The sequence below is a fragment of the Triturus cristatus genome, chromosome 6, assembly GCF_964204655.1.
Source record: "Triturus cristatus chromosome 6, aTriCri1.1, whole genome shotgun sequence".
Taxonomy (NCBI): Eukaryota; Metazoa; Chordata; class Amphibia; order Caudata; family Salamandridae; genus Triturus; species Triturus cristatus.
The window spans coordinates 131,542,161-131,614,249 of record NC_140589.1 but is presented as its reverse complement, the minus strand read 5'-3'; the positions used below and the strand labels follow the sequence as shown (position 1 = coordinate 131,614,249).

Genomic DNA, 72,089 nt, shown 5'->3' with positions numbered 1-72,089 from the left:
TCATCAGTTGGGTATCGTCAGCATACGTGACGATATCCACCCCGAAAGCTAGGGGTTTCATATAGAGGTTGAACAAGGTAGGGCTCAAGTTGGGTGGAGAAACGGCACAGACTCCCTGTGCCTGACCGAGTGTCAGACCAGCCCGCTCAGCCAATTCAGGCGCTTCTCTCATGTTTGGGATAGCATGTGAGCAGCATCGGAATTGGATGGGGGAGTCTGGGAGACTGCTCTATGTGCTGCGTGTCAGAGGATCACCGAGGCAGACGGCAGTGTCAGGTAAGTTGCTTTTATTTAATTTGGATTATTCCCCCGTCTCCCAAATTTATATGGCAACAGCAGCCACTTTATACTTTCCTTTCTCTTACTGAAGAGTGGAAGTGTTTTGTAAAGTGCAGAAGGTGACAATCTTGCTGGTGTGAAAGGAAAGGCAATCCATTTGCTTCTGGTTTTGGTATACAACAGACAAAAGAACAACAGTTGTTCCTCCTTTTCTTCTATGCAAGTACAGAAGAAGCAATAAGGATGTCCAGGCTTGGCGGATACCCTGTCCTGTAGTTCCCACTAATACATGTGACCACCATGTTTGTTGACAACAAAAACTTTGGGTGAGATGCCTAGACTGATTCCAAGCACCCTCGCAGGATATGTTGGCCTAGAGACCAGGGGCCATATGTATCAAACAAAATTGCAACCGCAAACTCCGAAATTCGCAGAATTTCGGCGTTTGCAATCGCAATTTAGCTAAGTGGGATGTATTAAGGTAAAACTGCCTCGCAAAATAGGGAATCGCTAAATTTGCGATTCCTTATTTTGCGATTCATTTAAGGAATCACAAATTTTGCGATTCCTTAAATGCAATGTAAGAGGCACAGACAAAGTGCAATTTGGGCTAAAGGAATCGCAAATTACCACCAACTTCAAGTTGGTGGTAATTTGCGATTTCTCTGAAAAATTAACTTTTTGCATTTTTCAAAGTGCCATGTGACGCACATACATGCCCTCAGGGAATGTATGTGTGCCACATGTCCACACATGCACATTTCAGGGATGCAACAGGGTGTCCTTTTGACACCCTGGCACCCTTGAAATTGCATTCTCAATTTGCGATTCTCTAATTGAGAATCGCAAATTGAGAATGTCTTTCCATTCATTCCTATGGGCCTCTAGGCCCATAGGAATGAATGGGGAGGTATTCCTTAATTGCGAATCGCAATTTACAATTCGCAATTAAGGAATATGTAGGATTCACAAAATTATTTGCAAATCCTACATACATAGCATTTTGCGATTCTCAAATAGCGATTCCCAAAAAATCGTTATTTGAGAATTCCAAAACCAAACTTTCATACATATGGCCCCAGCTAGCTCACAGTGCTACCATAAGCCCCCTAACCCTACCAGGGAGCAAATGGTTCCTGGCAACCACTAGACATGACAAACCTGACCCCTCAAGGATCATGGTAACTGATCAGAACCTCTGGCTCAGTCACTCGTGCTTAATTGTTAATTGTTCTCAGAGAAATCTACCGAGAATACACAGTGGGACGTTTTCAATATATTATAGAGCCAGCATTGTTCTTGTATTAAATACATGTGCTGCGATATTCAGTAGCTAGAATCAGATGAAAGTGATCACAAGCATCAAAACAGTAAATAGTAGATATAGTTCAACCATGGTGCTAAAACAGTGTATATATGCAGGCATATATGACAAGGTGGTAATCAGGCGTACTCCTACTATGCAAACTCTACTCTATGTGTACCTAGAGTGTGTGTAGGTGTGAAGCCAAGACTCTCTCAAGGGACGATCCAACTCCATTACCTGGTGGGAGAGAATTAGAACCCCTCACTGAGATGTCAGACCGCTGCGTGGTGAAGTCTCAGCATGCAGGAACCCTAGGTGTCAGCTGAAGTGCCACCTCTGCTAATCCTATTAGGGATGCTGATTATTTAAAATAAAAAGTATCCTTGCGATGTACGTATACATTAGAAATGTTATGGATGTGAAGATAGCCTTGTCGCCCCGTGGATGGAGATAGGACGACATTTGTACATTTGTGAGTAAAGGCTTTGTACTTGGTGTTCGAGTCATTGTGATAATTGTATGTGAAGCTTGATGTATAAGCAGAAGTAGTTTCAGGGAAACGAATTCTACATTGTCACGCACTCGAATATGTGCAAAAGGTCACAGCAGTAATGCTATTGTGCAAAATAGGGCAATGTAAGAAATGAGCAGTCTCACTACATGGGCCTAACCTGGGCACATAACAGCCAATGAAGAGGTATAACCTGCTTTTGGAAGGGTTCCATATCTAAACTGCAGAAACAGTGAGCGGCACCCACCAGGTGGATGTATTTTAAAAATTCCTCTGGATTAGGGGTGGATTTGTGCAATAAAATATGTCTGGTGAAGCTGTCTGCAAAATTATGCTACTCATTGTAAGTAGAGCAAGACCACTGACTCATTGTCAGAGAAATTGCTCTCCCTCCCTCGCAGCTCCACCATTAAGTGAGGCCTTCCCCTGAGCCCCTGCACTCTCGAGTGTTGGTGTTCAAGGACCTCCTCAACCCGCAAGTTTCACATGCGCCTCATCCCTGGTGGTCCAGTGAACCTCTGTCTCTATTCTCTCGCTCCGCTTTTTCTCTCCTTTCACTCGTTTTTTTCCCTCACTTCTTTCTCCTCCCTTCACTCTTCTTCTGGGTCTTTCCTCCATATTCTGTTGTTTTCCCCTCATTTCAAGCTCCCCCCTTCACTCTACTACTGTGTCTTTCCTCCATTTCTCACTCGTTTTTTACTAGGGGTGGGCGGAATATGCGAAAATCAATTTTGCAAATTATCGCGAAAATGTTAAAAATCTCCACAAACACGCGGAAATATCGCAAAGATGTGGAAGTTTTTTTCCCGCCCGTTCGCGGTATTTTCTGCGTGGTCGCGGCTCGCCAACTTACCCATGCGGTTGCTCGCGGGCGCGGCCATCTTGTTTTCACTTGTCTCGCAGTGCATGATCGCGAGAAGAAAGACGTGATCGCGCGACGAATGATGTTACTGCGGGCGCGAACTGTCGCGAGACAGCGCAAATGGCTACCAACAATCCAACATCTCGTGGAGAACGCGACCGGATCGGGAAAACTTGTCGGCGAACGCGAGGATTCAGGTAAGGCGATCGCGCGCACGCGAGTATGTATTATTTTACAGCGCGAGCAAGGAAAAAATTTCCGGTAAAATGCGGATTGTAAATTTTGACATTTTCGCGCTCTCCGCAGAACACGAAAATGTCAAATTATCGCAATTTCCGCGAGCGGAACGGATTTTTAGCCCAGACCTATTTTTTACCCTCATCTCAATCTCTCCCTTTCACTCTCCTTCCGTGTCCTCTGTGTCTTTCCTCCACTCTTTCTGGCACTTTTGTGCTTATTTGCGCTTTTCTCTCTCTTTTTGTCTTTTTCCTTTTGCCTTTTTCAGCCCATTTTTCCCCAACGCTGCTGCCCCCACAGCCCCTCCCCCCAGCACGAACAGTGCGACCGGCCCAATCCAGCTCCCCTCCCACCTCCCTGCTGTCCAGCCCTCCCGACCCATACTTAATGGCGGCCGCTGCGGGGACAGGCGAGCAAGACCACTGACTCATTGTCAGTGAAATTGCTCTCCCTCCCTTGCAGCTCCACCATTAAGTGAGGCCTTCCCCCGAGCCCCTGGTCTGCACTCTCGCGTGTTGGTGTTTGAGGCCCTCCTCCACCCGCAGGTTTCACCTGTGCCTCATTCCTGGTGGTCCAGTGGACCTCTGTCTCCATTCTCTTGATCCGCTTTTTCTCTCCTTTTTCACTCATTTTTTTCCCTCACTTCTATCTCCCCCCTTCACTCTCCTTCTGGGTCTTTCCTCCATTTTTCACTCGTTTTTTTACCCTCATCTCAATCTCCCCCTTTCACTCTCCTTCTGTGTCCTCTGTGTCTTTCCTCCACTCTTTGTTGCACTTTTGCTGCCTTATTTGCACTTTTCTCTCTCTTTTTGCCTATTTCCTTTTGCCTTTTTCAGCCTGTTTTTCCCCACCGCTGCTGCCCCCACAGTCCTTCCCCCCCAGCATGACCAGTGTGACCGGCCCAATCCTGCTCCCCTCCCCACTCCCGCCTCCCAGCTGTCCAGCCCTCCCCGACCACTACTTAATGGTGGCGCGCTAAAGGCAAGCCCATCTGCAACTGTCCGCGACCCGACTGCGACCAGAGCCAGGAACCCTGGATCTCTGCACCGCCAACACTACGACCCAGCGGCACTCCACGCTCTCAACCCAGGCCGCAACAACAACTGCAAGCTAGCATCACCAGCCGACACCCACGGACCCTTCAGCTGTCACCGCTGCCGGCACACCAGCAGCACCGCCAAGACCACAGACCCAGCGCAACCCGCCCGCAAGAACACAACCAAACCGAAGACCCTGCAATGCATCCTCCTCAATGTCCGATTCCTCCACAAACACGCTACCAAAATCTGGGACCTCCTCGACAGCACCACCCCGGATGTAGCATTCTTTACCTGGACCAACACTACCTCGGGACCGGTCATCGCCATCACCATTCCCCAAGAATATAAGATCTCCAGGAAGGACCTCCCCACCTGCCCGGGACGAGGAATCGCCATTGTCCACAAATCCACCCTCCGCCTGAGCACACTGCCCGACGAGCCCACAGAGCTGATGGAACACCTTCACTTCAAGATACTGGCCAGCCCTACCTCCACCCTATGAGGAACTCTCATCTACTGACCCCCTGGACCCCGCAGACTTTTCTCCTACTCCATCACAAACATAATTTCCCCGCATGCCATCACATGCAACAACTACACCCTACTGGGAGACCTCAACTTCCACCTCGACAACCAACTGGACCCCAGCACCACATCCGTCCTGGACAACCTCCACAACATTGGACTCCGCCAGATCGTGACCGAACTCACGCACTCAGCAGGACACACCCTCGACCCCCGCTTCACAACAGGAAACTCCATCACCTTGAGGCCCACCACTGACCTCTCATGGACTGACCATCGATGCGTCCACTTCACCTTCAGAACACCCACCATCCACAGGCACCATCACCTGCTCCCACGAAGAAACTAGACTAGAATCATTGACGACCAGCTAACTTCGTCACTCAGCAACTCCACCCCAACCATCGCAGAAAATGACGGCCCCAACACGGCAGCCCGAACTCTGCACAGGTGGATTTCCGACAGTGCCGACACCATAGCCCCCCTCAAGAAAAGCAACAACACCCACGCCAAGAAAGCTAGATGGTTCACCACCGAACTTTGAGAGTCCAGACGCACTTGCCGCCGCCTCCAAAAGGCCTGGAGGAACACCAGATCCACAGAAACTTCAGAGCTGTCACCAACGCCCACCACCAACTCCTCAGAAAAACGAGGAAAAAAGCGATTGAAGACAGAATCTCCACTCAAGCACACAACAGCAAAGAACTCTTCAACATCTTCAAGGAGTTCGCCCAACCTACCAGTGAGTCCACCGACATCCCTCCCTCACAAGACCTCTGAGACAAACTCAGCACCTTTTTCCACCACAAAATCAAGAGCATCTACGACAACTTCCACAAAGACAACCAACACACTGAACTCTCACCAAGCACCCCTTGAAGCCAGCGATCGACAACTGGACAGCCCTCACCACGGAAGACACACTGAAGACGATGAAGTCAATCCACTCCGGGGCCCACATGGACCCCTGCCCCCACCACCTTTTCAACAGAGCCACCGACACCATCGCACCCATGCTCTGCCACACCATCAACAGCTCCCTGGCAACCGCCTCGTTCCCCGACGACTGGAAACACGCTGAGATCAACCCCCTCCTGAAGAAACCCGCGGCGGACCCCCACAGACCTCAATAACTACAGACCCATCTCCCTGCTCCCATTCCCAGCTAAAGTCATCGAGAAAGTCATCAACAGCCAACTCACCACATTCATCGAAGAGCCAACATCCCCGACTCCTCCCAATACAGCTTAGGAAAAAAACACAGTACAGAAACCGCCCTCCTCACCGCAACAGACGACATCCGCACTTTGACAAAGGAGAAACAGCAGCCCTCATCCTCCTCGACCTCTCAGTGGCGTTCGACACAGACTCTTACCGCACCCTAATACGCAGACTAAACGACGCAGGGATCCAAGACAAGGCCCTCGACTGGATCCGCTCCTTCCTCTCCGGCAGAACGCAGCGGGTCAGACTCCCCCCTTTGCTCTCGGACCCTAAACTTACCACATACAGAGTCCCACAGGGGTCCTCCCTCAGCCCTACGCTCTTCAACGTCTACATGGCTCCGCTCGCCCCCATCGTCAGTACCTACGGACTCAACATTGTGTCATACGCAGACACCCAACTCATCCTCTCCTTATACAACAAACCCAACACCGCCAGACACAACTTTCAAGAAGGCATGGAAGCCATCGCCAAATGGATGAAAAACAGCTGTCTACAACTAAACACCAACAAAACGGAAGTACTCATCATGGGCCCAAACCCGATGCCTGGAATGACACCTGGTGGCCCCCCACCCTCAGAAGCCCGCCCACCCCCACGGACCACGCACGCAACCGGGGAATCATCCTGGACTCAGAGCTCAAAATGGACCGCCAGATCAACTCTGCCTCATCCTCCTGCTTCCACAACCTCTGCCTCCTACATAAGACCTTCAAATGGATCCCCCTCGAACACAGAAAGACCATCACTCACGCCCTGGTCACCAGCAGGCTCGACTACGGTAACGCACTCTATGCCCGAATAAACAAAAACCTCACCACAAGCTACAGAACATCCAAAACGCCGCCGCAAGACTGGTCCTCAACCTGCCAAGACACTGCCATATCTCCCAGCACCTGCGCACACTCCACTGGCTCCCCATCGAAGCTAGAGTCACCTTCAAGATGCTAACCCACGCTCACAAGGCCCTCCGCGACACCGGACTAGCATACCTGAATAGCCGACTCAAATTCCACGCACTCCAAAGGACCCTACGATCAGTCCAGCTCTCCTACGCATGGTCCCTTGCACCAGAAAGACTAGATCAGGAGGCCGTTTCTTCTCCTTATGCGCAGCCAGAGCCTGGAACGACCTTCCGCTCCACCTCAGACAGACAACATCTCTCCCCATCTTCGCAAGAAACCTCAAAACATGGCTCTTCGACAGACCTCCTCCTTGATGAACTGCAACCTGCGACGCCCCCACTCCCCAGCGCCTTGAGACCCTTACGGGTGAGTAGTCGTGCTTAACAAACAAACACCCTAAACACCTAGAAGCGTTCTCAAGGAACCGCAATTTTACCATTGTGGCAGTGTTAGCATGAATGGATGGCTTTAGAATGTAATTTTCTTCTAACACACAACAACATTTAAATACCTTTAAATGAATTGTACAACTACTTCAAAATAAAAAAACAATCAAGAAAGGACAAATAAAGTTGTTTTTTTTCTAATTCAGAGGTGTGATGGAAAGAAAGATTTTAATAGGATCAAACTTTATGTCTGTGCACATGTTTGTGGTCATTTCAACAGAAAATGTGCTGTGTGTGAACGATAATGGGCCACCAGACCATGCTTTAGTGATATATTTGTGACAGTGTACTCCTAAATACAACTCCAGCTACATTCTACACACTTACACCTCTGCTGCTGAATGGGCATGACTCTTTGCAAAAGGGGTGGGCGCAATTTTTCATTCCACCGGCAGAATTGACAGGATTTTGGCAACTCAGTGTTACTTTTGTAACATAAATTTCGGCCCAAATTCCACCAATTGCTGCATGCCAGATGTTTTTCTCGCACGCACGCCAAAATGGTAAATTGACATGGGAAAGCCATATTTGGCATCCCCTAGCATGATTTTTGGTGGTTAAAAGGACGTCCTTCAATATTTTTCCAACGTAGGCGGATGCAGGTGGTCGTAATCATTCTCGGTCAGAAGGCTGCCTCTTGAGTAGAAAATATACTCGAGTGGCAGCAAAATCAACTCGAATAGCTGCGCCCTCTGGTGTGCCATGTCCACAGATTATTCAGCACCTAATGAACTCTTGGTGCTAAATCACAATGGAAGCAGTGCGACATGCCTATTTGAGTTTTATTCCACGAGTTCCGCTTACCCCTAGTTTGAAACACTTGTTCCTTGTGTAATGCTTGGATATTTCAGAATCCCTTTGAGTTAGATAATGTGACATTGAGGACAGCTCCCCAGTCTGAAAATTGTACCAGCAACACTGTCTACTAGAGCAACATGAGTTTTTATAGCACTGGGAGCTAGCTATAAGCTATGTCTGATTCCCTCAGCTGAAGAAATCAGATTCTGAGCAGCAGAATCCATTGAAGCACCTGCTGGGGCACTGCGAAGGCCACATTGTGCATGCGCCTATACTGAGCAGTGTTCATGCTCACTTTTTTAAAGGCAGAGTACACCATTCAGCCCAGGCTGCCTGCCGCAAGCAGATATCAAAGAAACATTTATGTCCATGAAGCTGTATGGCTTCTAAATACAAGAGAGTTATGCACAATTCTTTCTTATTAAAGCCATAGGTAGGAATACATATCCTGTGCTTAATGCAGCACACAGAGAAGTTGCAAAAGGGCATTTAAAAAAATTTATCCATTGGCTTTTTGATGGCGCTGCCTCCTATTCACGCCGCCCTTGTAAATAAGAGGCAGCGTCAGAAGCAATGGGTGTTGCTGTGGAACTCCCACAGCAACACCCATTGGCCTCCCCTTTCACGCTAAGCAGAGTGTGAAAGGGTGCCTTATTTACAAAGCAGCATTAAGCCACGTTAAGATGACGTTTCCGTGGCGATAGGGGTATAAATGCCTCAAAGTGTCATTCACATATTGGTTTAGCCTTTCAAAGCAACATACATAGAAATTAGCAGCGGATCAGCCCTCTTGCCTTTAACTCTGTTGCCAATATTTGGCTCTGCCTAGCAGGCAACTGCTGGTCTTTAGGCTTACAAGTAGTCTGAGTCACAGTGTTTTGCTTGCTTACTCTGTGTTACTCTGCATCTAGAGGTATCCAATCTGTGGAGACTTTTTTATCCCCCAGCAGCTCACATGCAACTATAGAATACTGCTAATTGAGTGATGAGAGTACAAGCAGTTTCACTGCCACTGCTAATGGACCTCTCCTTTCTTATGAAGAGTACCAGACATCGCTGCTAGAAGCTTTAGACCATGGCACCATAATGAAATGGCATTCTGCATACTTTATCATTTCCTACTGTTCCAAGATGTTCAAAGCATTACTTTTCACTTTTGATATTGAAGCACAAACCTTCCACATTTAGTTGGTATTTTTTTGTTACTCTTTTCTTTTTTTCTTTCTTTCTTTCTTGAGTGCAGGGTAAGTGGTCTGCATGTTTGAGTACAAATTAAGGCATATGCCTGTGTAAATGCAGCATTAAGGGTGTGCCTATGTGAGTACATCAGTGCATGATTTGTCTTTGTGTACATGCACTTTACTAGGGTCAAACCTAATTGCTTTGTAATAGTTTGTAAGATAATGGCTTTGACTTGCACACATGCAGTGCAGAAGTGGAAATAGAATAGTGTGCGTATAAGAATGATAGTGAGTGTTGATATGGAAATTAGACTAGCCGCAAACTCTACCAGGAAAAATGTCAATACAGTTAAAGACTTGTCCAAATGGAACAATATTAACATCTTTACTCCTGATGAATCCTTTTGCAATCAGCTGGCTGATTTTTTCCAACTTAATTTCAATTACATTTTTCAAGCATTCACCTCGAATCTACCAGCTATTGACGAAGGTCCAAATCAGGAAGAGGTCCCTAACTCAGGTTTGGCTTTTGAGCCTTGTGAAACACCCAACTTTGAAAGGTTCTCAACCCTTGCATGGGAAAAAACAATCAGTCTCTTAAGCTCTATCAAATCCGGGGCCCCTTCGGACTTCTGTCCACCAGTGGTCATGAATCTGGCAGCTAGTATGGTGGCCGTGCCACTCATGGTTCTACTAAATGAGATACGTAGCACTGGGCAATACCCAACCATTTGGAAAAGGGCCTCGATTCTACCTTTGATAAAAAAAAACCTCCCTCGATCCCAAGCAGGTGGACAACTATAGACCCATTTCTCATATTCCGTTTCCTGCCAAAATTTTCGAGAAGGCAATGAATAAAGACATTTTAAACTTCTTGGACACCAATCAGCCGCTCAACTCCTCCCAGTATGATTTTAGAGCTAACCATTGTACCGAGTCAGCATTGGTGGCTGCATCAGAAGAGATGAAAGGAGTGATGGATAAGGGCTGCATAGCTGCACTAATCTTAATGGATCTCTCTGCCTCCTTTGATATGGTTCACCACAAACTTCTTGTTAAGCGACTTCAGTCACTAGGCTTCAGAAACACTGCATTAAAAATGCTGAGTTTGTTCCTTGACAATAGACAACAGTGGGTAAAGATGGGAGAAGCAAGGTCGCAACCCTTCTCCCTCACTTGTGGGGTACCGCAGGGCTCTGCACTTAGTCCCACCTTATTTAATGTGTATGTCACCCCCTTGGTCGAATTGATATACAGTTGTGGGATGGCTGTATTTTCCTATGCAGATGACACACAGATAATGGTATCTATCTCAACACAGGTGGAAAAAGATGCAAATAATTTCTGTAGACGCATGTCACAGGTTGCAGATTGGATGTAGAGAAATTGTCTCAAACTGAACTCGGACAAAACCGAGGTTCTGCTTTTTGGTAAAGAAATCACATTCTGGGATGCATCCTGGTGGCCTTTGGAGCTGGGTTCACTACCAAAACCAAAACCAGTACAAAAGGCAAAAAACCTGGGGGTTATTTATGACACCAAACTGTGTTTCTCCACCCAAATCAACGCTGTAGCCTCGGCAGGTTTTTATACGCTGAGGGTTCTTAAGAAAATTATTTCGTACATCCCATTTGAGCTTCAGAAAACCGTGATGATGGCCATCATCTTCTCAAAGTTAGACTACTGCAATGCCCTCTGCTTGGGTGCCACTAAATACGTGATAAAGAAACTTCAGTCCTTACAAAATGTGGCAGCTAGAACGCTGTTGAAGGTCCCCAAGTTTAAACCCATTTCTCATTTAATGCATGACTTTCACTGGTTGCCGGTGGCGAAGAGGATTTCTTTTAAGGCTCTGTGTATAATACACAAGGCTCTTTATAGAGCCAGCCCGTCCTTCTTTCAGGATCGGTTCTCCTGTTACACTCCCAGCAGACACCTCTGATCGTGCTCCACTCGAATGGTTGCGGTCCCAAGAGTCAGCAAAGCGAAATGGGGTGGTAGGACGATTCAGTTCTGTGGTGGGAAGTTATGGAATTCCCTGCCCATTGCACTAGGCTCCAAACCGAACTTGCAGCAATTCAGGAGACAGCTGAAGATCTGGTCGTTTGTACAATGGGTAACTGAGCTATGCCAAATGTACCCCCCCTGGCCAGATGGCCATTCTTGTTAAGAACCTGGTTTGGATCTCCCCAGCACTAAGACACCTTCGGGTATTGCATGCAATACAAAACTATTTCATTCATTCATTCAAGATGCATATTATGTTGAAAGGTTCAAGAGTGTCGGGGCAGCTGACACACTGACATGCCATCTTAGTGAGAGTGCCCAGTTACTTTGCTTGCAATAGGGCCAATGACAAACTAGATATGCCACTGAAGCAGTGGTGTAGGAGAATGATATTTGTAAATGCCCTGAATGTTTTCAAAAGCAGTGCAAGATAACAACTACTTTATCCGTAACCTAATGATGAAATAGACATTGCTCACCTTTTTGTACCTCATTTTCCTGGTGGCCTTACTCAATACAAACGCCTTGATAAATAGCTAAGTGTGACTTGAATAAGAAGATGCACCTTGTGGTACCTCAGTAATGGTTTCTATTTTTGTAGACATTCTTTAGATTTTCACAATTATGTAGATACATAAACATATTGGGGCAGGTGTACTAATTTACTAGCCACAAAAAGCAGTCATAGATTTTGCATTAACTTCTTGTTAACACTATTCTGTTTTACGAATCGACCTATGTACTAATAATGACAAATCGTATGAGGTCTCAAAATGAACTACCTAATTAACATTAATTAAGCAGGTCGCAATTTGTGACCACCTGTGATTTGAAACAATCATAGGAATGGTGGCCTGCAAGATAGACAGCAGACCACATTCACCTGTGATTGCATTAAAAGAGCTTTCTTTTGTGAAGCAACCTGCTTTCAAAAATAAAAAAAGTTTCTGATTTTGAAAATCTTCCGTGAGAGCAGGCAGTGGTCCCCTGGAATACTGCCTACTCCCCCTGAAGCTGCCACCTTGATTACCAAAGGCAAGGGTTCAAAGGGGGAACGCTTCCCCCGTTTGCAAATCATTTACCACTGAATTGTGGGAGTCGGTAAATGATCTCTGGTTTTATCCCTAGAATTACGGTCATGAATCATTGATACATAGGTTACTGAATCACAATTTGGAAGGAAGACCCTTAACATGCTTCTTCCGAATTGCAATTTGGACATGATTTCTTAACCAACTTTGTGATCTAGAATGACTTTTTGGAGTTAGAGAATGGGGTTAATACATTTGAAAAGGGTTTGTGTGATTGCAAACACTGTATTTTACTGAATCAGAGGGTTTGCAACCACAAAAACTCCTTGCACACATGGGCCTTGATTCCTTGTTTCAGAACATAACGGATTGAGAAAATAAATGCATTAATCCATATAAAGGACAGAGGTAGCAGCTTAACCACACACATTGGCCCTCGTTACAAGCGAACTATTAACCACTGCTCACACCAGTAGTAGTATTTATCTCCCCCCCATCAGAATTATGTGATATGCATCAACATGAAAAGATCTATTAGCTTTCATTCAGAGATTTTGGCTGCAAGAAGCTAAAATCTCTGGATGAAAGCCCTGGCCAAATGAAGAACTACCAGTCAAGTCAGAGTCAGGAAATGCAGATTCCCAACGTAACTCCTTATTTCTCAGTGGACCCTTAGGATCTACCTCGTAACGAGCTGCTTTTTTTCCCATCTCCCTGCATTGGTAACTCGAGGGGTAGGAAAAGTCAAGCCCATTTCTGGGACACCCATCTTGAGGACCTTGGGGTCTGATATGCAAAGGCTACATTCATAAAAAGTGGTAGCAAATTGCTCACTGAACCTTTTGTGAGTATAATTTGATTTTGTAAACAGACCTATGTATTAGTTGGTTGACTGACAAAATACTGAAAAACAGGAGTCGTGGAATGACCTGCCTAATTAATATTCATTAGACAGGTCACAATTTGTTGTCCCCTGTTATTGCTGCGGTGGAGAATCTGTCCTGCTCTCAGGTGCATTCGAGAGAAGGCAAAATCAGTGCTGCGTCTGTAATGGCAGCTGTAGCATAGGGCAAGACAACATCATGATTGGGTTAATGATTATCACCTCAGTTAGTAAGGGTCTCTTTGCACACCCCTGATGGTTGCCTCACTCTCTATTTCCACTGTCTATGTATTTCTGTGCTGATGCCAATCAACAGAGTTATTCAGTGAGCAGCCATCTTCTCTGCAGCCAAGTTCCATGCCTCAGTAATGCTTTTAAATAACATACTGTCACTGATAATTGTGCCACCAGTCTTCCCTATGCATCTATAGAATGCAAATGAAAGCCCTGCTCTGCTCTCCAAAGCAGTGTAAGCTAGTTTGTTAGACATGCACTAGATTTCTTGACATAAGCTACAAATTAGGCATTCATTCGAGGATTAGAATCTGTGACTTAGTGGTAATTATTGCAGAAGAATGCATAACCACAATATTAGAGAAGTGGTTGCCATGGGCAACAGCAGTAGCAGCTGCTTTCATGATTATGAGGATGAAATATGTGATTTGTTTCTTAACACATGTAAGAATGCGCGTGTCACCACTGTACAGTTAAAGAATAGTTTCTTGGTATGAAACTGCCAGCATATGTCCAATTAAAAAAGAGTCCATTGTTCATTAAAATGAGCAGTACAAAGTATGAAAGAATAAATGTGCCTCATGAGCAAGAGCCAGACTGTCCAACCTTTCTCTGACTTCTATACTAACATCCACTGTACATTCAAACTATGCACAAGCTCTGAGTAGAGCAGTAGAGGACAGACAGAGCACCAAAAAATAAGCCTCCTGAAATGTCTTTTTGTATATGGGGCTTGATTTATAAAGGGCTTCTGCACTCGTGGAAGAGGCTCGCAGTTGTGGGTTAGTCTTGGGCGGAATCTCGGCAGTGAAAATTCTGTTTGCGGAGATTACACCCCCAGTGCGGAGGCTCCCCCACAACTGTGGGGCCTCCACAATGAGTGCAGATGCCCTTTGTGACCCAGGTACATGGAGTTTAGATTAGTTGAGTTTTTGTGTCGCCAATCATCATGTTTGTGCTTCCACAAGACATACTAATAGCCAGATGTAAATACAATTGGTCGTAAAATACTGACGGCAGTTTGAGACCAGTGACACAATTTGCTAACTGACCTTTGCACCAATAGGTCGGTTTGTAAATTACTGCTTCATAGTGAGTCGCAATTCCACTTACCTTATGAATATTAATACGATAGGTCGCACGTTGTGACCCTTTATGAATAGTAACAGGGATGGTGGTATGCTGGAATGAGCAGACCTGTGATTGCTTTTTTTTAAAGCATTTTTTTTAAATGTAGCCTATTTCCACTAATGGAAGTGGGACCGAGTTTAAGATAATATAGTTAAAAATACAACTAGAGGGGGAATGTTAATATTGATAAAATCAATGCAAATGTTTATAATGATACACTCGCATATACAAGCGAAAACCACATCACTATTATCAAATTCGCCCGTCATGAACTCTCCATCAACCCTGACTCAGAAATACGTAGTCAGGCAGGCTCTGCAACCTAGGCTTGACGGTACTGATTGACAGATCACTGGCGGGGTGGCACGCAGCCCTCAGACAAACACGTAAACAGGAAACTAAGGTCAATACCCCAGATAAGCACAGTGACACCACAATAGTCTAGGGAGATTGGCCCCAATAGAGCACCCATGGCCAGTGGGGTGCCTGCATTCCCAAAACATCATAAAGTCAGATGCCACACGGAGTTAGGAATACATAGCCAATCAGGACACAGCACACACAGTACCTGCATTGATCACGCTCTCCTCATGATGGACATCTGGACATATCACACAATGGCCCCCATTGTGTCCAAGCAAAGTCGAGGCCCACCTACATTTGTTATTGGGGCCTTATTTATGACTCCACAGACAAGGCCCGTATTCTTTTACCAAAAAAGGATCGTCAGAAGTACTTTATGGCTCCTAAAAAATCTTTAATGACTCGTTCAGATTGATTGTACTTTGAGACAGTCATCGGACCTGGTTCTGTAACTGTGCTTCCCAGTGAAGTGTTTAATTTAACCAACTGTTTCTGTTTTGCCAAATGCCTCTGGTCTTTTGTGTTTTTTGTGGTAAATTCGTATTTGACCAACAGCTTAAGAAAAAACATTTCTCTCTTTTGTGTGCTTAAGAGGACGTATCCAATCACAAACATGAAACGCTTACTGACGCCAACTTTCCTCCTGCTAAAGGGCTATAATAGTCGAGCACATCCTTAGCACATCCAGAAATACCAAGCAACAAAGGCCTGACATCGGCAGGGTGGGTGGGAATTATGATTGGGTCGAGGACAATTAGGACTAAGAGTAATGAGGATTACCGGTAAGTAATCAGGGTATTACTGCTATGTTTCGTGTCCTTGACCAAGTCATAACAAAAATGAGGTATACCAAAGCATCACACCAAGAAGGCCTTTGCGATACCGAACTCGGAAATAAATCACAGCACCGATTATAAGCATACCTCAGTGAATTTAATGCTATAGCTGAACAGAAACTTCACACAGGAGCAACAGTGCACAATTCAAATGACAATGTCTAATAAATGTGTGTTCAGAAGCCCAAGTCCCAGCCTGACAGATTTCGTGCAAGGGCACTCCATTAAAAACGGCCTGCAGGGCTGACACACCTCTAGTGGACCTCGCTTGAACATTGGAAGGACAAGGCAAGTCAGAGCCCTGATATGCCAAAGAGATGGTGTCCCTTATCCAATGACCCAGTGTCATCTTAGACACTGTTTTCCCATGCCCTGCAAAACCAAAATTCACAGTCAGATTTTGGAAAAAAAAGCAGATCAATATACACAGACAATGCACGCTTAACAACCAGAGTATGTAACATCTGTTCCTCAGAAGAAGAGGGAGAAGGACAGAGAGAAGGCAACACCAGTTCCTGAGAATGTGAAACTCAGAATACATTTTTGGAAGAAAACCATCTTCCACTCTTCACACCACAGTATCGTCCATAAATCACAAATAAGGAGGGGACTGTGGTTAGAAAAGTACATGGTCTGACAGTGGGAGATGATAAAGAAAAACTGAGATATAACCTGGGAACAATCAGGCCAGCATTTGATGCAAAATAAATTGAATCCCTAAATGCCCTTATACCTGCCCACTGGCTCTTTAAGGAAGAAAGTGCATAACCTTTCTCAAAGCCATCCAGAAAAAATGAAGGAGAGAAGAAACTGTACAAGAAGTAGGAGAAATATCATGCAATGAACACCATGTGTCGAAGTTGGCCGAGTGTTTAGACAGCATAGAATTCCTAAGAGAGCCCTGTATTTAAGATGCAGGTCCGGTCATTTTTACTCAGCAGAATAGCAGTCCTTCTTGAAGAATAGCACAGAGTCTTCCACACGTCCAGATGTGTACTAAAGAGTTGGGTCTGAGAGTCCCTTACTAATATCTGGTGCCCACTCTTAAGTAGGAGTAGGTTCTGTAGGGTCCCAACCCCAGAGACGCTTGGAATTTCTTGCTTCCCTTCCCTGACTTCAGCTTGTCTGGGGACACAAAAGACGAGTTTCAAACCCTTTTTGAGTGTGCTCAGGCAGAGGCCTTGTGATGTGCAGGTGTGGTAGGTGACAGCTCAGCCCCCTCATCAAGTCAGAGATGGCTCATCCTGCCAACGTCTATTCTCCCATTGTCTCACTATCTCGGAGCAATTCACAAAGACCAACTGTCAGCTACATCTTGTCATGTGACCCAGGATACAAGGTGCAAGCTGCAAATGGCTGGGACTGGAAAATCACAAAAAACACATATAATCCGGGGCCTATTATGCTAGCAAGGTGTACCACAAGTGAGCAACAGATGTCACAAAATAAGTGTCAACAAAAAAGTGCTGAGAGATGTGAAGGGATAACAGATAGAATGATCCTTCCTAGTAATTGGATACCCATCATTCACCAAAGTGATCATTATCATCATCTGTGTTACCAACACCCCAACCCACACAGCCGCAGACCTCACTGCACATTATAACACAACAATGGCTAAAGTGTTAGATCAAGTTGCTCCACTCAAACTAAAACAACCGAGATCCATCAAATCTAACTCTTGGTTCAACAAGGATCTCAATAATGAAAGACGACAACCCAGGCAGGCAGAAAGGTCTTGGAGACAAAACCCCTTGACTATACACCTCGATCTACTTAGAGCCGCTCGGGGGTCATATAAAAAGCACATCTTCAGGGTAAAAAGCATCCTTTTTTCACAGTCAGCTTGACCAAACTAAGAATAGACCCAGGGAACTGTTCAACGTTGTTAAAAGACAAACTAACAGCACACCTTTTCAGGACTTAATAGCCACCAATGAACGCTGTGAAGAAATCACCTGTTTCTTCACAGAAAAGATCACAAAAATTGAACAAACCTTCCTCAAAAGCCTGAACCTACTTCCCCCCCAATCCTGCCCCTCCATGCTCGACTCTGACCAAGCTGAACCAATTCATGCCATGGATAACCCGACACCCACCCATACGAAAAATGATGCCAACTGTTCGAAATTCAAAACCATGTCCGAAATAGAAGTCTTCAACATAATTGCAAGCCTGAAGCCCACTTCCCACACCACTGACCCCCTCCCTTCTACAATAGTACAAAATCTCAACCACATCATCGCCCCCTTCTGGACAAAAATCATTAACTCCTCTCTCACCTCCGGCTATGTACCTGACTCCTCCAAACTGGACAAGTTACACCTATTCTAAAAAAAAAAGGGCTGACCCTAACGATCTAAACAACCTCAGACCTATCTCTAATCTACCGTTCCAAGCTAAAACCCTAGAGAAATGCATCAACCAACAACTCAACAAACATATTGACGATTTCAACCTCCTTGATTCCTTTCAATTGGGGTTTAGAAAGGGTTGTAGCACTGAAACAGCCTTGCTCAACATCTCCGATGATATCCACAGAGCCTTAGATGAAGGTGAAGCTTATCTTCTCATCCTTATTGACCTATCGGCGGAATTCGACACAATAAACCATACAGCATTACTTGAGACTCTAAAAAGATGCTCTGGCACTAATGGTACAGTACTGAAATGGTTCACTTCCTACCTTCAACACAGATCACAGCAAATTAAAATTAACTCATGCCTCTCTAAGCCTTCACGAGTCACTCTTGGTGTCCCCCAAGGCTCAATGCTCACCCCGACTCTCTTCAATCTCTTCATGGAACCAATCACAAGCACACTAAAGCAAACTGGAGTTAAATATCACCTATATGCAGATGACACACAACTCTACTACAAAATAAAATCTCCAAGTGACATTCGACACCTCAATGACACTCTAAGCAAGATACAATCATGGTTTCGCTCAAACCACCTAAAACTGAACCCTGACAAAACTGAATTAATATTATTCGCACCGAAAAATAGCCACCTACCAATACAAGATTGGCTCAAGAACCTGGATGTTCCCTCATCCTCTCTGATTCCGTAAAATCACTAGGCATTACCCTGAACCAGAACTTGTCAATGAAAGATCACGTCAAACAATCTGCTAAAGGTGCACTGTACTCCCTAAAACACCTAGAGAAAATTAAGCCTTTCATCCCCCAAGATGATTCCAAGGCAATAGTTCAATTCCTAGTCCTCTCTAGACTGGACTATGGGAACGCTACCCTAACAGGGACACCGAAGTCCCATTTAGCCCCACTACGGTCAGTCCTCAACATGGCAGCCTGACTCGTCACAGGCATGAAATGGTTTGAACACATCACACCAACTCTTAAATCACTCAGCTGGCTTTTAATTGAAGGTAGATGTATCTACAAGTCGGCATGTATCATGCGCAAAACCCTTCACACTCATCTCCACAACTACCTAAATAGCAGACTCATGAAAGCAGGACGAGCCAGAACTCTGAGAAGCTCTAACTCACTTCTTCTCATCCCTCCGAAATTGAAAAAGAAATCCACCCAGTCCGGATCCTTTTCAGGTAATGTACCCAGGCTGTGGAATGCTCTCCCTATTAAACTCAGATGCAACCCCTCCTTTTCCTGCTTCAAAAGAGACCTGAAACTCCATCTCCTCAGCAAATACTTTACTGACATCGCCAACTGAACCAGACTCTGACAACCGAGTTGACTATCCTTACTACCTTGACCTTCAAGGATTGGTGGTTTGTCCGACAGTATCACCTACCTAAGCCACCTCTTGACTCACCCCTCTAATGTATTGTCTCAAAATGTTTATTTTGTTATGCATATCTCATCTTGTATCCTTATACCATGTTTTCCACTACTCTATTCATTCATGTTGTAACACGCTCTGATACCCACGGGTCTAGCCAGCACTATATAAAACTTCTAAAATAAATAAAAATAAAAATGATTACAAGTAAATGTATTATTCTAACAATCAAAGAAACTGATCAACCAATTAACAATTAAAAATAAACACATTAAAATATTTAGTCAATTAATTCGTTTGTAGAATTTGTAATCAATTAAAAATTAGAATGCATAAAAAGTTATTTATAACAAAAACAATAATTTACATGTTTAAATATTTACCTTTCAAAGCCTTAAAAGTCCAACACCCGCTACCAATTTAATAAATATTAATTATATACAAGAAAATAATTCATATAAAAACTTACAGACTACATTAAAACGAATTAAGCACAAATATTATCATAATACCAATAACTTATAATATTAAAATAGCCCGTATTTATCATATTAAAATGATATTGTAAACAACTGTTTTCAACAAAATTATATTATATATTACTGTATTTAGAAAAATAAAATGAAATACTTAAGAAAAAGACATTCTTATCATCAGTGCTTTAAATGGGAACAAATTAGTGCAGGTACTCATCAAATTGAGCGAGGGGGCGGGGCAAGGGGCGGAGCTAAGGGTGGGGTATGATTATATCAAGACACTACCGCCATCTGTCAAGCAATCATTTTGCCCTTGAATAACACTTACCAATAGTCTTAAATTTCCTGCATGTGCAAATTACCTCTGCACATGTAAGCGTGGCATACGTAGACAATTAATAACCTGTCTCCTACTATGCCCCTTTCAAATGTGTAAGCCGCCCATTGCATTTTAAGGGACATGTTAGTTACAGCAGGTTGAGCACACACCAAAACACATGATAAATGCATGAACATAAAGTGGTTAACTCCTTACAAAAAAATTTAATGAAGGCCAAATAATGTGCTATACTTTAGTTTCTGCGTTTTTTTAAATATTTGCAGCTTCAGTTCTTATTTGCTTTATTAGGTACAGCATTGATACATTCTCTTGCCCATGAGCACGCGCTCACACACAGGCACAAGACCAAGTAGATACACACACACAAATCATTCCTCACATTTTCTTTAAATACCTTCACATACTATCCCGATGCTCTCTCTGTCGCTTCCGCTCTCACACACATAAGCAGACATTCACTGGCATAAAAGGCTCGCAACAGAATTAAAAACGCTGTTTGTAATTCCTACCTCCCACGGCTTTATTCTTTCAGACTCCCAGCCAGTTGCCTGGCCTTTCAGTGCCTGCACAATTTCACACCTATGATTTGCAGTGCAGGGTCTGATCGGACCCTGTCACTCACAGCGTGATACTGAGCTTGCTCCCCTGCGACACTAACAAAATGTAAATGAGCTGCTGCTGAATGATTCAGCAGCGGCTCGGCACAGGGCTACAGTGGTGCTTTGACTGAAAGTGTCGTTCAGACAGCCTCATCCTTAGCAGCACAAGTACAACTGAGCCTGAGTACCGGTACGGTCCTTGGCAATGAAAAAGTGCCGGTACTCAGGAGGTTAAAAATAAAAAGTGCCGGTACTCAGTACCGGTGAGTACCGGCCCATTTAAAGCACTGCTTATCATCCATAATCTTTCCCACAAAATTTTTGACTTCACAATATTTTGACCCATTATATAATGCATGAGGCAAGATGGCATCCGCAAGCTCGGACGTGTGAGCTGGCTGCTCCTGGGAGCTCACACTCGCACTCGCAAATAACTGAAATGCGGCATTGGCGATAGTAAAGCTACACACCACCGGGGCTGTAACCTGGCGGCTGTATCCTGATGGTGTTTCTGTCTGAATACTGGTCTGCGGTGATATAAGCAAACCGACACTGCTACTGGAGGGTTTCACTGAGCCGGTGCTGGGTTCCTTGTTTGACGTTAAGACCCTACAGAGGCCGGAGAGGGGAGGATCTCTTAGCGGTGACGATGCCTCCCAAGACTGCGAGAGGGAGGGCTCGCGCTCAGACGGATTCAACGGGGGATGGAACTGGAGCCGGGGGGCTCAAGCCTCTGGTCAGCACCCCCACCCGCTGTAAAAACGCCAAAGCCGATTTAGCCACTAAGCGGCAAAAGGCAGTGGAAAATGTGGGTAAGCAAACTATCCCCGCTCTGTTTATTGCGGGTAAAGATAAAGGGAAAGGCATGTCAGAAAAACAACTGGGGGTCGATAAAGACACGATCCTCAATGGAAATGGAGATGCCAGTGCTATTGATGCTAATGATGGACTCTTATCGCTATCGCTATCTGCACTTATCACTGAGGGTGTTTTGGGGCCAGGTGGTACACAGGATACACAGGTCATACAGGTCACTCCACGCTGTCCCTCCATTTCTGAGAACACTCTGACATTGACCCCCTGGGGTCAAGCTCTATTTTAAAGTCGCCAATGGCTGTTATCCAAGGGCAGCGGGATTTAGGAGGGAAGGAAGATATGTTAAGCTCCAAATCCCAATTGAAGGAGATAGAGTCTGGGGATTATTTGTTCTCTTTATCAGCAGTGGGGGCAACGCTAACGATGGTATGACTCTACAATGGGACTATTCGCGCCCAGGGGTTATTGGCACTGAGAAGGCGTACAGTGATGGTTGTGATAAAGAAAGTACACCTACACCATCTGAAGATATATCGCTAGCCCTGATTTACCAATCTATTACGTCTCATAGAGAGGAGACCCGGGGTGGAGAGCCAGAGAGTACAGAATTCTTGCCGGAAGCTAAAGAACTCAGTGCGACGCATAGCCAAAACTTGTAGTGAGTTTACATCTAGGTTTAATGAAGCGGAAGCACGCATTTCTTGTCTTGAAGATGAACTGGTAGCACAGAAAGCACTGACTGAGTCTCTGGGATCCATGAAAGATGACACACAATGGAAAATTGCGGACTTCGGAAATCGCTCCCGCAGGAATAATCTTAGAGTTTTGCAGATTCCTGAAGGCCGGGAAGGACAGGATTGACTTGTTTAAAGAGGCCTTCCCTGAGTTGACTAAATGGGATTGGCAGAGAGAAATTGAAAGAGCGCATCACTTTCCGTTTGTCCTTCGTCCCATAGCTGGTCAAACCCTAGACAGACCTAGAGCATTTTTGATATCTTTTAATAGCTTTTTGGCTAGAGAACATTTATATCAGTTGGCTCAACCGGATAAAAAGAGGGCTGGAAAAGATTTTGAGTTCTTTGTGAGACCTGATTACTCTCACTATACGGTTGAAAAGCGTTGGCAGCTACGTCAGCTTATCCCTACATTCCAGGCCAAAGAGGCTCAAGTGTTTTTGTTAAATCCAGCCAAGCTCAAAGTTGTTCATAAGGATCACACTCATTTCTTCACGGCAAAAGAGTATTTACAGTCTTTTTGAAAGTGGGTTTCTCTGCTTCAGGGTTTTCTTTTTAGATGTATTTACTGTTTGGGACATGGCCAACCTATTTTGCTTTTGGACTTTAGATGGACTATTTTTCTCGTTTCCTAATACATGTGGGACTTTTGCTTATAGTATAAATTGAATTTGAGTACAGATGTAATGTATAGAGACCCAGTTTATTGTTCTATTGATGGTTTCGTCAAATGGGATAAGGGTTTTTTCCTGCGAGGTGAGCACCGGGGGGACGGGAGCTTGTCATCACAAGGATCATGGGTCCGGAAGCCTCTTTGAAGGGTGGGGGTAAGTGGTGTAGGGTGGGTTCGGGGGGTTGGTGCTAGGCAAGGGTGGTCGGCGAGGGTCAGGGGCATTGGAAGGGGTAACATTGGAAAAATAATCTGCAGTATCGCTAAACTTATGATTTTCATTGATTTAATGCTTTTCTTTAGGTGTATGAGTAAGGGCTCATTCCCCTTTTTCTCTAATGGTTAATACCGGACTTCGAATTTGTTCTCTAAATGTAAGTGTAGGGGTGCAAAGTTTACATTGTGTACTGTCTCCGATTCCAATTTTGACGAGGCCATGGTCTTGGAGCAACTGAATTTAGAACTTGCACTCTGGCCTACTCCTCTGGTATTATGTGGGGATTTTAACATTAGTTTGACCAATAAGGAACTGCAGCCTGGTGTGCAAGGGTATAAAGGCAGGAAATCCAGGGTGTTCAAGGCATTGTATCACTTATTGATGGATCATGGTCTGGTGGATGCTTGGGACTTTCTTATGGGGTATGTGGCTGGCTTCACGTTTTATTCCCATCCCCATCAGAAGCTAGTACGCCTTGACTATTTTTTTATATCTCCTGCATTATTTACTGGAGCAGAGATACGTGTATTTCCGAGAGTAACCTCTGATCATGCACCAGTCGTCTTGGAGATTCCCTCATTGGGTTTAGTTAGAACCCTAAGAGTTTTCTTTTGATAGGACGCTCTTGCTCAACAATGCTTTTAAGGACTATATGAAGATCTGGATTAAGGATTTATTTCAAAATAATCGGCATTCCACTTTGGTAGGGGTTCTTTGGTATACTTTTAAAGCCTGCTTTAGAGGGGAGGTCCTGAGCTATGGATTGTATCAGCAAAAGACAGCAAAATTAGAAATACAGGAATTGTATACTAAACTGAAAATAGCGGAAGAAAGGCTTGCTCAGGGGATATCGCTCAACAATAAAATTTCTGATTTACAAACCAATGCAGCTAGGTGTCGGGCTAATATCAATCTTTTTTGGGATAAGAAAAACGCCCTAAAATATGTCGTTTATGAAAAGGAATGTCATGAGTATGGGGAGGCGGTTGGTCGTTGTCTAGCTCAAAGGATACGCTCGAAGGAGGCGTCACATAGAATAGCCAGTCTAAAAAACGCATCAGGAATTACAGTTCACGATCCCCAAGAGATCCTTAGTATTTTTCATAAGTTTTACACAGATTTATATACAGCACAGAAGCCGGGGGATCAGTCGAATAATTTTTGGTTACAACATGTTTTGGAGCAGGTAGAGATGTTGGACAGCCCTATAACAATGGAGGAGATAGAGACGGCTATTAACACCATCGCGATCGGTAAAGCGACAGGGCCAGACACACTTCCCGCTGAGGTCTATAGGGCTTTGTTTCAGGATATTAAAACTGACATGTTGGCTACCTTTCAAGGAGCACAGAAGGGAGGGGCACCACAATCTTGGGATGAAACCAGCATTGTCGTATTCAGGAAGAAAGGAAAGTCAGCAGACCTGCCAGGTTCTTACCGTCCAATCTCGCTTGTCAACTGTGACGGAAAAATGTACGCTAAGATTCTGGTCAATTGATTGGCTAAGGTCATCTCTTCCCTGGTCTCTCTACAACAACATGGTTTTATTCCCGGCAGAGGGACTGTGTGTCATATTAGCAGAGTTGTGACTCTATTTGATATTGCTCAAGTGGAATCAGATTTGGGGTTGATTCTACACAATGCCGAAAAGGCATTCGATCGTGTCGCCTGGGACTTTCTTTGGGCAACATTGTATCGGATGGGGTTTGGTCAGGGGTTTATCCAGGCTAAACGACATAGCCATCGTTACATCAGACCCTGTCACGGCTATACCTGAGGTGGAACATCTGGCATATGAGTTTGGAGGTATCTCTGGCTATAAGTTGAATATTTCGAAAACTCAGATTCTGTGTAGAAACAACATTATGGCTAACGACTCCAGAGTGGTAAGGGAAGCTACGTATCTAGGGATTATGATTCGTGCATGTTTGAAAGACTTGGTCGAGGTCAACTCGGGAGCTATTATTGGTAGTGTAAAACAATCTTTAGAGAGATGGGTGTATCTACATCTTTTGTTGGTTGGTAGAGCTAACATCCTCAAAATTAATATACTCCCCAGGGTGTTTTTTTTTTTAGATTAGTCCCTCTGGAAGTATCTTGCGGTCAATTATAACACTTACAGGCGGTGTGTTCTAAATTTCTCTGGGCTCCAAGAAAACCACGGAGAGCTTCACGATTTATGACCCTCCCAAGAGAGAAGGGTGGGTGGTCGGTCCTCGATTTTACATTTTACTACTATGCCTGTTTTATATCTAATATGCGGATTTTATTAACAGGAGAAGAGCTGAGCAATGTTGCAGAGGCCTGCTCAATATATCAGATGGTGCTGGGAGCAGAGGTTACAAACCGTTTGTTCAAAATGTTAGATGGTAGCTACTACAAAAGAACGTGCTTTAAAATATTAGGGGCCGCTGTTAAGGTATGGAAACCTATTCGTAAAAATTTTCGGGTTGGGTGTTAACTTTTTACACACCTCCTAATGCCGCCAGGATACTTCCGACAATTTTTTCAGATTATGTGGTAGCCATCTGGAGAACTAAAGGCATCTTACAAATTGGTGACTTTTATGAGGCAGGGGGGCCTTTTCTTCCTTTTCGCACTTAGCGACTAAATACCATTTACCAAAGAATCAGTTTTTTTAATTTTTACAGATTTGGGATTTCCTTGGCAAAAAGACCACTGTATTGACACCGCACAAATTTATAGAGGCTATCAGGCAGCAGGAAAAAATAGGGGTTCTATATGAAATTCTTGTAACTTCTAGGACTGATGATCTGGAGAAATATAACCTTAAGTGGGCCAATTGCTTGTGAATACAGACGGTCTCTTTGGAGAAGGCGATAGCCATTGCGGTTGAAGTTTTCTTATCTGCAAATCTTAAGGCTCAACACTATAAAACCATGTTTAATCTTTACCACACCCCAGCGAAGATGTTGAAATGGGGGGGTGGGTAGGAACGATTGTAAATGTTTTCAGCGTTGTGCTGATACAGCTGATAGTCTCCATATATTTTATTTTTGTACTAAAATGGCTCCATATATAGATCATATTGAGAAGTTCTTGACAGAGATTACCAGTGTGGCTATTAAAATTTCGGCCTCTATGATGCTACTTGGGATTGGTGAAGATTTGGAGCAAGGGAGCCCTATGTTTAAGTATCAGTACTTGCTCAGTCATAGCCCGGCTATGCGTAGCTTCTTCATGGCTGCAGCCTGAAGCACCATCTTTTGAAATGAGGCATGCCCAGTTTTATGGCATATGTAATTTAGAGTTTAGTTTTAATTTAGTTTAAGGCCCTAGGAACATTTCTGATCACATGAATATGTGAATGTGATGTTGGTATACTTATGTATATTTAATTGCTATATTTGTTTTGTTGTCCAAAGTGTATGTACTTAGTGATGTCCTTTTTTCTTTTTGTTCGATACGGTGGATAATAAAAGGAATAAATAAATAAATAAATAATTCATATAAAAACTTACACACTACATTAAAAGGAATTAAGCACACATATTATCATAATACCAATAACTTATAATACTAAAATAGCTCGTATTTATCATATTAAAATAATTATTTTCAACAAAATTATATTATATACTACTGTATTTAGAAAAACAAAATTAAATACTTAAGAAAAATACATTCTTGTCATCCATAATCTTTACCACAAAATTTTTGACATCACAATATTTTTGACCCATCATATTTTTTACTGAATATTTTGTCAGAATAATGGCCATCTGGTTTTCAGAAATTTCTGGGATTGGTAGGTTTCCCTTTGTTGCCAGCTGACCTTGGGCCAAAATTAAGCAGCTTCCCACTTGGACAGAATGATTGACATTCAATGGAAATTATTGATCTTTCCACTTTGCAATTTGGGACCATTAGAGTTCACAGGCCCACACTAGTTGGGTATTGTCTTTATTGGAAGAAGTGTGAAAACACTTGATGGTAGGACTTTTGTTGCTCTTACAGATCCTTGAACTTTCCCTCTCATAAATATGTGGAAAATCCGCTCTGGTTTTGACCTGAAGGTTGATGTTTGTAGGGAATTCTTAGTAAGAAAATGTATAGTAATCCGCATGAAAACATACCACTCTAGGCCCCTGTGTGTCTAGATTTCAGAAATGTCTGGAGTTGATAGGTTTCTTTGAGCACCAGCCAACCATGGTCTCAAATTCTGCAACTGCATACATCATCAGAATGTCTGAAAAAAAAGAATCTCTAAGTTCCCATGTTGCATGATATTGGAGATAACAGTAAATACAGACTCTGTTCCTAAACCAAGATTCTTGGGCACATTTGAAAGTGCATAGCTTTCATTCTTACCCCTATTATATTAAGATAATGTTGGGAAACCTTAAGTCCAACTAACATTTAATGCAAAATAGCAAGCAATATTGCAAAACAATTAAAGACAATTGTCATTTCAACTGACCAGGGCTCTCACTAGAAAAAGGTCAGATAGACTATAATGCTAAAATTGATGAATAGTGGCTGCACAATGAAAAATCTTTATGAACTGCAGTACTATTGAGGCTATGAATGTCACATGTTTTAGACAACCAACAAACATCATATATCCCTGTGACTGGCAGAGTCTGAAGTATGGTATGAAATACTACTTTTGTTGCTTGGCCATCAGAGTAAAATAATTATAGATAAAAGCATTATCATCTATTTCTCTCTGCTTACCTTTGTTAGTTTTTCATCTCAACATTTATTTTCTCTGTAAAAATTATGATCTATTCAGAATATTTTCTACTTTTGAGTAATGTATAGCTTTGTGGGTTCCCTCATTGCTTTAACTCATCTTAGCATTACTCACAATCTGCAAGTGTGTGAAAAATGCAAACATTTGAAATATTGACTAACACCTGAAAACGGCAAAAATTATAGTGAGATAAATTATTGTTTTAACAACTATGCCTGTTCATGAAAGCTGGGGAGAGGACGATGTTAGCACAGTAAAACATTGCTGTTGCCCTGATTAGGAAAAAACACTTTTCTCCCCATTCTTATAAAAAAGCCCACATACTAGCCTACCTGCGTGTGTAGTGTCCCGAGTCAGTGCTGACTCAGGACTACACACAAGGGTGCACTTGCACGCTTCCATGCTTATCAAGGCCTTTGCCCACACATTTCTCCTCCTTCTATTGGTTTTGTGTGCCGCGCTGGTTTCTCATAAGATTGTTACTCGCACAGCCACAAGACGGTCCTTTATACGTATTTCTTCATATGCTTCTGTCTACGTTACGTCCTGGCTAGATATTTTATAGGTTACCATACAGCTCTTGATGACTGCCAGCAACACTTGGGGGCAGATTTACAAACCCTGTACGCCACATTTGCGCCGCCGTTGCGTCACTTTTGTGACGCAGCGGCGGCGCAAAGCCAGCACCATGCTGCGGGGTATTTACAACGTGACGCATCTAGGGAGATGCATCACGTTTTAAAGCCCTGCGCCACATGTGGGCGTTCCAGCGCGGGGGAGGGCGTTCTGGCGCAGGAATGCCTCCTAAAAGTGGCTGAGTCACTCAGTCACTTTAACGGTCATGCTGCGTCAAAACCCTGCGCCTGCTTGAAGCAGGCGTAAGGATTGACGCAGCATGTTAGGCAGAGGGGCACAACGAGCCTTGTTGGAGCTGCATCGCACTTGCGACGCTACTCCAGCAATGCGTCAATTTTACGGCAGCAGATGCGTCACGCATCTGTCTATTTTTGCCCCATGGTGCACCGCATTCTAAATGCGGCACATCCATGGTGGCGCAAGAGGTGTCTGCCGTGACGCAAAATAACTGGCGCATCCCTGCTGATATGCGCCAGTTATTGTAAATCTGCCCCTTGGTGTATAAACTGTTTGGAAGAAAAGACGTACTACGGTGAGGGAATACCTTGCCGCGATGCCATTGAGAACATTGGCACTTTTCATTCAATTCACCCTTGAAAAAGTCTCTGTGATGAAACACGTGTCGGCTGCCTGTTTGCATTGGTTATTACTTCTCTGATGAAAGAAATGTGAATAACGCTGGGAAGAATAAATACAACCAACACAACTTTGAACTTTGTATTACTTTATTACTGGTCACACATCACAACCATTGGACTGCTATGTGTGCTTCAGTACTTTTGTCCTCATTAGTTTGCCGGTCTGGGGGCCTTTCCAGTTCTGGCTATCTCAACCTAGGTGGTGGGGTGTTTGTATTCTGAGAGCACCAACCTCGTTCATGTGTTATGGTTTTATGTAACTATTTCCCCAATCGTATGGCTTAGGATGTGCGAATATTGTGTCATAGCCACTGCTGCTTTGTGTACTACTCATTCTAAAACCTGCTTGGGGTTGGGAGTTGCTTGTTGATGGCCTTCTCCATCACATTGGCTGGGTAGGGAAGCAGGCACTTTGGATTGTAGTTGCACAGTTGGTTCAGTTCAGCGGATGGCTTTTTGAGGAGGACGTTGACTTGCAAACACTTGCCTGAAAAATTAATAACCTGATTTAGAAGTGAGTTCTACTTTACCGCCTTGTGAAAAGCAGTGGTAAAACTATTTACTCAACAGGGCATATTATCAAGATCGGCGTTAAAATTATCACCGCTCCTGCCGCTAAAGCGGCTATAATGATGTTGATAATATGCCCTTGAGAATTCCAATAGAAGCCCAGGTTCTGTCTGCTGCTAATCCGGCAATAATTTTAACGCCGTTCTTATGCCCCAGAATGTGTAATATGCCCCAGAATGTTTAATTTCAAGCAGACTATTATCTGGTATGAGAATGGCCACTGCCGGGATGGTTGTTAGTGTTGTAAAAGCAACGTCATGTTCAGTTTGATTTGCGGTCTTTCGTCTCATTTTAGAGTTGATCTAGCAATAGCATCATCGCCTTCCCCTGCGACGTCACATGAACATCATGGTTTCCTTTATCATGGCCAATGCATCAGTTATAGGATTGGCTTGGGTATTTTAGATCTCAGCGTGGTTCATGTTTCTTCTCTAGCCTAGCTTAGTTAAGTTATAGTCTTAAACCTCAGTTTCATATCGTATTGTAGCCCACTGATGAGAAACAAGCAGGCCCTTAAATGCCTCTCAAGGCCCATTGATGACAGGATACATCTGCTTAGGGTATGGCGGAGGCAGATGCGCTCGCATGTTATTGCAGCACCCCCGATTTCCGGTCCCTGAGCAAAGTGCAAAAATATTCTGGCACGGATGAACGATAGACACCAAAAATGTCCTTGGTGTGCAATTTTTATCAATTTATTTCAAGTTGAAAAATCACAGAAATACTAAGATATTTCACAAAGCTGCACAGTCAATGATACGTATATGTTCTTTTACAAAACTGCATTGAATTCTTTGATGTAATGCACTCTTGAAAACTAGCGCTTAACGTTTGTTGTTGCAAACAATTGAAACTATGTTGCTTATTTTTACTTTATCAAATAATGGGTTATTTTTTGCATATGCGTGTACTTTGTGAGATTGTGATTGCTGCCTATAAACTTCTGCAAGCTTTTTTCTTTAACAGACTTCTGTATTTCCGTGCAGAGCTTCCATCCCTTTCCATAAAGCCACAACAGATGGTATCTCTTAAATTTCCAGCACTGTAAATCTGTGAGATGCACTCCTCTGCCCTTAGGAAAGCCATCCTCTTTACGCTTGCCCAGTTTCAGCGAGAGGAAATATGCTTTAGTACACAGTGTACCGCGTGAAGTGCGCACTGTAAAAGTATGGGCTTAATTTTGTCTGCGTGCTTGAGTGCACCTTGCCAGGAGGAGGCAGCAGGCTTCAAATCTCGGGATTTATTTTGTCTACTTAGTGAAAACAGCAGGTCTAATTCTGCACCTCTGAGTAAGAAACATCACTCTCTCGCTTTCTGTTCCCATTTCAGGTTACCTTCTGCGTCCAGCTCCCCCGCTTGTGTGTCTGTATATATCACATTACATAAAGAGACAAGAACATCCCTAGCTGCTCCACGTGGCACATGAGCATTTGGTAGCAACATCCTCGGAGGGTTGGTTTTAGGAAAGTTGCTCTAAATGTTTATAACCCCATTAAATAGCAGATAAAGAATGCATAGAGGGAAATAATTCAAAGTATAATTCCTTGCATTGAAACAGTAGCTGAACATATGCTATATTTACAACAGCATACAATGTGCCCGTAAAAAAACGGTAGTTCCAAATCAACTGATTACAAAAGCGAAGTTTACTCATATTAAAGATGATGCTAATAGCAAATGTTCTTCCACATCATTAGAGAAATAAGAACTAATGGCTAATGCCTATAGCCGTAAGATAGATTCTGCCTTTGGTAATTTCATTAATAGTGTCATTTGAGAAGTCAACAGAGCTTTGATCAATAATGTCATGTAACATGTCATCAGTGATGTCATATATGTGGTCATAAAAAGTGCATGATGGGGGACAGTTATGGTTCATTTACCCAACTTTGAGACGTGATCCTTGCTGTGTACCCCGAGTAGGCCCGATTAATGGGGAGAAGGAGGCGTTGATTTTGAGTTTACCAGTGGACTCCTGGAAATTGGCACAAACAAAAGCTTTCATCTTGGGCTCTAAGCAGATCTTATCCAGAACCCTAAAAAGATAACTCCAATTCACCCTGTCAAACACTTTCTCAGCGTTGAGCAAGAGGAGGGCCATTGGCTTGCTGTTGCCGTTAAGCCACGGCCAATCATGTATTATCGTTGCCTTCTATCAAATTGAAAGGTCCAGGGTTGCCCCTGCCTGGAGGAAAGTCTGGCTTGTGTGTCAAAGGCGTAAGCTGAAAAGGATGGGTCGGAAATGCCCTACGCTGTCGCACCTCCCCCCCAATAAGCCAGCATGGCGGACGTCAAAGGTAGCAGTTGGGAAAGCCTTTGTCCGAGCCGATAATAGCAGCCATAAGAGCCCAGACAGGGGTAAGGAGGAGAAGGCCTGCTCCACCTGGAGCCAGGACTTACGGTAGGGGTCATGATTGCAGTCAAGGGAGGGATGAAGTTGTGCAGCTAAAATGTAGATGAGGCATATGGGAACCCCAACCCGCCCTCAGCTACAGATCTGCATAGAGATGCCTTTGCTACTCTCGGAGCCTTACTTCCCAACACAAAATCGAGCATTTCCACCCAACTCTTCAGATAGGGGGGATTAAATTCTTTTGAAGGCTGTTAAGCCTGCCCACTCAAGAGATCTTCAGCTTTCCACAGTGGTGTAGATCCTTGAAGAGGGAAGTGAGGAGGAGGGAATGTTTCTAGTGTGTATGTTTCATGTGTGAGGTGGGAGTTGAATCCCCAAATAAGTACTGGCCGATGATTCCCACAGGAAACTGCTGTCCTGAACAGAGTTATTGAGGCTATGAAAGGAGTCTGCCACTCCCATACCCTGTCATTTTGAGAAGTTCATTTTGAATCCTGATGCCTAGGAGAAGGATCTAGCTCCCCCATTAGTGCCGGAATGAAGGGGTCATGGTCAATAATGAAGCATGATGTAGTCAGCAAAAAGAGCTAGCTTATGCTCCCTGCCATTGACTGTCATGCCACACATTGCGGGGTTGATTGGATTTTAGCACTAAAGGCTCCATCATGAGGGCAAAAATCAGGGGTGACATAGGGCATCCTTGCCATGTGCCCAGAGCAAGCACGATTAGAGGGAAGAAAAAGGCATTTAATTTGAGTTTACCAGTGGACTCCTGGAAATTGGAAGAAATAGAAGCATTCATCTTGGGCCTTAAGCAGGTCTTATCCAGAATCCTAGAAAGATTACTCCGATTGACCCTGTCAAATGCCTTCTCAGCATCGTGAGAGAGGAGGGCCACCACCAATCGTGTATTATCGTTTGCCTGTTAGTTTTGGATGAAGCCAGATTAGGTGGGTATGATAAGTGAAGGCCATCCATAATGTAGGTGGGCCACGAGGGTGGAGGCAAACAGTTTAACGTCGCAGTTTATTAAAGCTATGGGTCTGTAAGAGGAGCATTGAGTGATGAGTTTGACTGGCTTTAAGAGGAGGATAATATGGGATTCCACATGGTATAGTTAACCACTCCGAAGACCAAAGAGGAGTTAAATGCCTTCACCAAGGCATCAATCAAAAGAAAGGAGTAAACTTTATAAAATGTGACTGTATAGCCATCAGGTCCAGAAGTCTTGTACGCAGGAAGATTACTAATTACCACCAGGACCTTGTCTGAGGTAATATCCTCTTCAAGGAGACGCATTTCTTCAGCCCCATTGAGGGGTGTTTGTTTCAAGATAGTCTTCCTGATGTTGAGCATCAAGACACTAGGCCTGACAAAGGTTGGAATATTAGCGATGGAAGACTCCGATAATATCATCTTTCTCCTGTAGGAAAGGCCTTGGAATGGATCATCTCGTTCCTCGCCGGCAGAACCCAGAGAGTCCGCCTTCCCCCGTTCCGGTCCGTGGCCACCGAAGTCATCTGCGGCGTCCCGCAAGGATCCTCGCTCAGCCCCACCCTCTTCAACGTCTACATGAGCCCCCTCGCAGCCATTGCACGCCAACACAACCTCAACATCATCTCCTATGCCGACGACACCCAGCTGATCCTCTCCCTCACCAACAACCCCGCCACAGCCACAGCCAACCGCCAGGAAGGAATGAAAGACGTCGCGGAATGGATGAAGCTCAGCCGACTGAAACTGAACTCAGATAAGACGGAAGTCCTCATCCTGGGAACATCCCCCTCCGCCTGGGACGACTCCTGGTGGCCCCCTGCACTGTGCTCCGCTCCAAAGCCAACGGGCCATGCTCGCAACCTGGGCTTCATCCTTGACTCCTCCCTCACGATGACCAAGCAAGTCAACGCCGTCTCGTCATCCTGCTTCAACACCCTGTGCATGCTCCGAAAGATCTTCCGGTGGATCCCCACCGACACCAGGAAGACAGGCCCTCGTCACCAGCCGACTGGACTACGGACTACCCTCTACGCTGGAACCACAGCCAAACTACAGAAAAGACTCCAGCGCATACAGAACGCCTCTGCACGACTTATCCTGGACACCCCCCGCTTCAGCCACATCTCCCCCCAGCTGAGAGACCTGCACTGGCTCCCCATCAGCAAGAGGATCACGTTCAGACTCCTCACCCATGCACACAAGGCTCTCTACGACATGGGACCCACATACTTCAACAACCGCCTCACATTCTACACACCCACCCGCCACCTCCACTCCGCCAGCCTCGCCCTCGCCACCATCCCGCGCATCCGCAAGACCACCGCCGGAGAAAGATCCTTCTCCTACCTGGCGGCCAAGACATGGAACTCCCTCCCCACCCACCTGCGACTGACCCAGAACCATCTCTCCTTCAGGAAACAGCTCAAGACCTGGCTCTTCGAGCAGTAGCGGATCCCCCTCCCCCCAGCGCCTTGAGACCCTACGGGTGAGTAGCGCGCTTTACAAATTCATTAATTGATTGATTGATTGTTGGAGATAGCCCTCACCATTCTCTATCTCCCTGATGTGATTGTGTGTGGAGTGGATACACAACTCGTGTGCTAAGAGCCTGTATGCTTTGTCCCCCTTCTCACAGTAGGTTTGATTGATGTAGAGCAGCTTCTTGGCTTCTGTTTTCATCAGTATTTGTTTGAGTTTACCCCTAAGTAGACATATGTCCCTCAGGGTTCTGTGGAAACCTACCTCCCTGTGCCTCGCCTCTGCCTGCTGATTCTGTGTCTCTAGTTCCTGTTGCTAGAGTTTAGCTGTACGTTCAAATGTCGCCATGTGGCAGATAAGTTCTCCCCAGACGACCACTTTTGTAGCGTACCATAGGGTCTCTCGAGAGACCTCACCAGTGTTGGACTCAAGGTCTGGGAAATTGCCGCTGTGGGATAATAGAGCTTAATGTCAACCCTACTGGAGCCTGATCTGAAATGACCCGTACATCAATGTTAATGTCAATTAGTCTGAGAAGCAGAGACCGAGAGACTAAAAGTAGTAGAGTCTGGAGTATGTCTTATGGACGTTGGAGCAAAACATATAGTCCCACTCTTGGGAGGATGGTGTCACCAGGCATCTATAAGGGTCAGGTCTAGGATCCCCTGAGCCAAGAATCTGGGCATGCGAGGTTCATCTTGTCTGGGATAAAAGAGGTCAAGTCGGGGGTCCAGCGAGACATTAAAGTCACCCAATATCATCTCCCCATGCTGAAAGTGAGAAAGCCTCAGAAAGAGGTCAACATAAAACTCTTCTCTCTTCTTATTATAGGGACCATTAACTGAGAGTACAGTCAACTGGGTAGAATCAAACATACCATGCAGTCCTATTTGTCTCCCTTTCTTGATCCATGAAAGTAGTATCTAATTTGAAGGAGAGGTCTTGACGGAGGAGGATTGCCACTCCGAAATTTGAGAGTGTAGCATGAGCAAAATTGGGTGGGGTACCAGTAAAAATGAATACGTTTGGCACTGACTCAGAAGAGACACGTCTCCTGCAGGAGCACCACGTCCACCTCCTCATGGTGTAGCCAGTTTGGCAGTTATTTGTGTTTGAGCAGGGTATTCAGGCCTTGAAAATTAAGGGAAATGATGTGGAGTAGTCATGCGAAATTAAGTTTTTGAATCCCCAAAATGTGGGGAATGGGACGACCAGGGTCTAAGCTCCCATTCAATGAAACAATATATGATGCACCTGTCTGTCACTAACAACAACAAATTAAACAAAGGTGGTAGGCCAGGCAGCTGGAAATCAACCCAACCACTGGCCATCAGCCATCAAAACAAAGCAACAAAAACTGTGTAGTGAGAAAGAGCAGTGAAAGCATTTTTCAAAAGACCAGAACTCAGTCTATCAAGGAAGGGCAAGCTCTTGGGTACACCCATGAAGCTTCCCCTTTGTACTCACAGTCTGATTCGTGAAGAGAAATCAGTGTTTGTCAGGTGAGAGAAAGAAGAAGAAAAGAAATAAAAGAAACCTGCAGATAGACTAGGTATGAGAGAAAAATAGCATATTCTTGGACTTGCGAACTCTAGGCGGTAAAGTCACGGCGGGGTGTCATCACCTGCAAAAATCGCCAGCTACCCCCCATCCACCTTGGCAATGTCTCCTGACACATGAGGATGGTTTGCGTTTGGGGGGGGAGCAGACCAAGGGCCTCTTGGGTCTCCTGAGGTGTACAGACAGCAATCCTTTTGTCTAGGTGAGAGAAGTTAACACTGAGTGGGAAGTCCCAGCATTATGGAACCTTGCTTTGCTGTAGATGGAGAGTAATGTTCTTAAAGCCTTTCTGATGGGCTAGTGTGTGGAAAGAAATGTCTTGATACAAGAAAACAGATTCCCACAGAAGACAATCGGTTCTTGCTTGCGACCGGCATGTAGAATCTATGCCTTCTGATGGAAATATTACACTATAGTTAGAGTGTACAGCACTGGATTCTTCTGCTGTTGAAAAGCAGAGAACACCCTTTGGGTGCGATCAAGTAATACTGGCAAATCGTTGGGCAGCTGGAAAAAGTTAGCAAAGATAGCTTGAACATGGGCCGCCAGGTCTGCTGGCTGAATGGTAGATGCACAGCCTCTGATACGGATGTTGTTATGCCTCAAGTGATCATCAAGTTCATCGATTTTATCATGAAGCGCCATTTGTCCCCATTCCTGTTTCTTGAAGTGGCTGTTCCATCAACATTGTCAAGACCACGGCCATCCACGGTCACCTACATTGTCATGAGATGAGCCTCAGATTGATGGAGGGACTGGTCGAAATAGTTATAGTTCTTATAGAGTCTGTGCCCGTTCCCTACCCAGCGGAGGACAGGGGTCCACCTCTGCTAGGTGAGGATAGCCTGGTTTTTGGAGCATGTCTCTTATCGAGGAAGAGAAAGAGGCTTAACCCTATCTATCGCCATTATAGTGGGTAGGCAGGGAGAGAATATCCCCAACAGGCCACATATGCAGGGGTGTCCGACCACTGAAATCTTTAGCAAAGGGGCTTGCCTGAACCTCTGGTTGGCACGCAGGCATCAAGAGCCACTCATTGGTACTCCATATGCAACACACCCAGGGGACAGGAGACAGAAAATGGGGACAGCCAGTGAGCCCATTCAGAAGGGCTCCGTATCTGTAGGTCGATCTCTACACCACTGGCCAAGGCTCTAGCCCACGACAGCCCTCAAATGGATTCCGGGTCTGGCCTTCGCACTGCACCCACCTTCGCCTCTCCAGGCGCCAAGTCAGTCAATGTCACCGCTGCTCTTGGGGACAAAGGCTGAGTCAGCGCGGCAGGCCATCGCTTCTCCAGATCAGGCCCCACGACACCAGGTTAGTTACGGCTCACATTACACTTCAAACACATCATCAATGTAGCTGCCATACCCCTTGTGTCACCAAATCATCGGGTGGCAGGCCGATCAGGCTGCACCTCCTATTCGGTTCGCATGTCTCTGGGCCACACCTCGGCCTGCTTTGCACATCTTTGGGCCAGGTCTCGGCCCGCTTTGCACTTCAGGCCCTGCCACAAGATGGCCACTGCGACTCCGCTGCTCCCCGGGAGCCGGTGTTTCAGGTCCTGTATTGGCAGCCAAAGAGCTTAGCTGGAGCTCCCCGGTGCCTCGCCTTGCTGCCAGGGCTTGGGGGCATTGGGAAAAATATCTCTACTGACGAGATATGGCATTTACGGGGTGGATTTGGGGCAGCCCATGTAGAGCTCAGGGAGACACATCTTGACGGGTCTCCCCCTTGGCCATGCTCCCATGCCCCCACCCTTGTTGTTTTTAAACATAAGGTGTAATATGTTGGCTTTAGAAAGGAAAACCCAGCAAAATAATCTCAGGTGTTATACAACATGACAAGGGGCAAAGTTAAAGAGGGAGCAAAAATGTGCTAATAACTCACACAACAGGCAAGCAAACCATAATTTGCACATAATATCACAAAATGCAGTAATAATTTGCACATAATATCACAAAATGCAGTGACCTCTGCAATTTCAAACGTCTCAATTTACTTTAACGATTAGATTATATATCATGTTACACTTAACAATGTGAAAGAGATGACTATGAATGTAGTATTATTTTTTTATTGGTTTGAGTATGTATCGTTCTTTCATTTTGTGGTGTTTAGGTGTTCTTATTTATTGATACAAATAATGTGATGTCATAGATTTGTATTTTTGTGTGAGTTATAGTTTGCATCTCTGTTGTGCGAGTTATGCTTGGAAGTTCTAATCATAGCTCACAAATTTCACAACCATAATGCAACTGTAACTCAGTTTTTTGTGAATTTCTGTTTATTTTAAGTTACTTTTTGGTTAGGCCATGTCAAATTGTTTGTAACACTGATGTACGATCATACAATTTTCAACATTTTGTATTATGCTTCTAAAGCAAAAATCCACTATTATACTACATTGCATAATTTCAAGTCCATCCAGATAAAAATCCTATTGCAGGAGCACAGGAATACGTAGCACAAGTAGAATGGCTGTTGATAATTTTTAGAGCAAAATGTGAACTCATGTCCAAAATGGACACTAGCACGCATTCTTTTTAAAATTTAGCACTAAAGGCCAGAATTGCTTTTTGCATACTTTTTCTAAATTTCACATAATTACGCAAAAGGAAATTATGTAAATTTCACACAATCCTAGTTTAGGTGCTATAACTAATTTTTATTTATATTTAGTTTATTTGAAAAGATTTATAAAGCGCAAACATGACCCTCGCAGGTATCAGAGGGCTTTACAAGTGAATGAAGGAAAAACATATAAATCAATAAACAAAGTCTATATACTTACTGAATAAGAGAACAGTTTGCTTGCAAAACTAAATTCTGAAGGTCTATTCTAGAAATTTGTTCCTAAATAGAAGTTTGACTTCTTTCTTGAAAGATGTAGTTGAAGGGATCATTCTTATTTCAGGGGGGGAGCATTTCAGATACGAGGGGCAATGTCAGAGAAGGTTCTATTGTAGGTTTTCTTCCTAACGAATATCTTTGGTTTTAGCAGTAGGGTACTGGAGCTTTCTAGAGGATCTTGAGGCTCCAGAAAGTTCAAGCTTCTTAGCGAGATAGCTTGGGGTATTGAAGTTTAGAGCTTTGTGAGTCATGCATGCAATTTTCAATTGAATTCTTGCTTCATAGGGGAACCAGTTGAGGGATTTCAAGTCTGGGGATATGTGAATGTTCCTTTTTGATCCCGTAATGAGTCTTGCCCCAGAGTTAAGGGAAGCCAGGCCTGAGAGGTTTGCACTTCTATAGTACAATCTAGGAATCACAAAGGATTGCACGGAAGACTTGAAGTCGTTTTGAGGGTGGAAGGTTTTTTTTGTTTTCTTAATATGTTCATTTGGAAGTTTGCTCCTTTAGTGGTGGCACTAATGTGCTTCTGTATATTAAGGTTTTTGTCGAGAGTGATTCTCAATGATCTTCCCCAATCAATATTTTATGGTGTGCAATTATATGCTGTTAGTTGCTTCGTCCATTTATTAATAAACTGATTGGGTGGGGCATACCCTAACTTCACTTCAACTTGTGTTTATTTCAGTGAATTATTGACTTTTGATCATGTACCATATCATATAAAACATCCAACAGTTTTGTGCACCCAACCCGCTGCAGGAGGCTAACCACCCCTTGCATGACCTTCAGCTATGTGCAGCTGGTATTGGTCGCAGGGCCTGGCTTGTGGACACTTGCTTTTTTTAGGTCTGAAGATAGCCAATACCTTTTGATTTTACTAAAATATTTATAATATATGTATACATAATGGGGCTTTCAGCCACCTCTCCATCCAATGGTCTGTTGTTGTGTAATTCACATTTTGCTTCTGCTCACTACAGCAAATAGCATGGGGCAGTGGGTCAGTGGTTAACTTTACTTTGAGTGAGTGCATTTTGCTCTCTTGTAAGGAGCACATCAGCACACCAGCTAATTCCCTTCAATGGCAGTATTTTTGCTTTCATTTGCTAATGACTTTAGTGACACCTTTGTGTTTAGAGCCTGATGTGATAGCAGGACTCTTCTGGTGTCAACACGGGGCACATTTCATCTTTATGACAGATCCCATCTCCTGCCATTGCTGATGTTAATTCCTTTTGGAGTGTTTTGCTTTTCTGACTGCTGCTATTTCACAGCATACCAGATTCTTTCTTTCCTTTCTTTTTTCATTCTTTCTTCCTTTCTTTTTTCTTCGTTTCTTTCTTTCATTGTACTTCTTTTCTGCCTTTCTTTCTTTCCTCCTTCCTCCTTACTTTCTTTCCTCCTTTCTTTCTTTCTTTCTTTCTTTCTTTCTTTCTTTCTTTCTTTCTTTCTTTCTTTCTTTCTCTCGTTAAGGCAAGAACCTTGCAGACAATGCCAGCCTGATTTGCATTTTTAAGTCTGTGTTAGCCAAGACCTTTTGATTTTACTAAAATTATGTTTATAAAATAATTACTTACAAGGTTTCAGCCACATTTCATCCATTTATCCGTGGTTGGTGTCATTCACATTTTTCTTCCAACCTCTCCAGCATGCATTAAGGGCCAATGCATTGCCCATTTCAACTATAGGCTGACTTCACTACAAGTTAAGGCATGCCACCCTTTCACAAGAAACACATCCAAACAAAGCAGATCCCTTCAGTGGCAGGGAGTACTTTAGAAATGTGTGATTTGTTGCCTGCAGCAAATGTTTTTTTTTTTTAATTGATAAGGGCCTGGCATATTACAAAACAATAAAGTTTTGCAAAAACCAGGACAAAACAAATCAAGAATTGCCAGAAGGCTGGCGGCCAACACCAGACCTATTAGCTGTGCCAATGCTTGTTTAAATTTGTTTAGGATTCAACAACCCTTTCTGACTAGTGGACAAATGTCAGACCTTCCAGGGGTTCAGAGGACCAGGTTCTGGTTGGTTTGCAGCCCCTTGTTCTGGGGTCATGGACCTCTGGCCACAAACAGCCCTGGGGTCCACAAACATCATGGCAAAATAGTTTTTTTTGTTAACATTTTGACTTACTCTGGGTCTCATTGAGACACCCATCATGAGTCAGGGGATGCTACCCCAACCTTCTCTAGCTCTCTTCAATTTCATTTTCAGTGCTCGGGGAGCAAGTCCTTGATTCCTGTCATGCCAGCCAAATCTATTTTTCATGTGCTGCCAGCCCCTCACACAGCTTTAGGTCTGGGGACCGAGCTTTGGTTTACAGACCATAAATCAGCGAATAAAAAAAATGTCTGTCATCTAATGACAGTTGAGTACTTTTTTTTGAATTTGGTATATACACACACACACACATATATATATATATATATATATATATTCACTGAAAAAACCATAGGTTTCACACATGTTATAGTTAGCGGAAATTTTACTGATAAAAAACCAATGAAATTGCCCCGTTATAGTTAGTGCTGGCAACTATAACTCACGCGACCGCAATCCTCTGCTGATGCTAATACTGTATTTAGACACTTATTTGCCCATGTCTTCTTCCATACATGTTTAGCTATACATATATTACAAATATTTTTTTTTATAAAGACACATATGTCATCAGCAGAAGATTGCGGTCGCGTGAGTTATAGTTGCCAGCACTAACTATAACGGGGCAATTTCATTGGTTTTTTATCAGTAAAATTTCCGCTAACTATAACATGTGTGAAACCTATGGTTTTTTCAGTGAATTTGCAAGGTTTTTTAAATGCTAATTCCTAACTATAACGTGTGTGAAACCTATGGTTTTTTCAGTGAATTTGTACGTTTTTTTAAATGCTAAGTTACTTTACGCCATTCGAGGCGTGCGCGCCCACTTAACGCAGTGCGTTCCGTGCACGGTTTTTATCAACTTTAATAAGCCCTGTACATTTGGTGGCCTTCGGCCACCAAAAGCACAGGGGGTGGGGTCAATGTGGATAGTGTTTTTTTTATTTCGATTTTATAATTTCATGTTGCCAAAATATAGTTTTTTTACTGATGTAATAAGCCATGGACATTTGGTGGCCTACGGCCACCAAAAGCACAGGGGGTGGGGTAAGTGTGGATAGTGTTTTTTTTATTTCTATTTTTTACCGTACGCTTACGGTAAGCGTACGGTAAGCGTACTCGGCGAAATTGCCGAAAAAAAAATAAAACCGTTTTTGCTCTTGGGGGATGTTTGGGGACTCCCTCAACATGACTATGTGGGAGGGAGTTGTCAAAACAGCCCCGTAACATGTTTTTGGGCATCATGTTTGATAAATAACACTCAGTGCGAGAGACAAAATGGCGGACGCCGCTTCCTGGTTTCGGCCGATTCGAATGTTTACTAAGATCTAAGAGCCAATCAGAATCGCGCTCGCGCACGCCACCGTACGCGTACGGTAAGCGTACGGTAAGCGTACCGTAAGCGGGCTCAGATATATATATTGATTTAAAGGCTATTTTCTCAGAATCTACTGAACAGATTTACACCAAACCTACAAAAGGCACTTCCTTGACCTACGGACTACCTCTCTGCCAAATTTCTAGTAATTCTGTTCAGCCGTTCGGGCTGTAGCTCGTTCTAAAGGTCCTATGGAAAAATGCATGGGAAAAACGCGTTTTGGGACCCCCCTTTTATCTCAGCCCCCGCTTGACGAATCCCCCCGAGACTTTCAGGGTAGGAGCGGAGCGTAGCACCCCACCTATTTTGAGAAATTCGCGAGGATTCATCGACCGGCGCCAAAGTTATTCAAAATAGAATGTTGCGGATTTCCTATGGAAAAGGGGTCCTAACTATAACTACCTACTGGCGACCGCCAGTTATATATATATATATATATATATATATATATATATATATATATATATATATATATATATATATATATATACCTTTTAAATGATCTCTTTTTTGGAATACAATCGTAAGTTACTTTGCAAATTGAATAGTAGCATAACATTGGCACAAAGCATCGGTCACTTTATTTTTTAAGAGACAGTACACAAAAGCACTTTCAATTATATTTGCTTTTAGAGTGTTTTAAACAGCCCGGAAGTTTGGGTTGGTTACCATAATTACAACATCAAGCCTGTGATAGCTAAAGATGAAAAGAAAACTGATGTTGTAAACCAGCATGGTGCAGGGTGTGGGGTATCCTCGATGCAGCTGGGCTGCTCTGCTCCTGGAGGTCGATTGCCTAAGATGTCCATGAACTGTTGTAGGGTGTCGGTGTAAAACGTGTGTAGGTCCTCTACAGCATCACTGTAGAGTTGTCTGATCTGCTCTGCTGGAGGTGTTGTTTGTCCCGCTGCAATGTGAAGGGGAGATGCTTGTTGACATTGTGTTGGCATGTATGTTGACGCATTATTCAAGTTTACATACAGACTGCATGACAATGTACATTGTGACTGTTTGGAAGGAGCAGACTATTTGATGCGGGACAGTGGACATTTGGACTACATGACGTAGGTGAGGTTGTACACATACATTTTCATCTCACAGTTTCCTGCTATGTCAGATGTGATTGGCCATTTTCTATGCACAAGCGGACCCAGTTGTGTCCTCTGTTCTGCAGTGTAAGTATTGCACTGTGTACCACATTGTCGTCCATGTGGATGTGCTGTCATTGCTATGTCTGTGTGCTGTATTGTGGGAGAGTCGCCCCTGCAGCTGTGATTTTGCTGGTCCTTATCCCTTGGAGGCGGTGTGCCTTTGACTTTTGTGCTTTTAAGGTGCTGTGATGTTGGAGACTTGGGTCATTTGTGCTCTTGGACGGCTTTTGTACTCTTGTGCATTGTTTGTCTGCAGATGTATTGTTGACGTCAGTGGTTGTTTGTGCACCTGGATGTGTCAGAGTGTGACCTGCTCCTTTACGGATGTGGTCCACACTCAGCCACCTCAGTCTCATGGCATGCACAATGTCATGGTGCTTGTACTCCAGCCATGCTGCTCATCATGTAGTGTCACTTGCATTGTCAGTGTGGCTCACAAATACGCATCTTTGCTGTGTTTTGCATGGGTGCATGTGTGTGTTGTGGAATTGGTGATGTGTGGGGGGACACCTTTGGGCACAACGTGGACGGGGGCCTACTTGATGTTTGTATGTGTGCTGCAGTGTACCACGGGGATCAGGGACATTGTGCATGTGTGCGTTAGTTACTCAACCTGCTGATGTTGTGTCAGGTCATGTCGAGCTGTGTCCGGACTCCCGACTCCTTGCACCGTCTCCACACTGATGATGTTGGCCGCCATTTGCACCAGCTCCTCCTGTGGCACTGGACTCCCACCTCCATTCGCTGTTGGCAGCGGGTTTCTGCTTGGTTTGGCTCTTCACATCATGCCAGCGCATCTTGGCCTCCTCGACACTCCGACTGCATTCAAGATGGCATGCCATTTTTCCATCTGTGTTGCCAATGACACGGTGGAGGTGACAGACAGTTGTTGTTAATGTTCTGTCACCTCCGTGATGACGATCCGGTTGTCATGCAGACTGTACCCCTTCTTCCTCTTCCTCTTCTCCTTGGCCTTCCCCAAGCCCGAGGTTCCTTGCTGGTGCTCTGTGGGGCTTGTGGGGTTCGCGTTGACCTGAGCACTCAGTCCGGGTGCATCCATGTTGCTACACAGTTTATCTTGTTTTTGGTGTGTTTTTCTTGTTCTGCTTTATAGTGCATTTTACCTCATGACGCGTGGGAATATCAGGCCTGTGGCTGGTTTTCACTGGTTTTTGTATCACAATTGGCGTCATTGCTACTATTTTTGTGTTTGTGTGTCGCGTTTTTGTGGCGTCGTGTTGATTTTAGCACGTTCATTTGATGCTTTATCGTGGGTCTATCGCATGGTACTGCCGTGTTGTGAATACCACGTTAACACAAAGTTATTTTCCCGCAATAGACTGCGATGTGAAGAGTTGCGTTAAACTGAATTTGCGGTAGTTATCACACGTTCTTGAGAATATCCCCACAGATGCTCATAATAGCTATTCCCACATCGAGATTTCGTATACCATAACCTCCCAGATGTTTATCCTTTACATTATGAACACTTAGCTGGCCATTTTAGACAGCCACACATGCAATGATGGCTTAGCAGGGGTAAATCCTGCCCTTTGTAAGAATACGTTTTTTCAATAGCAATCTTCTGTCAAGGGTGATATTCTTGAAATGGAGATATGCCTTTGAAACATATGTACTCCCCAGTAAGAGCTGTAAACTTTGATAGAGAAGATAGGGAAAGATTTACAGGATATTGTGAAGTTATGCTGGGAATATTTCTTGGTGTTAAAATATTAAGTTGGAAGGTGCATTGTCACAGTTATGCAGAATATGTAGGCCCTCTCACACAGGGTCCCATCTCAAGTGGCAGGACCAAGTCAAGAGCCCTAAGCAACCAGTTCAGTGGCTGCGCTTTGATTGAGACCTCCCTCTCCGTCAGTTCTCCAGTCAGAAAGTTGCCAAAGGTTTCTAAATCCCAGCATCTTGAGTTTGGACAGGAGGAGTACACTCTAACATCAGCCAAGTGTTCCAGGACCAAAGGAACTGCACTTGGGGGCCAGGACTCACTCCAACCAAAGCCACCAGCTTGGTCAAGGGCAGGTGCTGTTGAAAGTGGTTTGCTTGGCACTTTCAGGAAACAGCAGGTCAAATAATGGTCCAGTGGAATACAATTATTTGCCTCAGATACAAATCGGAGCAGATCCAGCCTCTCAGGTCTCCTCACAGGTAACAACAGCAGATGTAGTCTTTCATCTGGCTTCCACAGGTCCAGTCATGTTCTGGAAAGGATGCATAGAGGTGCCAAATTTATGCCTGACACAAGCCAGTGGGTGGTCTTAATTCCTGGCCCCTCCCTAACCAATTGGGACAACATTCCCAGGGGTAACCTTATGCATGTTTTCAGCAGTTACTGTGTGCCCTACTGGAAGAAATCCCACCGTGCTTCTCTTTAGCTAAATCAAATAAGGCACAATCTTTACTCTCTTGCATAGTGCTCCTGTGCCCACACTAGATTTGTGGCCAGGGAAATGAGCAAGCACTCCTCTGTGGTCAGTCACAACTGGCTCTGGGGCAGCAGCATGTCTCTCACTAGGATTGGTGTCTGGCTGTCTAGTTAGACACAGGAGAGGCAGTGCAAGTTGTGAGTTACAAGTGCCAGTGACAGGGAAGGCATTCTTTGAAAGTATCAGATTGAATTTATAAGGGATTGAGGCAATAAACTACTGCACGTACCATAGCTGTAGGGTCAGTGAAATACTTGGTATGGTGCACGGAACCAGAAGTTCAACCCCTTTCAAATCCTAAAGGGAAAAGCCCCCAACTTTGAATCAATCTACAATGGTTCTGCACCATAAAATATGCAAATCATGTCACTTATGTTAAGAAGGAGTTATCAAATAGTTAGCACACACAATGCATGTTTTTTAGAGTACCTAATATCCATTAGACATATTAGGTTGAGAATTCTTTATTCATTTTCACCTTTTGATAATCCATTTAAAACTGCAGCCAACGCTTTTCGTCCTTGTGGACGTCTTCGAGCTACAAAAATACACATAAATACAACACTTTATTTACAATATATACAAAACAATAATCCAAAAAATAATATCACATTAGACACATAATTTATACATTCCACATGAAAATCCCTGAACAAATCTTAGTTTACATAATTTGATTTGATGGTATTAAATAAACATAACAGTTTCAAAAAGCTCAATTTACATAATGTCAATTATGCTGAACTCAGCTATGTATAATTGTGCATACGTACATTTTGATATATAAAAAGAAAATCAGTTTACAACTGCATTCTTTAGATTTTATTGGAAAACACATGTAATAATTATCCATTTACATTCACCATCAGTAGTGCTATGGTGCATACCAGTTATTTCAAAATCTTTCAATAGTACCTCCTAATGTCTATGAAGATGGAGCTATAAACAACCAGCATGGTCATGCAGTTCCCTTACCTCTAGTTAAATTCCTTATTAAATGGACAAATGATGCTGCTGCATCTATCGTTTTGTACGGGTTTTGTTTGTAAGACCAGCTGATGTCATCCCACAGAGAATTAAAATGTCAAGATGATATTACTAAACGAGTTTATTATCCTATAGATTTATATTTCTAGAATTCGAAAAAAGAATATATATAATAAACTAATCATGATTCATACCTCTCAATCAAGAAGTGAGAGTCAGTAATTACTGTATCGAATCAGTAGTTTAAAAGTGTTCTCAATAATATCACGATATACAGTATTCAAATTTATAGTTCCAATATAGTTGATGGTATCCTATTGATGATGGACCTATAATCAGAATTATTAAATTGTAATTTTAAGCTATTCAATCCTATTTTATTTAAACTCGTATAAAATGTTATCATACTATTTTACAGTACCCTATATTGGTTTCTATTGTAAAAGCAACATGAGTTGTAAGTGTCATAAATAAGATCCCACATTACATTTTCAAGTAGCGAATGACATCTAGCCATATTCAAACTGAAATAGGATTTTAATAACAAAGAAATTGTTTTTTTCTGACATGTTCTATAGTATATTGTCAGAATAAGATTCAAAAGGAAAATACCTGGTGATTTACATAACTTACTCTTACCAGAAATTGCGCAGGTTAATGAAGTCAGCTGAAACCAGAATGTATCATTATTGTCACCTTAATATAATGGCTCCGGGACAATAAATAATGGATATAACAGATTCCTCCAATTTTCTTACATAGATAACTATTTTGTTACAGCAAAAGGTTCATAATGGAGACCAGAATCACATAATCACGGGATTTGAATCACCCACTCCATTTGTTTGCTTAAAATGTAAAAACGTTGGGGTGCATATGTCTTATGAACGGAGTCAGTTATGATCGCTCCTAAGCACCACCTCAAATGGATGCATCCTGATCTTTACATCTGCAGATAAACAGGTGAATTTATATCCTTATATTTTAAACAAAAATGAAAGATAAAATAATAGACTTCCTGCATATAATGCGCAATTAAATAGTAAATAGTATCATTAAATAATGTAGTCAAAAATGCATATACCAAAAACAAATTACAAGCGGAATGCAAATGCAGACAAATGACAGCTAACTGTGTAGGTCTATCATTAAATCTTGAGCCGTTTCCCTTTCAAAGTTCCAGTATTGCTGTTCTCATAGCATCCAGCGGTGTGGTTTCAGGTGAGAACCCGACTGCTAGAGGGCTGGCAGCACTGCTTGTGCCACCAACACAAGCAGCCTTTCAGAAGGGTCTCAGACCTGCCACTGCAGTGTCTGCGTGCTGTCTCTACTACCATGTCAACCTAGCATGTGAAGCCACTTCCCAGGCCCTAATCTTCCCTTTTATTACATGTGAGTCACCTCTAAGGTAGGCCCAAGGTACCCCTGTGGGCAGAGTGCAGTGTATGTGAAATGTAGGACATGCACTGATGTGTGTGACATGTGCTGATAGTGAAATAGTGTATTTCGTTTTTCACTATTGAAAGGCTATTTTTATCCGTAGGATAGAATGGGAGTTTATTTATAACCTGTTATGTTAGAAATGGGATTTCTGTTTGGCTAAGGCTTGCACCAAAGCGAGACAGAAACCACCACTCTAGTCAAGGCAAGGAAGCTACACGCTGAAGATAACCCCTGCTCACCCCCTTGGTAGCTTGGCACGAGCAGTCAGGCTTATCTCAGAGGCAATGTGTAAAGCGTTTGCACAACACACACACACAGTAGCAACAAACTAGGCACACCACACAAGAAACTCCACACAAGGTTATATAAAAAAAATAGCCTTTGTATTGTCATGAGCACATTAGAAACATAATCACACATTTACACTGTGCCAACTGACACTGGGCAATATTCACAGGGGATTATATACACATGACAGGGCCAATTGGCCACCGTTAGAACCATCAGAAAAGGTAAGTAAGTATAAAACACAACGAGTAATTACTGGTACAATAATGAACTAAGCATTATCATATTAGCATAAGGCACCATCCTAAACTAACATAGCATGACATTAGGTAATAAATTACATTAGCCCAAACCTCATTAGCCTAAACACATTACGCAATAGGCCTTACCAGCATACATACAGCATGCCTAAACATCTTAAACATAAACGCATTATGTCATAGACATCACCATAGTTACATTATGCAACACCACATTATGCCTAAACACTGGGCATCGGTCACATCACATTCCAGTAAAACAACCAGTCATGACTGGTAACATTGCAACTTGCTTGAACCTGTTAGGCAAACATAGTAGGCCTTAAAGCTGGGCATAAACACAGGGTGCATACACTCCTAGCAACAGACACATTACGCAATTTGGTAGAGCCTGGCGCTCTACTAATGTCACCACAATTGCACCCCCCAGGCCAACGGCCTTCTCAAAGGGGCTTGAATGCCCTATATCCCAAGATGTCAGGGCAGCTGCCAATGCAGCAGAAAAAAAAGGGCGCACAGGTACTGGCCTAAACGTTGCAGCTGCCCACTAAGTGCTGGGCAGCTGGGAGAATGAGCCCCTGCACCAGCGTGCCTCTGGGTTCCCCACTGGGACACTACCAAAACAACAGGCCCCAAATGAGCACCGACCATGTGCCCCGATCGGAACCACTGTGACTCCTGGACTGCCCACACACAACAATGACCCAAAAGGACTGAGCACGGGCACGGACGGTGCCTTCTGGAGTCCCCACGGGGACCCTACAAGCAAATGTGCCCCAAGTCCCACTCAGGGACCTTACTACAAACAAATGCGGCCAAAGTTACAGCTGCTCACTGCCAGGCGGGGCAGCTGAGAGTGTCCAAAAAGTGAAGCCCTCACTCACCGGGCTTCATGGATACTCCTGCGGCCCTCTGGGCATTGACTTCCTGCTCCTGGGCTTCTCTTCACCAGGTCCGGTGCAGCAACACGCGGGGGACACCGTTTACCACGGGAGCCCCGCTCACCGAGCAGACTCCTTCTTCCCCAGCTGCTGCCGCGGGAAAGGTGGAAATGGCACCCTAGTCACTTGGGCCGCGTCGGTGAATCTCGAGGAAGCTTCCTCACTTTGCCGGGCAACCGCTACTGCTGGGCCAATCCCAGCGCGGCGGGTGGTGATGTCAGCGGACTCCTGGGCCGGCAGCGGTGATCTCAGCAACCTCGGAATGCTTTCGCCGTCAATATGCGGGGTGGGCTCCCGCGACCCAAAGAAGCATAAATGCGGGGTGGGCACCCGCTCTGGAGGCACCGATGCGGGGTGGGCTCCTGCTCTGGTTTTTCAAGCCTCCAGCAATTTGAATTTGCTCCCGCGAAGCACACAATGCGGGGTGGACTCCTGCTCGATTCAACAACGCAGGGTAGGCACCCGCAATCCAGACGACATAAAGTGGGGTGGGCACCCACTATTATTAGCACAACCAGCGGGGTGGGCTCCTGCTCGGTTTCACAGCCAGGTGGGGGAATCCCCACGCTGGGACTCCGTCGAGTCAAAGAGCAGCTCAGCGCTGCAGTGCCCACATGCTCCCCTTCTATCAGTTAAAAGGCTGGACAAGTCACTCAGCACTAGAATAATCCAGCACTCACAAGGCACTAAGTCCAAGGCAATGTTCAGAAAAAGGTCAGGCGGCACAAGGTTGGGCTCAGGCAGGCCAGCACACAGGGCCCTCCAGCAGGGAGGCAGATTCTCATGGCAGTACCCCCTGGAGCCCAGCAGCATCAGCCCCCAGCGTCAGAACAAGCACAGGAACAACAACTTTCATGGGGTCACAGCCCCTACATTTATACCACTTTTCCTCTTTGCTCTGTAGAGCTCAGGTCTTGGGGAACCAGAAAAAACTGGTTCAAGGGGGAGTTGGAGCACTTTGTTTACAAAACTCCTCTTCCCCTTTGTCAGGGCGAGGCTCCTCATCAGACACACCACAGGGGGTGGAGGCAGCACTAAGGCAGGAACACTTCTATTCAGGGACAAGGGACTTCTCCTCCCACTACTGAAAATGTAGATGTCTCATTCAGCCTAGCGCTGACTCACCCTGCCCCTCCTGGAGCCACACACACTTCCCAGCCTCTGTCACTCACAAGCCAGACATGCAATCCACATCAGGCAGGCAGACACACAGCACACAGAAATGACAACTTCTAAAAGTGGCATTTCTAAAATAGTTATAATAAATCTGCGCACACCATTGCATAGCATGTATTATTACTATTTCAAACATACCAAACTTGACCAAGCTGCGCCTCTCATATCAGGGTTTACCACTGAATCCCTTATCAGGGAATCCCTAATGCACTCCTATGGGAGGGCAGCCCCACAGTAATGAGAAACCAAAAATCGCTGTTTGTCACTACCAGGACATGTTACACACTTAAGGTACATGTCCTATCTTTTACCTACAATGCATCCTGCCCATAGGGCTAGCTAGAGCCTACCTTAGGGGTGACGGACATTTAGTAAAATGGGGGGCACGGACATTGCACACACTTTAGGTGCCACATCACAGTGGCAGTCACACTGCGCTCACTGGCCCTGCAATGGCAGAGGCCTGAGATAGGTTTGCAAGGCTACTTTGGTGGGTGGCGCAATCAGCGCTGCAAGTCCACCAGTAGCATTTACCAGCCCTGGGTATATGAGATAGCCCTTTACAAGGGACTGACAGGTAAATTAAATAGGCCAAAACAGGTGTAGACCAATCTTACCATATTTAACACAGAGAGCACACGCTCTTTACACTGGACAGCAGTGCTAAACTGCTCAGAGTCCTAAAACCACCAACACCATGTCAGAAAAAAGGCTAGGAGAAAGGCAAATAGTTTAGGGATGACCCTGCAAAAAGGGCCAAGTACAACATCTTATAAGTACAACTTCCCATTGGGACAAGGTAGAAAGTTGAAGTTTAGTATGCCGGAACTTAGAATATAAAAATGCATCTTTTAGTTAAGATGATTTTTATATTGTTTGTTTCAAAATACCACTTTTATTTCTTGCTGAGACATCCTGTGTGGCCCTGCTGGTTTGTGGATTGGCTTTCTGGCTTTGGAGTGACAGGGACTGAAGATGTATATTCACTGTAGACAGCCCCTGGTGGGGTTGAGATGTGTCCTGCATTTCCTGGATGAGTCTGGGCTGGGCTGAATAGACCTGGGCTGCACTTAGAGTAGGGGGAGATTCCTTTCACCTGAATGGGCCTAGTCTGCCTTACACAATGTTGTCTCCACCTCCTGCCGGGAAGCTGGACCAGAGAGGACAGAACTGGTTTCGATAGGGAACAAAGGAAAACGCTGTATATATATTGGGTACCAGACCCCAGAACTTTAGAATACTTCTGTACTTAAGAGGAACTTCTGCCAAGGAGAAGAGCTGGGGAAACGAAAGGAGAAGTACTGCTCCATTGCTGTGAACTGTCTGGGATTGGAAATGCAGTGGCTGTTTCTTCCAAGAAGAGGATAAAGACTTTGCTGTGTGCTGTGTATCCTGCTTGAAGAAGAGCTCCAATGGATTAAAGTAGAGCTTGCCACCTGTTCTGAAGTCCCAGGGGCACAAAAACTTCCCCACCATCACCCCTGAACTTCCTTGCTGGGAGTTCTGACCAGCCAAGAAGTGCCTGTTCCTGTGTTGGGCCTCTGGAGGTTGTTCCTGCCGCTGTGAGCTGGGAAAAGAGAAGCAACTAAAGAAGCGTGACTCATCTGCACCCGTTTTCGACACATCTCCGCTGTGCCACTGAAGAAAGCAACGCAGCACTTGCCTGCGGCTGGAAAAATTGCCACACATCGAATCTTGTGCACCGATCTACTAAGTCCGTGATCACTACATCATTTCTGATGCAGGCACTGCTGTGCAAATGCAAGAACAAATGCATCGTGGGACCACGGCTGGAGAGATCAACACAGCGCCATTGCTGCCACATCGAGAACCGACACATCCCCGAATCCCCACGCATCGCACCAGAGTGCCGAATGTACAACAACACTGGTACCTGCAGTGTCACCTCCCCTGAAGTAAGGAACTGACGCATCACCTTTCCTGGGTGTAAGGAACTGATGCATCACCTTCCCAATGGCTATTTTTGTTTATGATTTGTCGCATCCATGGTACTTTGTGTAGAAAGTGTTGCTTCTATAGTTTGCTATGTACAGAACTGTTTTTAACTTTTCAAAAGTCATATCTTGATAACTGTATGTTGGATGTTTGTCTTTTTGGTCTTGTTTGGTTTAGATAAAGAATACTTATTTTTCTAAACTGGTGTGGTTTCTATTTGTAGTGTTTACTGTTTTCACTGTATTACTGTATGTGTGCACAAATGCTTTACACACTGCCTATGAGATAAGCCTGTCTGCTCATGCCAAGCTAACAAGGGGGTGAGCAGGGGCTATTTTAGAAGTCTATACCCTTACCCTGACTAGGAAGAAGGGTCCACAGTTGGACAAAGGTGCAAACCATTGCCAACTAGTCTGACTTGTAATTTCTATTGCTTCACAATAGTATTGATTGACACTTTTCTCATATGCAGAAAAATGTACACGACTGTACAAAGATGGCACCTTGACTCCCTTATTGACCTTTCTAACCATGTAGTGCATGCGCACTACCTGGCTGACCTTCTAATGTACATCTTAATATAATATAGCTTTTAATTCTAACGATATAGCATTAACTTTTTTATTTTTGGTCAATTTGTCATTTTCAATCAATTGTAAAAGCACGGACATATATCTCTCCTTCTATGCAAAAGATCCGGCCCGATTCTTTAAAGATGGTTAACTGACTGCTTTGGCCGTACAAAGATGGCCCATGTGATTTCTGATGACCATCTTGACGATGGATTGCATGCACAAAATCTGATCAATAATTGGAGCGATTATTAACTGCACAGTTTAATATAACATAGCCTTAATTCTAATAGCATAGTATTTACTTTTTTTCAGGTCATCTCTGTCAATTTATCATTTTCAGTTAATTATAAGAGCATGGACATGTATTTCCTCTTCTACACAGGAGGTCTGGCACGATCATTTAAAGATGGCACTCAGGATCGGCGGATGGCAGAAGATCGGTCACTTCAAGATGGCGCTCATGCTTGAGTAACTGATTGTTTTGATTGTGTAACATATGTGCACTGTATGACTGACTTCCAATGTTATAATGCTGATATATTACAATTTTCTTCTTTCCACTTTTGTGGAGGCTGACTTCACTATTCCTATTGGGATATTAGGAACAGTAGTATTCACTGAGCTACATTGCAGGGATGTACCACACTTGAAATCTCTTCAAAGATGGTGCCCATGTCACATCATCTTTTGTGCCCTTTCTCACGCACCTTTTGGGTGTGTGGTTCTTAGCGGGATAATTAAGCTCCACAATCGCATTGCTCAGGTTCTCATTTGAAACCACACCATGGGATGCTATGAAACAGAAATACCGGAACTTTGAACGTAAAATGGCTCGAGTTTTAATGATAGACCCACGCAGTTAGCTATCATTTGTCTGCATTTGCGTTCCGCTTGTAATTTGTTTTTGGTATGTGCATTTTTGATAACATTATTTAACAATACTATTTACTATTTAATTGCGTATTACATGAAGGAAGTCTGTTAATTTAGCTGCCATTTTTTGTTTAAAATATAAGGGTATTAATTCACCCGTTTGTCTGCACTTGTAAAGATTAGGATGCATCTATTTAAAATGGTGTTTAGGAGCGACCAATAACTTACTCCGTTCATGCGCCCCAACATGATTACATTTTAAGCAAACAAATGGAGTGAGAGATTCAAATCCTGTGATTATGTGATTCTGGTCTCCATTGTGAACCTTTTGCGGTAACAAAAGAAGTATGTAAGGACGAATCTATTAAATCTATTATTGATTGTCCCAGAGCCATTATATTAAGGTGACATTAATAATACATTCTGTTTTCACCTGACTTCATTAACCTACAATTTTTGGTAACAGTAAGTTATGCAAATCAGCAGGTCTTTTCCTTTTGATTCTTATTCTGACAATATACTATAGATCGCGTCAGAAAAAAAATCATTTCTTTGTTATTAAAACCCTTTTTCAGTTTGAATATGGCTAGATGTCATTTGCTACTTGAAAATGTAATGTGGGATCTTATCTATGACCCTTATAACTCCCTAAAATAATGCCTTTAAAATCGAAACCAATAGAGGATACTGTAAAAATAGTATGATAGCATTTTATACGAGTTTTATTAAAAATAGTTTTAATTAAAATAAGATCAAATAGCTTAAAATGCCAATTTAATAATTCTGACCATAGGTCCAACATCAATAGGACACCATCAACTATACTGGAACTAGACATTTGAAACTGGATATTGCGATATTATTGAGAAGACTTTTGAACTGCTGATTCAATACAGTTATTATTGAGTCTCACTTCTTTATTTAGAGGTATGAATCATGATTGGTTTGATATATATACTCTTTTTTCTAATTAAAAACAATAGGATAGTACAATGTGACTTGTTTAGTAATATCATCTCAACATTTTAATTATCTCTAGGATGACATCAGCTCGTTTTACAAACAAAATACATCCAAATTATAGATGTGGCAGCATAATTTGTCTATTTAAGAAGGAATTCAACTAGAGGTAAGGGAACTACATGACAACGCTGGGAGTGTTTAGCTCCATCTTTATAGACATTAGGATGTACTATTAAAAGAGTTTGAAATAATTGTTATGAACCATAGCACTACTGATGGTAAACGTAAATGGAGTTTTATTACATGTGTTTTTCAATAAAATCTAAAGAATACAGTTGTACACTGAATTTTGTTTTATATATTAAAATGTATTTATGCCTAATTGCATAAAAGCTGAGTTCAGCATAATTGGCATTATGTAAATTGAGCTTTTTTAAATGATTATGTATATTTAATATCATCAGATCAAATAATGTAAACTAAGATTTGCTTAGGAATTGTCTTGTGGAATGTATACGTTATGTGTCTAATGTGATATTATCTTTTGGATTATTGTTTTGTATATACTGTAAATAAAGTATTGTATTTATGTGTATTTTTTTAGGCCAGAAGAAGTCCACGAGAACGAAGCACGTTGGCTATGGTTTTAAATGGATTACCAAAACAAGAAAATTAATAAAGAATTCTCAACCTAATATGTCTAATGGATGTCATGTACTGTAAAGTGCATGTATGATGTGTGCCGACTATTTTAAGAAGTGTTTCTGAACTCCTTCTTAACATTAGAGACATGATTTGCATATTTTAGGGTGCTGAACCATTGTAGATTCTTTGAAAGTATGTAAGGGGCTGGACACACCCACACAGCCCCCAGGCCATCTTGTCTCTGGTAGGTCAAATTCTCATAACACCCGAGGCCTTTGTCTCAGTTCTGGGAGCCAATTCACACCTAATCAAAGAGCCATTCAAGTCCAGGGTGAAAGGTTTAAGCCATGCTAAAGGTAACCTTTTTAAAGTACCTTTCGTAAAATATGTGTTACAAATCTGACATTACCAATTAATTGGATTTGTAATAAATATTTTAAAAAGTCTAAGAATTATCCCTTAGTCTGTTTTCTAAACAGAGATGACATTATTAACTTTAATACAATATCCCAATGTTTTCCTATGGAACAACTAACCCTGATACAGGGAAAATAGCTTTTAGGGCATTGTCACTGTAAGGACATGTTTACAATTTAACTATTTCATCTCCTACTTTTAAATATCATGCACCCTGCATGTCGGACTTTTAAGGCCTATTTAGTGGTGACTTATTAATACTTTGAAGGAGGGGGGGTTTGGCCAATTTGATTGGTTCAATTTGCATTTTAAACCTGCACGGCTAGGTCACTGGTGATAGACCTGCAGTCATGTTTTGCATCATCACTTTAGTGGTGGTACACTAAGTACTGCAATCTAATAATGCCATTTAGCTTCCAGGCACTGGGTACTTTGTACTATGTACTAGGGATTTATAGTCAGTTAGGAATATTTCAACATGTTTTAGGGGTCCAAGCACATGCACTTGGACCTGGTTAGCAGAGTCCCGGTGCAGCGAGTCAAAAACCCAGCAGCATTTGTCCAAACAAATAGGGGTTATCAGGCAAAAAGAGGCATTTTACTATAGCATTCAATGTGGATATTGATAGAAAAGAAGCAAATTGACAAACAAAATAACCCTAAACAATGTTCCAAAGTATCAAAGTAAGTTTCAAAGGATATTTCTAAAGTGCAACATGACTTAAAATAAGTCCCCCGACCAAAAATCTAGATGCTGTGTCTGAACTGCTGATCTGAGTTAAAGGCATGATCTCCAGCCCATCCTTCGGTTCCCACATGAGGACAACTTGGTTCTCCATCTCCATCAAAGGGATTAATGAATCTGGATACCTTCTGAGGTTCAGGACACAGTTAGCTAAGTTTAGCGGCAGAGGGGAAAGGCACTTTGAGAGACACAGGTGGGGAGGGATGGCTATCTGGATGAGACAAAATGGCTACAGTCAAGAAGGACAAGAGGAATTATAGCTCTCTTTTCAAGTCAGACTACCTGTGTTGGTGGGTATTCACCTCCAACATCACCTCTTGAAGGGTCTTTAGAGTGCCTGATCACCAGAAATCAACTGCCTAATGGCCTTCCAATAGCCAACCATTACAAAACACTAAGGGGATGTGGCGAGATTACATTTGAGGGCTCCAGTGTGCCAAGGGCAAATGTAACCCTCAGTCATGGATCTTGAGAGGGGGCACTAGTAGGAGAAAGAGGGATTCTAGGGTGTGTAGCGAGAGACGCCGGTATTGTGGGAGCCTCTTCAGTGGTAGCTTTAAGCCCTGATGACTAAGAGGCCAGCGTTTTGGACACCACATATGTTTATTTTTAAGGGTGAGGAAGAACTTTGGCATCAGACTCCTCCTGGCATGTACCCAACTCAACCACGGCATAGGTGATCTCCACATCCTCTTCAATTGGGATGTATTCATTCTACAGGAACATGCACACTCTGTGCTGATGCCTTCTCCTTTGAAGCTGTGGGGTTCTCTTGTATCAGCTGAGAGGCCCATGTGCCTACTCTCCTTTGCCATTGGTCCCTTTCTTCCCCAGTACCAACTTGGCTGGTAGATGAAAAAGAAAGGTAGAACAGTTAATAAAAGTCATATAAGTTGCATAGAAGGTGGTGATTACTTATAATCGAACATTGCATGTACTTGCATTGGGTATATAATGTTCTTCAAGAGACGATAAGAGTTGTCTTTCACACTTTCAATTATCTGTGTCTGACGCGATAGCATTAAACAAGGATACAGATATTTATATGGAATTATCAATAGAAAGTTACTAAATACGAATAAAAGTCTATGTGACTAAGGTGATCGGAACATTCTTCATAAACCAACAAATGATTTATTACTACCAAGTTCCTGGGTGCCAGCATACGATACAATGGCATTTGGTACATTTTAGAAAATAGTTTAATCCAAACAATAGTTCTATGGATGACATATTCCAAACCACACATTTTAGAAGACGACAAGTAATACAGACTACATGGACATATTAGTACATAAGAAACATAAGTACTAAAAATTCTCTATCCACAGTTATAATAATACATGATCCATATGGTAAGACTTAATTCCTTTCTGCTTATAGTGAGCCTTCAGCTGAGCCAAGCTGTTTCTAGGGCCCTAATGTGTGGAGGGAAGAAGGTGGTGTACAGCAAATGGGTCTGAGAGGATACATCCAGCACATCCTGTACTTTTAGCCATGCACACCACAGAACATCCTGCCAGTGCTTTGGTACTCCCTGGATCTATGTGTATCTGAACATCCACTACACTGCAAAGCTTGACAATCTCTGTTATATGGTTCCTAATAAATTAGAAGGACTGTATATTAGGCCAACACAACTTCACAATATAGAGACTGAGGGGCATATTATCAAGGGAAACATTGCCGCTTTTTTGGCACATTGCGCCGAACAAGCGGCGATTTTTTTATCACCCTATTCACAAGGTCACGCTAACAAGCGTTAGCGTGTGTTTCCTTGCGACTCTGCATGTCAGCGATCAGTATCGCTAATGACATGCAAAGTAGCCGTTCCTGAGCACAACAACATGGGAATCCTCGCTAACACGGTTTCGCGATATTTACAAGCCATGCAGCAGACCCGCAAAGCAATAAAAATAACCGCGCTAACAGCGGTTGTCGCAGGAATGTAACACCTGCTTGTAAATTGACTTAGGCATACTGATAATGGGAGGTGGATTGCCAGGTTAGGTCCACACTCCCCTATCAGCAAGCTTCTCCTTAGCGCTGTGAAATCATCGCTGGATTTCACGAGCCATTCCTGATAATCTGCCTCTATTCCTGGAATTACATTGCCTGTTAGCAAAACGTTGATAATACGTCGGTAACACGGCGATGTAATCCAGCGATAAAGTAAATTGCGCTAAGCGCGATTTGCGATAATTATTGCATCTCCTTGATAATATGCCACTGAGTCTACTCATATCATCAGTAAATGTTGGTTTTTGGCTACCTAACAGTACCTCATCTAAACCCCTAACCTTTCAGAGTTATAGATGTTTTTGGTAACCTTAAACATGACCACTCTGATTCCCAAGGAATTAGTGGAAACAGATCTAACCCTTTCGTTTGTCACTTTTTCATGCACAAGGTGTCACAAAGAAAAGGTGAAAGAATACATTTTTAATGCACGTGGGGCCCTCAACATAAACTAAAAGGCAATTCAATGGCAAGATCTGCCGCAGCTATACTTGGCTTTGCCAAACGGCTGGGTACTCGCCCCCTGGAGGCCATTTTGAAAGTTTATAAAGCTAAATCTTTGGCAATAGCCACCTATGGCTCTGCCATATGGGGCTATTCTAATAATGTCACCATACAGAGGGTGGAAAACAAGTTTTTAAGATCTTTGCTGTCTGTTCCCCAGTCCATACCCACTTTTAAAACACATTCAGAATTGGGTTTGGGGTTTGTTGTTGACTTAATCAAAATGGCACCTGTTATATGTTGGTTAAAAACCTGGATTAACCAAGACATTCTTTTAACCCATTTAATACTTAAGGACTGCCTCGCCTTGGATAGAGCCCACACAATTCCATGGCTAGTATATGTTAAAAAGATGTTGAGCATAGTGGGTCGACCAGAGCTATTTGATTCCCCTGACCGTATCAATAAGAAGGACATCATGTGGATTAAGACCGCACTATTGACAAGATTAATGGCCGAGAGGGAGGACATTGAATTAAACAAGCCGGTAGTGAGAAGGAACTATGGGTTAATCACCGTTCCTGGCCTTGAACCCTACCTGGCATTTGTAACCAGCCCACTTCACAGGTCTCTCCTGATTAAATTCCGCTTAAATTTGATACATTATGTGCTAGGTTTTTATCCCACATGGGCTACCCCTGATAATGCTTCCCCATGTGACTGTGATAATTTTTCTTGTCAAGACACACTACATTTTATTATGTTTTGTGAGCATTTTGCACAGATTAGGACAAAATACCTGTTACCTCTACTTAAAGGGGCTGGCTATGTTCAGGTTCGGCCAGCGCTTCTGTTCTTGCAACTCCTGCCTAACATTACTATTGCTTTTCATGTAGCAAACTTTTTAGTTGCAGCTGTTCGCATCAGTAAGAAGCGTGCTAGAGAGCGGCCTACTTTTAACATAATTGATGCGGTTGTGACGGACGGTGGCCCGTAGTTATGGAGTATTCCATCCCTGTTAGTCTTTTAGATGGAAATTTTATCTTTACACCTTATTTATTCTTTTTAACTTAGAATAGAACCTATGAAATATGTTCTCTTCACATTTTTAAATTTTGATTATTTTTTCCATTATCAGATTTGTAATTGATGTATCTTTACCCTGTATTTTATGTATTGTGATTTCATGTCTGTTTTGTCTCTTTTTATGATCTTTTATTGATCGAATAAAAGTAATTGACTGACTGACTGACTGAAACGATCTAATCCTTGTAAATAAAACATGAGCTGTGATTTTTAAGCAGATGAAACACATCATTGTTATAAGCATTATTAGAATGGTGAACAACACAAACAATTCAACCATATTAATTGTTCCTAATGTTACTCCTATCTCTAAATAATACCTCCACACTGTGAGAATGTATCAGGCATACCCTTCTGCCAGACCTGTTGGAAAGATCTAATCCCATATACTGCTATAATGTGTCCAGAAACCAGCGCCAATGCATTAACAAATGCACCCTGTCTTGTTGCAGGGATACTGCTCAGGAACAGAACTATGCTTGGGACCATAGAACATCAGGTAGATAGGGACTGAGTCACCATGTCACCCTAGTCCCACTAGCTATAGTGTCTCACTTGCCCTCCTGACCATATACAGAGAGACAAGTGAATCAACACCCCAGAACACAACACTACTGTCACTCTCAGGGATCGCGTAAACAGGACACTCCCTTTCACTCATACACACATACTCATCCACAACAAGATATGACAGAGACACGAAGGACGTTTGAAATATTTATTTACACTATTGTGCTCTAGAATGCCGTATATGTGCCACAATCAGAAAACAACTGCCTTGCAAAAATACCATCTGCATAGTCCGTAAACCGTATATTATGAAAAGCTCTGTCATATTAGAAGACATATTAGCCTAACGCCCTCCTCGTCTACAGAAGAAAACTGATTATTCAGCAAAGATCTCTGGGAATAGTAGCAGCCCGTACCTTAGCAAGCACAGATGGACACTCTACATCTAAGGTACAGCCATGATCTTTCCTCAGGAAATATTTCTCTACCTCTGTGTGTGACATTGCTGTTTATACTTATATGACAAGCTTTGCATGTTCATAAACAAGAAATGCATTTCTGTGTTGTGTCTAGGCGCAAGTGCCTGACCAGAATAAAATAACAAGGGACATTGTTGGTTGACCTTGTATGTTGTTCAGACTAAATCCCAGGTAAGAACAGAATGAGAAAACAAATGCAGGGTCTGTGTGAAAATATATTGTGACACAAAAGCAAATTTGATTATTTAGTAACGTGTGCAAAGCTAATGTGGCTTGTGTTGTGAACAGTCAGGCTAACATAGGGAAACTGCAATGGGGCAGGTAACAAATAAATGATAGTCTGAGTGTGTAGGCCAGCACACTTCTCTTGCACAGTTGTCTTCCTTCTCAGGATGAAGGTACGGGTCCGCAGAGCTTCATCTCAGTCACAGCTCACAGCAGGTTCCATGAAAAGTTTGTCGTAAAGTGCCTGTCACTGAATTCAGCATGGAAGCTGATTAAATAATAACATACTATTCTTATCGTACTGTCCCAGAGGTGCAGAACAGAGTCTTTAATTAGTATCTCCTGCGAGCACAAACATTTAACAAGGGCATTGTGTTCTAATATGTGTGGATGGACCTAATTGTGCAGGTACAGAGTGACAATATCTATGAAGAATAAATGCATTCATGGCACTTCCTTGTATTAGGGGACAACATGTGCAAACCACAATCAGAAAAATATGTCGAGTTAAAAAGAAAACCTAAAAGGAGCCTAAATGTAAGCTCTACAATAGCTCTCAACATGTCTTGAAACATTTCAATCTACACTTCATTTGCTTTCACAGAACATTTTTTATATTTGAAATAAAAAATTGCATAAATGAAGATGTGTGCACTTCTTATATGCAATATGTGCAATTTTCCACACATTACATCTGGAGTGTTCTGATCTAAAATGAGATTGAAAGTGTGGATGAATTATGTATGTAGATCCATAATTGATTGTGCTGATGAATATGTGAGTATACTATGTGCAAATTCATAATCATTTATAAAATTAAGCTTGGTTGTGACATCATGGTGGGGTAACTGTGGTGTCTCATGATGGTTTATGCAGACTGTGTCGCAGCCTACATTCATAACTGACTTGACACTGTCCAACTGCTATGATGCAGCAAACAAACTAGCGGATCTGGTGAAATATGAGGCCACAAGTCAGTCAGCCACCCATTGACCTTGACCACTGTTCTGTGACACATCCCAGGAACCTGCATAAGGCCCTATGTCAGAAGTAAACATCTACATATAGAACCCATTGCATGGCGATGTTGTTCAACACGCAAAAATAATACAGTGATCTTGTAAAGCATTTCTGGGGCACTTTCCCTCTACTATCAAGATATCTAAAGCACAACTTTACTATACTGCAGATGTGTACCCTCTGTATTTGGTGATTGAAGGTGATTGGATGTCAGAAGGGGGTGAGAAGATGGAGAGAGAAGGCATATAGATACCCGGCAAAAATAGTTGTTATAATGTGGTTTCTTTGAAAATACAGCAGGGATTCCATATATCCACACAATTAATGTTACTCTCACAGGTTTTATATTGTGATGAGGTGAAGTTATGTGTGACTATGTTCATGATGCTACAGGTAAGTAAACCTATTTAGTCACGTCATTGAAATCCCCAGCAACCAATTGACTTGTACGATTGGACTGCCAGAAAAAGGAGTTGCCATTTGTGCACCCAAGAAAAACAGTGTACACATCTGTCAAGCTGCCCTTTGTAATGCTGAGAGCTTGAACACATTGATGTGGTGCCTGAGATGACTGTTACTGAAATGGGGTTCTCAATGGGGGTGCAGCTGAGGTGCAATCAATGCCTCTTGAGAGAAGCAGACAATGCAATACAATTCTTGCCAAACATTGATTTTCCATCAGTAACTGTGACATGGCATTAAACTAATTGATTTGACAGGTGTGCATGGTTGGACTTGGCTATAGGGTAATCAGTAAGTTCCTGATGGGCTGAGTTGAAAGATCAGTGTGTGGGCTGTTTTTTGTCTGGTTTTGGGCCTGTTTTATGGTCTTACTGTTAATTTACATGATTTTAAAACATTGCCTGCAGAAAGCACAAATCCATGCCGCCTTCCATACCTTACAAAACACTTATTGATGCAGTATCTTTACAAGTTCAAAACTGCCCGATGTGCAAACATGGACCACTTTTTTAGCTATCTCATTCATTAATGAAGGCTACTTTTATATTGGTGCCTGGGTGCAGTGACCCTCTGTAAAAACAAAATGGCCAGTAAGTGGAGTGCAGCTAGAATTTTGAAAAAAAAAAGGTTGCCCTGTGACTGGGCCATAGGCGCAGTGAGCACCTGCTCCCAGTTTGCTTCCATGTCATATATAACCACTAAAGATAATTGGTACCTAGCATTTAATGAATCCCTGAACAGACTAAAGATGTTGATACTCTGCCTGCATAATCTCCATCTCCTTTTCAAGTTGTTGTTCCTCAGAAAGAGAGTAAGGAGACAAAGATGTTCACTGACATATTGAAAATGTGTTTTGGCCGCAGCTTGCTTTCTTATGTTAGCAAACTGTGTGTGAATGAATGACTAATAGTGTACTTGGTATTCTATGCTGAGTGTGAGGGAATAATGAATATTGAATACCTCACTAGCATGCATTATGAGGTGTTTAATCTGAATAATGCATTGAAGCTGAGTTCACAGATTGTAGTTATGTTTACTGTTACGTGTCTCTATTTCAAATTTTTAATCAAAAACATGCATACAGCCTCACACATATGTAAATGCAAAATGTATAGCGTTTTCCTTTTCTCTATTTTTCCATATGTGCTGCTATTTTTATTTTCTGCCTGAGTTGATTCATATGGAATTTCCATGTAGTACCAGTGAATGGCCATGCAGTGTGTGACTTGCAGCAATGCTTGGCTTAATTAGATTTGAGCCTGTTTGTGCTGTATTATGACTGAAGTAGATCTGAGAGTAAATTTGGTGTATAGAAAATAGCTTACTCTTTTGTAGTTGCTTTTATTTATTTGCATCAGCCTTTCAACCCCACTACACCCTTCTATTCCCTGGGTGTCACACCACGCAAAGAACAGTTTACCATTATTAATGTTATTCCTAATCTTCTTCATTGTATTATTATTATTATTATTATTATTATTATTATCCTTTGTCTTCTTATTATCATTAATAAAAATATAACTACGCCACTTATTTATTTAGTTGTTGTGAGTTTAACAAAGCTCTTCCTGTCTCCTATCAGTTACTTCAGAGCATTGGAATAATTGATACTATTGAGTACATTGAGCAACAGGAGACAAGAGAAGTTTTACTGCAACCTTTGAACAACAAGGCAAGAATGAATCTTACATATTTAACAGTTTCCTGACTCATTGGTAGTTAGATTCAGATCTTAGGAAGGAATTCAGGGTGTTGCACATTTTGCTCCCTCTATTACTAAGGATCTGCCTACATATTTTGACTTCTTGAATTGTTATATTTCATATCGGTACCCTAATATAGGTTCAGGGAACATCGTACACTTTCCCTACATGAGCTCCCGTTATTTCATATGAATGAGCCTTATAAGGACATAGCTCCAAATAGGGGCAGAATGCCTTATAGGGACATCACGCCTTATAAGGACTGTAGCCTTTTATGGACTAAACCTTTCACCTAGTTCCATGCCGAGGGTGGGTTTTACCCAATCTATATTGCTAAGACGTCATCCTTAGCACATATGAATAATTGATGAGTACACTCTCCAGGAGGCATACTTCACCTCTCCCATCGACGCACAAGGTTTAATCCCCAACGTCATCCTCATACTGAACAATAGCTAACACACGTACATAAACTGTATAAATACAGCACCTCATGCTATCAGAAGGCAGGAGGGAACCGAAACTTCAAGACCGACACACTGTCCAAAGACGCTGCTGCTCCGGCATGCCATCGCTCCAGCTGACAGTGGTATGACGATCCACTGCGGGGTTTCCAGCTCAAGTCAAGGACGAAGTTCCACACTCTCACTATTCAGGTATGGGGTTTCGACCCAATCCTAGTGGGATTCTTGGCTCATAGGCTCTTAGTCTTAGGCTCTGTAGAACCTACTCACATGCTAGGTACACTTAGGTACATCTAGTTAGGCATCTTAGGAGTACGCACAATTTTTATAAATGCATTTCATATTCATGTATATGTTCGTGACTATTGCAAAATGGTAGAACAATACTATTCCTTTTTATTCACTGTACTGCTGGCCTCTACTACGGTGTTACAGTTGTAGCAGCGCACTTATTCTACATGAGAAGAACTATGGTGCAATAAATTCTTATTGTAAAAACGCTCAACTGTATCTTTCTGAGAGCAAAACAAGCAAGCACGAGTGACTGGGTGAAAAGTAGTATATTGTTTCCACAAGTCTGAGGTTATTGTGATCTGAGGTTGCCAAAAACGTATCTCTCTGATAGCAGGAGATTCTAGTGCCACTGCAAGCTAGCTAATGCAAACTATAGGCTAACATATGCGGCGGGGTGCACTATTAGGAATACAATACAGAATGTTCATTGATTGATTGCATTGGCAGAGGTAGGGCTCATGTTTCCTGTAAGGGTGTAGTATGGGGTCAGTTTCAGGGGATATTCCAAACCCTTGTGCTAGTGTGCTTTGTGGAGAGTGAATAGATCCTCGGATTTTATCTAGGGGTGGGAGAAACTCGTTGAATTCACTTTGCGGAATCCCACGAAGTTACACAAAAACTCTGCGATATTACGTGGAGTTCCGTGAATGGGCAGAATCAGGCAAGTCAAGCTGTTCATGCTGATGTTTAGCGAGAGTTTGTTCCGTGCTGGAAAATCAGCACAAACTGCACCACGAGGTGCGCCAGAGGGTGCTGCTTCTAAAGTTTATTTTGCTGCTGCTCAAGCAGATTTTCTACTCAAGGGGTAGCTTCCTGATCGCAAATGGTTTTGACAGTATGTGACTCCCCGCATTGAGGAGATCTCACCGGGTGCCCTCCGAACACCAAACATCACGCTTGGGGATGCCAAATCTTGCTTGCGCTCGCCAACTTACTGTTCGTGAGCTGCATATGAGAAAGAAATCCACCATGATGCGGTTGGCTAAATTTGACCAGAATGCGGAATGACCATAACTCTGCCAACTCCACCAGTAGAACAGAATATATCGACCACCCATAATTTTATCCCCATTTCTACTGGACCCCAAAGATAACCTTCAAGTTGAGTGTGATTGCATTAATGTAGGCATAGTACTGTTTTTCTCCATGGTTCTGAAGACTTTGCAGGGTGGTCATGAGTTCTTGGGGCAGGTCCACATAGACGCTGTTGCAGTAATCCAGGCAAGACATGACAAATGCTCCCAGCAACTCCACCTCATGATCATTTTGAAGAAGTGAGAGAGCTAGAGGTTAATGAAGTTCTTTCGGGGAGAAGCCTTTAATTACTGCCTTGACTTAAGCATGTCCCAGACGCTTAGGTAACTTGAAGGGTAGGGCATCAATTTGTTGACCTCCATTCTAAGGATCCTTGTTTGGTCTTTGTTTCAAGCATACAATGTTCTTTTTTATCCAGTGGAGCATGTGATTCATGCTTGCAGCAATATTAATGGTGTTACCTAGGTGACTGTCTGACTAGAAGTGAATCTGAGCATCACTTGCAGGCATATGGAATTTGACTTGATATTGGCCAAGCAGCTGGGTCAGCAAAGAAAGATAATTTTGAAAAGCAGATTCAAATAATGCTTCCAACTGCTCGGGATATTGACCAGTACTGTGTGGCTGGCAGTATAATGGGAAACAAAGAGGTTGAGGAGTATAAGGGCTGGTTTCTTGTCTTCATCAGTGTAGAGTAGGAGTTCCTCCCTTATATTGAAGTTTATGCATCACATCATTTAGTTTGACATACTTTTAGAGTTGCCTTATCATGTCTCTTTCCATACTTTTTCTGGGAAATAAGAGGTTGGAAATTTGGTGGTCATTTTCTTTAAGAGAGAGGTTATGATGGCGTGATTCCTGAGTCTTGGTACATATAACAAGAAAGGAGACATTTATGTTGGTTAATTCTATTAGCAGTGAAAGATGGAATTGTTTGAAAGGGATTGAGTGAGAAACCACAATCTTGGTAGTCTTATAAGTTATGTGCTCTCCAAGGGTTTGAATGAGGAGAAGGCACACTGAATCATTGGTAGGGAGAAGGATCGGAAAAGAGATAGATCTGGAATATAAGTAATTCAAATCTGGCAATTCTAAAGTTAGAGGTTTTAAGTGGGTCTTCACAATGGTGTTGAGATACTCAAGGTTTACCTTTTAGGGCATCGGTGAATGGTGACATAAGCCTTTCTAGGTCCATTAATTCCTCCATGATATCCCCTATGTTGCATTTGTTTTTTATGTTTTGACTCCTTCAGACTTGGGCTTACACCATTGATGTCTCAATAAAGTGGGAGTTTGATTCTGAAAAAACAAAAACTAATGTCCCCCACACTCTGGGACCTTTCTCCTATGGTTCGGGGATTATTATTGTTTTTCTATTTGCAATCTCTAATTCCAGGTTTTAGCTTGTGATCTTACTCCATTGGGCCATCAAAGTACATTTCCCAACAGCAGAGTCAGCATGAGCATAGGTATCAGAAAATCGCTGGTCCTCCCAACTTTTACTTGGCAGGGTACTCCGTCGTGTTTGTGGTGGAGTACCTTGTTCACCAAGTTCTGAATCAGGCCCAAAATATAAAAAAATAAAAGGTGAAGACTAGCTTTCTTCAGAGAATATACCAATGTCTTCTACAGAATAAAAAAACCCTTCAACAATAAGGAAAACCACATGATTAATTATATAACTATAAACACCAAGAAAAGGTATAATCTTCCAACAAAAGGTATACTGAGAATCACAAATTAAATGAGGTCTTACATGTAGGCTGATAAAGTAACAGGGCACTGTATACAAATTGGGTAAATTACAAAGCAAGTGGCCGTAACAAAAGAAGAACAGACACATGTGAGCTGCAGGAGATTCTGATCCTTACGATTATGTAAGGAGATCTCTTTGTGTGGAGTGCTCTATAAATGATGCAACAGAAATTGAATGTAATATGAGCTGAGACAGGGAGCAAATGGTGTTCTCCAAGATTGTGGGTGATTATATCAAAGTTCCTGTATCCTGATTTTGTATGGTGTAAGCTAGGCATTCCATATGAATGAGTTGTGATTCCAGCATACCTAGAGAGAAAGTCTCTACCTCCATTTAGTTCTGAGAGGTCCATAACATGCATGGTATGTCTCAAATGTGCTTGTGGAAGAAAATAAGTGATGATAGTTGATGATATGTGGCTTCTGTTTTCCGAGAAGTCTGAGTCTTGAAGCTGAGGGGGTGTCAACATGGGAGACAAGCAACTTGTCACTGGTGATCAGTTGCAGAGCAAAATCATCTAAATGTATTTATGAGAGACAGTATTGAATTTTGTTATTGTTTAATTTGATGTGGGCAATTCAGTTATCATTGTAATGAGTTTCAAGTAAGCTTGAGGGCTCTGAGAATAAAAGGCAGCATGTCAGTTCTTCAAATGGGCCACCTTGCATTAAGAAGACATTTTATATTAGAGTTGTGTCCAATTTGCATCTTAATGTTTATCGATTTTAATTTCAGGCAGAAGAGCTCAAAAGAACTCCATGAAGAAGGTGAACACGATAGTAGAGAGGAGTGAGCAGTGCTGTAGTCTGCGGTCACTTGATGGGCTTTGATGGAGGCGCCTAACATAACAAGCTTAGCTTTGTTCATTAGGCATGGACTTGACCACTGCGGCAGTCTCCATCAAACATACAGCAAGTCATGGACTTGCCAATCAATTGCAGTAGACCAACTAAGGAAGAAATATGACAAGGCATCAGACATCCGAGAAATGGGAAGGCGGCAGGACTTGACAACATTCCTGCGGCGGCACTGCAGTCAGACCTTGAAACATAGTAGACATGCTCTACCCCATGTTTGGAAGGATCTGGGAAGAGGAATAGATGCCATCAGAATGGAAAGAGGGATATTTCATCAAAATCCCCAAGAAAGTTGACCTGATTACCTGCGTAAACAACAGAAAAATCACTCTTCCGTCAACCAAAGGCAAAATGTTCAACAGAGTAATCCTGAACAGAATAAAGGAATAAGTTGATGCTTAGTCGTGCGACCAGCAAGCTGGCTTCAGCAAAGATAGATTCTGCACAGTTTGCACATCATAACTAAGCAGTCAATTGAATGCAACTCTCCCCCTATGTCAACCTCGTCCTCTATGAGAAGGCATTCAACAGTGTGGAAAAACAGGCCCTTTAGAAACTCCTCGGCCACAATTGTGTGCCAGATAAACTTGTAAGAATGATCAGCAACTCTTACGAGGGAATGGCCTGCCCATGGAAGCCTACCAAGTGAGGACCAGAGTCTGCCAGTGTTGTTTGCGCTCATCTTTTCTCTTCCTGCTGGCCAAAGACTGAATCATGAAGACATCCAAAGGAGGGAGAAGAAATGGGATCCAGTGGACACCTTGGACACAGCTCAACAACCTGGACATTGCAGATAACCTGCCCCTATTCTCCCATACCCATCAGCAGACACAAGAGAAGACCAAAAATTCAGCAGACATATCATCACAACTTGGTCTCAACATCCACAGAGGAAACACCAAGATCCTGTAGGCTAACAGGACCTATAGAGCTGCAGTCAGAGATACTGTAGTCTAACACGGCCTGTAATGCTGCAGTCATTCTTGCAGGTGATGCTCTGGAGGAGATTGAGCCTTTCACCTACCTGGGCAGTATAATATACAAGCAAGGAGGCATACACACTGAGGTCAAGCTAAAATTAGCAAAGCAAGGGCTGACTTCATTCAGCTAAAAAATATCTGAAGCTCCAAGGGCCTACCATGGCAAATTAAAATCAGGCTTTTTAACACCAATGTAAAACCAGTCCTTCTGTATGGAGCAGAAACTTGGAGGACAACAGTGACCACCACCAACAACGTCAGATCTTCATCAACACTCCTCTGAGGAAAATCCTCCAAATCCAGTGGCCAAACACCATCAGTAACAACAGCCTATGGCAGCAGTCCTCCACATTCCCTGCCCAAGAAGAAATCATGAAAATTTGATGGGGCTGAATAGGTCATCACCAGCCAAGTACTGAGCTGGAATCATCAGCGACAAGGAAGGCCAAGAAACACCTGTCACAGAGGCTTTGAGGCTAACTGTAAGGAGATGGGCTACACCTGGAGTCAGAAGAAATGCCAGAGATGGCTAGAGAGTCCTGGTTGATGGCCTATACCCCAAGAGGGGCAGTAGGCATAAGTAGGTAAGCTAGTTAACCACTGCAGTAAATGTCATTTCAAGTTACTTCAGTTGGAGGGGGTGGTATCCAAGGGTAGGGTGTTGTCAGTATCAAAGGCCTCAGAGATTGAGAAGAATGAGAATAAAGGGAATTGCATAAAGTAGAGTGGCATACATTCAAGTGAAATACCATAGAGGGCATACTGTAAAGTGGCACAGTGTAGAATGGCATGGAGTTGTGTAGAAGGGAGTAGAGTGGGTAAGAGTAGAGTTGCATAGACTGGAGTGGTGTAGAGTGGTGTAGACTAGAGTGGGGGATAGTAGAGTGGCATATAGTGAATTGGCATTGAGATGGGTGGAGTGGCATAGAGTGAAATGGAGTGGGGTAGAGTGGCGTAGAGGAGAGTGGCGTAGGGGAGAGTTGTGTAGGATAAAGTGGAGTAGAGTGGAGTAGCTTAAAGTAGAATAAAGTGGAGTAGAACATCGTATAGGGGAGTGGAGTAGAGAAAAGTGGATTGGAGGGGTGTAAACTGGAGTGGCTCACAGTAGAATGCATAGAGTAGAGTGAATGGCATAGAGTGGACTGGTAAAGACTGGAAAGGAATGGCTTACAGTAGAGTGAAATTC

General features: G+C 43.1%; 1 long non-coding RNA gene across 1 annotated transcript; it reads left to right on the top strand.

Moving 5' to 3' along the window:
• Nucleotides 1-21,697: 21,697 nt before the first annotated feature.
• Nucleotides 21,698-56,399, top strand: LOC146816504 (uncharacterized). The gene is made up of 3 exons (XR_014962455.1): nt 21,698-21,787; nt 55,839-55,928; nt 56,367-56,399. It is a non-coding gene; the product is annotated as an uncharacterized LOC146816504 (long non-coding RNA).
• The last annotated feature ends 15,690 nt before the right edge of the window (nt 56,400-72,089 follow it).